We start from the raw sequence: 59,146 nt of genomic DNA, 5'->3' as shown, positions 1-59,146 counted from the left end.
CACTATGCACTATGGCACCACCTAGCGATTCCAAGATACACCCACTGGTCATATCCTGAGGCACACAAAGACAGGTCTCCCCACCCACACAGATGAAGGCTGTGACATATTGTGACACTTGAAGATTACAGACACACAAAGTCAGTCACACACTCCAGCCCACATCCGGACACAGTCACATAGACACTTCCAAACCCAGAGACATCAGTGGCTCCGTGTACTCACAGACAGACATGGTCCTGTGCCCTCCCCATTCACATACACACAGATACACACCAACACAGCCATACACACACTCCCAAAGTCAGACATACAGCGATGGGCAAGTGGTAAGGGCTTTAATCATAGCCAGTGCATGTTTGGCACGACTTCACATGTATAATGAACCTTCTCAATAGGTGGGGGAAGGAGATCATTTGGAACTGAAAATAAAATTTTAAAAAAGAGGGGCAGTTAGGTGGTACAGTGGATAGAGTGCCCAGCCTGGAGTCAGGGAGACACATCTTTGTGAGTTCAAATTGAGACTCTTGTTGTGTGACCCTGGACAAGTCACCTCGCCCTGTTTTCCTCAGTTTCCTCATCTGTCAAATGAGAAGGAAATGGCAAATGACTCCAGTATCTTTGCCAAGAAAACCCCAAATGGGTCATGGAGAGTCAGACGTGACTGAAATGACAAAACAGTAACCTCAACAGCAAAGCCTTAAAATAAACCAATGCTTGTTTATTGATGACAATAATGATATCCTTACCTAGGTTAACTCTTTGGAGTTAACATGTACAAGTAGGATATTATCAAAATGTATTAATATCAGTGATGTATTATTCCCATTTTACAGTTGAGGGACATTGAGGCAAACAGGTTAAATGACTTGCCCAAGGTCACACAGGTAGGAAGCAACTGAGGGAGGATTTGAACTCAGGTCTTCTTGACTCCAAGTCTTATGTGATCCAACCACATGTTCCTATTTGCTGTTCCTCACACGTGACACTATCTCTCATTTCCCACCTCCATGCCTTTGCCCTGGTTGTTGTTCTCTGAGCCTGGAACACTTTCTCTCCCACCCCTGCTCCTAACTCTTTGGAATCCTTGACTTCCTTTAGTTTCAGCTCAGGAGGTTTTTCTTAGACTTCCCAGATGCTGGTCCCTTCCCGTCTGAGGCTACCTCCCATCCACTCGGGTTTTATCACATACAGATTTCTTTCTTTTTGCTGTCTTCTTGGGGGTAGGGACTGTTGAGGCTTTTTCTCCAATCCCCAGCATTCGCCACATTATCTGGTCATAGTGAGCACTTGACAACTAAGTGATTGACGCAGACACATGGCCTGTCTTTTCTCCCCTCTGTAGTTACACACACACAGAGATCCCACATACACAAAGATGGGTAGTCAGGGCTGTGTAGGCACACATTCTTTTTTGCCATAATATTGAACTTTTTTTTTTTATTTTTTTTTATTTTTTTTTATTTTTATTTTATTTTTATTTTTTATTTTTTAATGTTTAACAATCACTGCCATACAATTGCGATTTTATCCCTCCCCACCCACCCCCCACTACCTCCCTCCCTCCCCACGACTGCATACAATTCTGTATAGATTCTACATATACTTTCCTATTGAGTATATTTTCACTATAGTCATGCTATGTAGTCAGACTAAGATAAATGAAAGAATCCGTATAACAAATCAGAACATGATACACAAACAGATACACATACACAAACATGATCTGCTACATTATGTGAGTGACTTCCATATTTCTCTCTCTGAGTGTGGAAGGCATTTTGCCTTGAGGTCCACCATTGGGATTTTTTTTTTTTCAGAAGTTCTTGTGTTATTACAAAAATCTAAGTCTACCAGAAAAAACTCACACACTGTGGTTGTTGCTGTGCATAAAGTTCTCCTGGTTCTGCTCCTTTCACTCAGCATCAGGTCATATAAGTCCTTCCAGGCCTCTCTGAAGTCTTCTTGTTCATCATTTCTTATGGCACAATAGTACTCCATTACATTCATATACCATAATTTATTCAGCCATTCCCCAATTGATGGACATCCCCTTGACTTCCAGTTTTTGGCAACTACATAGAGTGCTGCTATAAATATTTTTGTACATGTGGGACCCTTTCCCATTTTTATGATCTCTTGGGGATATAGTCCTAGTAGCGATATTGCTGGGTCAAAGGGTATGCACATTTTTGTAGCCCTTTGGGCATAGTTCCAAATTGCTCTCCAGCACACATTCTTTTCAAAGAGTCCCAGGTGGATGAGGTCCTTTGAGGAGGACAGAGATAGGCCACAGCACCTCAGCACTGGGCAGTGGGGCAGCGGGACCTCCAGAAGGGGGCAGCCTTATCCCTGTGGAGGCTTCCTCAGGGCTAGAGGTGATCAGGGAGGACTGCCTAGAAGAGGCAAAGAGTGAGGCTGGCCCCTGAAGAAGAGTGGGCTTGGTAAGAGAAGGGACAGGGAGGGCCTTTCTATTAGGTTAGAATAGTCTGGGCCAGGGGTGGGGAACCTGCAGGTTCTTGGGTGACCTTTTGAGTCCAAGGTTTACTGAACAAACCCTTTTATGTAGGGGATTAGTTCTATGAAGTCTGGAGTCAGTCAAAGGGCTGCAGCTGAGAACCTAGAGGGTCATGTGTGGCCTCAAGGGCTCAGCTTCTCCACCCCTGGACTCTTTGCAAAGAGAAGAATGTCCATTTTGTGGAGAAGCTTGACCTAGTGGAACAGAAGGGGTGTGTGGAATCCTTGAATGTCTACCTGAGAAGTCTGAATGGGAACCTGGGGCCATGGAAAGGCCCACCCATATTAGTGCCCTGAGGAAGACAGGGGTAAATCATAGGATATCTTTGATGAGACGACCATGGAGGCCATCTGGACCTCATTGTTCAGCAGGGGAAACTAAGGCCCAGAAGAGAAACTAGCTCCTCTTAGGGATGGAGCCCCCTTATTACTAACCTTGGGCAGGGCACTTCACCCTCTCTGGTCCTCCGATTCCTCAACTGTACCATGACTGGATGACCTCATAAGGTCCCTTTCTACTGCTAAATCTATGGCCTTAGAACAGAGACTGTCAGAGCTGGGAGGGAACTTAGAACAGAGAACTTCAGAGCTGGAAGGAAGAACTTAAGATGTGGGAGGGGTTTTGAAGATCCCCAGTTTCCTCAGTGGAGGAGGAAACTGAGGCCCAGAGAGGGGAATGGACCTTGCCAAGATCTCACACCAGCTTGAGGACAGGACTCTGGGTGCCTGGGTCTGAGAAGTGGAACCCAAAGGCAGGGGGCAACACTCATCCAGGGACACTCTTATCCCCAGCACAATCCCAACCATCCACCAGCTCACCATCTTGGGTTTATGAAGTGCATTCCCCACAGCATCCTGATGAACTTGGCCATAGAAGCATCTTTTTCCAGGCAGGAAACTGAGGCCCAGAGAGGGACAGGGACAGAACGATGGGCAACGATGTTTCTTCTGGGCCTCACATGCACTCTGCCCTCTTGGCCTCAACCCAGGCCTGGGAGGCACTAGTATACAGTGGAGGCCTCCAAGGGTTAGAATGGTCACCCAGCTCGGATTCATTCACACCCAGGTCTCTCCCGACTTCAGGGACAGCGCCCTTTCCAACAGGGAACTAACTGCCTTTTTAAGTGGTCCCAGATTCCACAGCTAAGGACAGGGAACCAAGTCTCCTGCCTCCATGCACTGTGGTCTTTGGGCCATACCTCTCTATCACACACACATACAGAGTTCATATGGTACAAAAATAGTTTATTACAAAAGTAAACTGAAATCCCCAATAATTTACATTGTCCTCGGCCCCAGGGAGGGAGCCCAAGCCTGAGCCCTGGGGCGGTGTCTCAGACAGAGGGGGCTAGGGGCAATGGGGAGGGGGGCAGGCAGGGGGATGTGCCAGCCAGATGCCCGGTTCCCCTTGCAGAGGGTCAGAGTCAGGGAGAGGAAGGGGGAGGAAGTTCGGGGTAGGGGTGTGTGCAAATCTTGGTCCTGTGAGTCTCTCTAGGAGGGAGACATGTGCCTTCACAGTTTCAGGGAGTCATTCCCTTGATGCCAGAGGACTTCCTCCCTTTTCCCTCAGCTCCCACCAGGAGCAGGGGATGGAGGGATGGGCCGGCCTGGGGCTCGGAGAGGCCCCGTGTACGGCAGAAACGCTGTTGGGGACTGGGTTGGCAGGAAGAATATCTGGGGGCCCTGGAGTGAGGTGGGAGGATCCTCGGGGGGAGAGCGGGGTGGCGAGGAGGAAGCTGGAGATGCTGACGGTGGCCCTAGAGGAGAAGAGAGTTATGAGGGGAGGAGGGGCACCCAGTTCTCTGAGTGGAGGAGGGTCTGAACAGGTTTCCTTCTAGATCCTCAAGTGTGGACCTTTGACTGAATTTAAACTTCATAAAACAAATCCTCTTAATCAAAGGATTTGTTCTGGAAAACTTGGATTCCATCAAGAGGCTGCCCCTGAGGACCTAGAAGGCCACATGTGATTTTGAGGCTGCAGGTTCCCCAGCCCTGGTCTGGGGGATCAGGATTCCAGGGCCCTTGTCCAGGGGTGGAATGACAGGCAGCAGGCAACTTAATCAGAAGGACCAGGTGCCTGGGATGTGCTTGGAGTGACTAAGGTCTGGAGCAGGGACTGGGAGGGAAAAGGGCCAGGCCATTCAGGATGGCTGGGACCCTGGGGGTTCTCACCACTAGATCCAAACTGGCTGCTGCCTTCAGGGGAGATGGGGGCGCTGCCACCTTGGCTGGGCTCTGTTGGTCCCAGAGTGGTTTGGGGACCAGGGCGGGAAGCTTTCCCTCTCAGGATGTCAATGACCTTTGGGTAAGGGATGAATAGGGAAGGGGTCATGACTCCCTGGAGGCTGACCACACCTGGGGCCACTGCCAGACACAAGGCTCCCACACCATCTCCCTAGTCTATGCAGCTCAGCCCCAGACTCAGTCCACACCATTCTTCTTCATGTATTTCTCCCCCTGTTTCCACCCCCTTCTGCATCTATGTGTGTGTGCGTGTGTGTGCGTGTGTGTGTGTGTGTCCCTCCCCTCTGCCTGGCCTTTCTTTCTCGGCTGTCCTTTCCCCCCCATCCTCGTTCACCCTGCTGTGTCTGCCTGGCTCCCTCTCTGAGGTCCACAGGCCCCCAATTCAAGTCCCAGGGAGGACTCACTCGTCGATTTCGAGCCACCATGAGGGGGGTGTCATTATGACAGTTCTTGAGGCTGCTGTCAGCCCCACTCCGTACCAGAGTCCGGACCAGGGAAAGAAGGCCTCGACCTGAGGCTGAGTGGAGGGCAGAACTGCCAGAGTACATCTGTGCATTCACATTGGCTCCATGCTGGGGCGAGGGTAGGAGAGAGAGAATGATTATAGCGAGGGGAGAAGGACAGAGAAATGGGGCCAGGACCCTGGGGGACAGATGGGGTACAGAGACCTTGGGAAATGTGGGCCAGAGACAGGAGATGGGTACAATAATGGGATGTCCTTGTTATTAGCTGGGTAGAATGGAAGGTCCTGAGGGCAGGGCCCACTTCTTGTTAGCCCTGTACTCCCAACCACAAGCACAGGGCTTTGTAATTAGCAGGTGCCTAATCAGTGTGTTGCCCGACAGAGACCAGCTGAAGGAGGCCCAGGCTGGCTCACCTGTAGCAGCAGCTGCACCATGGCCGGACTGTTGTTCTCCACAGCATGGATGAGTGGGGAGCGGCCACTCTTGATGTCCTGGGCAGGGAAGAGGAGAGGAGAGGCTGGGTCACCTCCCCTTTGCCCCCCAGCATCAAGTCTGCTCTTCAGGCCTCTTCTTGCCCTTGGCTCTGGGGCCAAGCTTCCCTAGGGACTCCCCTCCCCAAGGGGCTGGGAGCTGGACCCTGCCCTTCCCCCTTCCCTCCCCACCCCAACCTCCTTCCCTCTCATTCACCACAGCATCTACGTCGGCTCCTCGGTCCAACAGCAGCAGAACAGTTTCTGAGTCTTCTGTGTTCACTGCCACATGTAGGGGGGTCAGCCCTGGGGGAGGCGGATAACAGAAGGGGAGATGACAGAAGCCCAGCTCCCTCCCTTCATCTCCCTAGCCCTTGTCACTGCCTCTTAAAGGGATGGTTAGATGATTTCTAAGGTCCCTTCTACCTGACTTTGGCTCTTTGTTCTTAACACCTAGGTTCCAGGTTCTCACCTAGCTCTGACATTCCCTGTTCTAAGAACTCTTCCCAGCCCTGACAGTCCCTGTTCTAAGGGCCCTCTCAGCTCTGAACCTCCCAGATTGGTCAATCCATGTTCTAAGGACTCTCTCAGGTCTGGTGTGTCATGTTCTAAGGGCCCCCCTAGCTCTTACATATAATGTTCTAAGGGCCCGTACTCAGTCTTGGCATTCTAAGTTCTAAGGGCCCCTTTAACATTCTATGGTATGTCTATCCCTGTGACATCATCCATCTTCACTCCTGGGCCACCCAGCTGTGTCACTCACCCTCATAGTTCCGGGCTTCGAGGCTCAGCACCCCAGGGGCTGAGGTGTCTAGCAGGGCTCGAAGGCAGCTGGAGCTGCGATGTTCACAGGCCAAGTGAGCTGCTGTCTGGCCATTTCGGTCCAGGGCCATGGGATTGGCCCCCTTGGACACCAGGAGCCTCACCACTGAGGGCAGGGTAGTGATGACCGCTAGGTGGAGGGGTGTCTGCCCAGGAGAACAGCTGTGAAGGCCCTGAGCATCCAGACTGCCTCCCTCCACCCCAGCGAATCAGGTTTCTAGAATCAATTCCATATTATCCAACATCTGCCACATGCCTCCATGCAAAGACAAAAGGGGATCATCCCTGCCCTCAAAGAGCTCACAATCTCTAGGGGGAATGAAGGGGTACCCCAAAGGGTGTACAGGGAACACTACTTGCAAACACAACAGGAGCCCCTCCTCTCCCCCTCAGCCCAGCAGGGGCCCCAATTTTTGGGCTCACCTGCCTTAAATTATTGTAGACATCAAGGTCCCGACCTCCCTGCTGGAAGAGGTAGACCAGGCGCTGAACCGCGAGGAGGTTGCCCTGGGCTACTGCGATGTGGAGGGGCCTGAGAAGGAGAAAGGCAGGTGGGTTGCCTGCCTCTGCCCCATTCCTGGTCTCTGCACTCCGGTTGGCCCACCCAGCCAGCTTGGGTAGAGGAGGGCGCTAACCAGGTGGTATCGGTTGAGTTGGGGAAGGGGAACATTCGACATGGCTGCAAGCAAGTCACGCCCTCTGAGACTCAGTTTCCCCTTTTTGTAAAGCCACGGAGAAGCCATTGGACCAGATGGTGCAAAGGCTCCTTTCAGCTAACCCAAGTTGTGGGGTCCCTCCCCCCAAGGTGCCCCGCACTGGCATTTTCTGTTTTTCCCATCCTTTCCTTGCCTGCATCCCTCTATCTCCATCCCCGTAGCCTGTACCTGCGGTCACTTGATCCCCAGTTCCTCATTCTCCCCTTGCCCCACCCCTACCCCACCCCCACCCCTGTCCCTTGGTCTCAGGCCCCAGGGTATGTGGGAGGGGCTCGAAAGGGGAGCAGGAGCTGCTGATTTCAGAGAAACCTTGGGGCCGGAGGCCGGAGTTCCCATAAACCAAGGCCTGGAGGGAGGGGGAGGGCAGGAGGGAGGAGGCGGGGTCGAAGGAAGTGGGGATGGGAGGGGCTGGCCCTGCCCTCACAGACTTCCAGTAACCAGGCTGGGGGGGAGGGGGGGCGGAGAATCCACTTCCTGCCCCAGGGAGGGGGGGGAGGGGAAAGGATGGGGCAGAAGTTGGCCAAGCTGGGCTCTCCTTCTCCCAAGACCCTGCAACCCCAAGGCTCAAGAACTGGGGGGCATATTCCCTACATTTGAGGGACCTCTCAGTTCCCACCCCTTTGGAGACCCAGGAGTTGGATTCCCAGCCCCCTCAGGTTCCTTCTAGGGACCGAGGTATCCCTTAGGATGGGGCTCATTCCCTTCCTAGGCCTGGACAGTGAGCTCCTCCTCCTTACCCCCAGCCTCATTTACCTCTGGGACCCAGGATCCTAGCTCTAGGGCTCTCATCTCCTTTCAGACCCTGGCATTAAATCCTCTCTACTCCTGATGCTTTGAGGGTTCAGTGATGTGGGGACCCAGCCCCAGCATCCCACCCCAGGATCTATGGAGCAGGAGAGGTCCCTGGGGTTAGGACTAAGGTCAAGGGTGAGCTGATCCATTCCAGTAAGCCCTGTGATGCCTGCCTCCCTCGCAGTGGGAGCTGAGGGCGGAAGGGGTTAAGGCCAAGTGTGTGTATAGGGGGAGACTGACGCAGGCCTGGGGAGCAGCTGGGGCTGTGGTGTGTCCTGCGGTCTGGGGCTTCCCCGGGAGGCAGCCACTGCAGAAGTGTTTGTGTTGGGGCTGGGGGGGGGGGGTGGTTGTGCGGCGAGGATGAGAGTGAAACAGAGGGGAAAAGGGACACAGAAGGGGGAGGGGAATCAAGGGGCATATGGCTGTTGGAGGGAGATGGAGACTTGGGGCAAAGGGAGCTCTTAAGGGGAGAAGGAGACTGGAGTGGAGCACAGGGGAATGGGAGGGGGTCATGGGGGGGAAGAGGGTCCGTGGAAGGGGGAGAGGCAGAGGGGTGTATGGCAGTCCTTAGAGGAGGTAGAGGTCCAAAGGTCACTCACGTGTCTCCATCCTCATCTGGTCTTGTGGCCTTGGCAATGTCAGCGGTGAGTGGGTTCTCCAGGGGGCAGAGCACTGGGTAGGTGGGTGGTGGCAGGCTCAGTACTGAAAATGGGGCTGGTGCAGGATATAGGAAGGGGCCTGTGGGGGAGAGGGTGTGAGGCTCTGAGATTCCCTCTTCCCCCTCTACTTTTAGAAGCAGTAGTCGTACTACTGCTAGCACTACTCCTACTACTAGTAGGAGCACCACTACAATTAGTACTACTTCTATACTACCACGACAACTAGTACTAGTACCACTGTAGCTAGTAGTAGTATTAATACTAGGACTACTACGTAACTAAAATTTATATAGCCTTACTAGGTGCCAGGCATTGTGCTAAGTGCTTTACAATTATTACTGAGAGGGAAATAAGGAAAGGGAGGGAAGGCAAACATTTGAGTGTGGAGGGAGAATGTCAAAGAAATTCAGACTCTTTGAGTGGGATAGGAGCTTAGACCATAGAAAGTCAGACCTAATAGCCAGTTACAGGTACTGTGGGAAAACGGTAAGAGAACATATGTGTGTCTGAGAACATCATTTCAAACCCTGACTCTTCCACTAGGCTGCCTGGATGACCTTGGGCAGTTCAGGCCACAGTTTCTTGGACTGTAATATGAAAGAGCTGGGACGAAAGTCTCTTTCAGCTCCACATTTCTACAATTTACCCTCATCTATGAGGCTTTGGAGCTTTCAGAACACCAGTCTGAAGATGCCTTAGAGACAGTCCAAGTGCATCGCTTTACACACGACAAAATAGGCCAGAGAAGAGGAGGACTTTCCCAAGGTCTTAGAACAAGTTCATGGTAGCGTTAAAACTACATTGACATCTATCTCAAGGTTCTCTCCATTGAGCTTCTAGGAGCCTGGGGATGGACTAAGGGTTTGTGTATGTGTGTGCAGGTTGAGGGGGGTAGATGCCCAGGCAGGGCTCTCTGTGGTTTTTCTGGGTGACTCAGGGTCACGTCACACTGTGACTAGAATCAACCAGTTTGTGCAATGTCCTTGCTCTTGGGGTGGGGGACAGAGCCTTGGGGGGACAGGTTAAGGGTGGGTTGCCTTGTGGGGGGGCAAGGTGAGAACTGGATAAAGATCCAGGAAGCATGGGATGATTGGGTCGGGAAGTGAGGACAGCAGGGGTTGGGAAAGGAAGAAAGGGATTCCAGGTTTGGGCAGAAGATTAGGTTGAGAATGGGAAGACCTGGGGAGCAGGGTCAGGATGGAGGATGTGCTGACTTTGGAATGGAGAGAGGGGGTCAGGGAGGATGCACTGGCTGAGGACAGGTTAGGATGGATGTGGGATCAGAAGAGGTAAGGGGGTCAGGGAGAGGACAGACAGGTTTTAGACCTAGAGGGAGGAGGCCCAGGTAGGGACCAGGCCAGGGTGCCCAGATCAAGGACAGGGTGAGGAAGGGCAGTTGTCCAGGCTGCAGGTGCCCAGGCTGGGTTGAGCACCTGCACCCCAGGACCAGGCTGGGTTGGGACAAGGGTGCTTAGGTTAGGGTAGGGTGGATCTAGCTGGAATGTGTGGAAGATGTCCAGGTATCAATGTCAGGCAAGGGTACCCAGCCCAGGTCGGAAAAAAATTGCTTTGGGCAATGGACGCCTGTCTCAGGACAGGCGGAGGGTGCCCAGAAAAGCACGAGTAGAGCCAAGGGTCGAGGCCTGGAGGAGAGTCCCCAGTTCGGGTAGGAGCTGAGGTGCCCGGGCTACCAGGGGTGGGAGTTCATCTCTGTCCCCCTCACTCACCAGGATAGTAGATGGCTGTGGCAGGGCCCGGGAGGCCAGGGTACGTGCTGGGGCTCTGCGGCGCGGGCTCCGGGGCTGGAGCGATGCCGGGCCCGGGGGACTCCTGGGGCTCCCGGTAGCGCCGCTTTCTCAGGGGCAGTGTGGCCTCCGAGTCGGGGGCTCCGACTTTGGGCCGCGTCCGCAGGTCCACCGGCCCGTCGTCCATGTCCCGGGGGCATCGGGGCATGGCCGGGGCCCCTGGCTGCCTCGGGTCTCCCTGGGGCCCGCCGGGGCAGAGGCAGGGCGGGGAGTTGTGCAGAGCCGACGGGGCGGACGGAGCCCCGTCTGGGAGGGAGGCCCGGTGGCTGCCGCCGGGCACAGGCTGCAGCCCGGCTGGGCTCCGCTCAGATATCAGCGCAGCGAGCAGCACACCAGGGACTTCCCCTCCAGCCAGCTGAGCTGAAGGGACTTTTGTGAGCCGGGGCGGCGCCCGCCCTCCCCCGCCTCCGCCCTCCCCCGCCGCCCTCCCCCTCCCCGGGCTGGCCGGGCCCCCTCCCTCTCGGGCTTTCCTGGAGGCTCCGGGCTCAAGTCTCTCCGGGCTTCTCCGCCCCTTCTCTCGCTCCCGGCGTGTTGTTTTTCTCCTCCGTATTTTCACACACACACACACACACACACACACACACACACACACACACACACACACACACACACTCTCTCTCTCTCTCTCTCTCTCTCTCTCTCACACACACACACACACACACACACACACACACACACACACACACTCTCTCTCTCTCTCACACACACACACACACACACACACACACACACACTTTCTCTCGCTCTCTCCTTCCTGACGTCTCTAAGTCTGTCTCTGAGTCTCTCCCTATCTGTCTGTCCTTTCTGATCTCAGACACTGTCTCTGCCTAGTCTCCACGTCTCGACCCTGCCCGCTCGGCCGTCTCTGGGTCTAATCTCGGTTTGTCCTTCTGGGTCCCCGGTCCTGGATGGCTGGCTGTACCCCGCCCCCCGCGCCGAACACTGTCCAGTCCTCTTTGTTCCCCTGCCCCGCCCGCGGCCCCCTCCCACTCCCCTTGCTTTCTGCCCATTTCTCTAAGCCTCTGCCCGATCTCTTCCTTTTTCTCTCCTCCACCCATGTTCCAGGAGGGAGGGGTGGGGGCAGGTGGCGGGAGTAGAGGGGGAGCGGAAGGCGGGGCAGACACCTGTGGAATGACTGAAAGGCCGAGATCCAGGCAGTCAGCGAGAGAAAGTCAAAGACAGTCACACACAAATCTGCAAAGACCTAGATAGAGACCAAAGGTGGGGGAGGAGCGGGACAACCGAGGTCAGAGGGAAGCGGCCCAAGGGTGGGGGTGGGGAACAGGCCCAGCTGGTTGGGGGGAGGATGAGTCACCGAGTCCCTGGGAGGGAAGGGGAAGGAACCCTGGAGCCGCCCTCCCCCTGCTTTCCCTCTCCCCCCACTCAATGCCCCTCCTCTCTGCATACCCGAACCGGGTCCCCCTTCTCTTTTTTTTATCCTAGATCTCTTTCTCCTTTCTCTCTCACAGGGACGAGGATGAGGGAGAAAGCGACTGGGGGGGGGGGGGGGGGGGGGCGGAGAGGAAAAAGGCGAGACGTTTCTGTTCTCAGCCTCTAGTATACCTGTGTCTCTATCCGGTCTGTCTGTCTGTCTCCCTGACCTTGTCTCCAAGCTCTGTCTCTGTGGGTTTCCCTACTTTTCGCTAGCTCCCTTTTTTTTTGCTCTCCCTTCTCCCGTCTCCCTCCACTCCCTCCAGCAATGGGGCGGAGAGGGGGGGCTGGGAGAAACCGGGGCTTTCCCGTTTTTCCCCAGGGGCGAGGCTCCTCCCAACCCTTTCTTCTGCTCTTTCCCTCCCCGCTTGAGGTTGAGTCCGGGTCACTGAGTCACAGAAGGGAAGGAGGAAGGGACCCAATTCCTTCACTATCCCCCCCACCCCCTTTTCCCAGAGCTACACACTCCCCACTCCCGTGCCCCAGAAAAATATGCCCAGAGTTTCTTTCTCCCCATCTTTCTCTGAGCCTCCAAGAATGACAGAATCCTTAGGTTGGGAAGGAGTCTAAAAGGTCATTGGCTCCCATCCCTTCATCTCTTAACTGTCTCTGTCTCTCAATCCAGTGCTAGCATGGAGTTGTAGAGGAGCACTGAATTTAGTCAGAAAATCAGCATTCAAACAGTCCTCTTACTAGGAGAGTGCCTTTGTGCAGGTCATTTCCCATGGCTAAATCTGATTTCTTCCATGTAAAATGAAGGGGGTTGGAACAGCTTCAGGTGCCTTTCAGCCCAAAGTCTCATAAATGAGGCCTCTGTCTGTCTTTCTGATTTTATATGGCCCCCTTCCTCAGGTTTGAAGATTTCCCTCTGTGTTTCCATTCTGTTGCAATTAAGTCTTATTTATTACTAAATATGTTGCCTTCAGGGTCTGTTTCTTTGCCTCCCTGTGTAATCCCAGGTCCCATCTCCTTTCTCTGAGACCAAATTAATGGAAGTGAGTGTGCCCCACCCTCCTCCCACCTCGAGCTGTAATCAGACCTTCTCTTGGACTTGGACCCGACCTTTTCCTCTCCTCCCCCCACCTCTTCCACCTCACTGCCAATTATTAACAAGGGATGTGGTGGCTAGTGGTAGGGACAGTTCTGGGCTCAGGTCAGAGTTCAAGGAGCTGAACTGGGTAGGGCAGTGTCTGTCTGTCCCTTCCAGTGTCTCCCTCTCAATTGCTTTGTTTCTGTTGCTCTGGGTTGCTGTGGGGCTGGTGGGGTAGGATGGGGCTGTACTCCCTCTGTTTAGCCCAGGAATGCAGTCTGAGGCCCAAGGAAAATCTGAGGGTTTGAGGTGTGTGTGGGGGTAGCTAGAAGAGGGCTAGAATACAATCTAGGGAAAGGCTGAGTCTGAGGAGAATCTCAAGGTCTGGGAGAGTCTGGGAGCAGCTCTTGTTTGGGGAGGGGGAAGTCAGAGGTGACCCAGCTCTTCTCCCTTCCTCCCCATCTCCCCCCCTCTTGTTGGGCCTGATTTCCCAGAATCTCCAGGAGATCAGGAAAGTCCCGGCTTGGGGAGTCTCCTCCCGCCCCTCTTTCTAGTGTCGGGAATGGGAATGGAAGAGACCACGTATGATAAACTTGTCCCCTCCTCAAAATAGACCCTGGAAAGGGGTTTTAATTAACTCTCACCTGTCCCTTTTGTGCCACTCTCTGGGAAACGTGACATTCACTGGATCTATGCAAGGGGAATCAGGGGTTTCCCCTGTTCCAGGCTCCCATTGCCCAGAGGGCCGGGTTCCTTTCCCTCAGACAGCCTGCTTTTGAACTTCATCCTTTGACTAGTTCGAGTCAAACTACTTTCCCTACTCTGGGCTGCAAGTCCCGTGTGTATAAATCATTGAAGGTTAGGAAGTGTCTGTCTCCCCAAATCATGTTCCTCTCCTTCCAAATCTACCTCAATACATGTCTAAGAAGTCCTCGGGGATTCACTAGATGGCCAGTCTCCCTGCTTTGGAAGCCCTCTGAGGGGAGGCCTGGGCTTCCTGCCTCTGGTGGCTACCCTAGGCAGGCCCCACATTCAGGGCCTCTCCTTCAAATTGCCCAAGCAACAATTTGACTCAGTCCTAGGCCCTGAATTCTGCAGAAACTTGGGCCTAAGTCAGAGGATGAATCGGGGCCAACTTCCTGGAGGAGGAGCTATTCCCTTCCCACCCCGCCTTCCTTCCCCCTAGGCCTTCCCTGCCTTATCCTGGCACTGAACCCACCCTGCCCCACCCCAGGGCCTGCTGCCAACATTTAATCTTCTTGGAGCCATAGGCCCGAGGGGTTATTGCAACATAGACCCTGGAAGGCTACCCCTATCTCTTCCAGGGTGATCAAGATGAAATTCCTCTTTTCTGGAAGCATTTTTAAGGCTTTCTCTGAGGAGACACTGAGGTAGACCTAGCTAGACCCAAGCCTTAGGCAACCCAGGTGGGAAAGGATGTGAAGAAGCCAGAGGAGTATTGAGAGAGCCTGGGAGAGCTCCGAGGGGTGGGAAGCTTTGGGGGGCACAGAGTGACCCCCAGAAGTCAGGGTAGGGCAGAAGGTATGGCTCTGCTCCCCTGATCCCAGGGGCCTCCAGCCCAGAGAAAGGGAAGTCCTAAGGCCCTGGGAAAGGCCCCTCCCTTATCCCCTCAGCAGGTCCAGGAAGCCACGGAGGTCATCCTGTCTAAATTTCCGAGTAGGGTAGGAATGTGGGGTGGAAACTGAGAAGTGAGGGGTACCCTGTGTGCTTTGCGTATGCAGAGATCTCCTGGAGGGCAGTGTTGCCATATCACTAGGACCAGGGAGCCCCTGAAGACCCCTAGGAAGCAAAGGAAATTAGTTTTGGGATTGGATAAAAATCCCCACGCTGCTTGGGGGAGTGACAAGGGACCATACAGACCCTCTCTGTGCCTCAGTGTCCTCCTCTGACCTAGATGATTTCTGAGCTTCCTCCCAGCTGTGAACACAGAACTCCTCTTGGGGGAAGCTAGGAGTCCTTGAATCTTTGGTCGATTCCCAGGAAATGGGTGCCTCCCCACGGGGACCACAAAGAGCCCCGGGCCTGGCCACCGCAGGATTAAAAATAAAAGAGAGAAAAGTCCCTGAGCTCCTGGGAAGAGCACTCTGCCCTGAAATCAACGGCACTGTCGTCCCTTCCTCAATTGGAGGCATCTGGCTCAGGGTCAGATGGCATCTTTCCCACGCCCAGCCTGGACAGTTTTTCATCCTTCCCCTGCCTGGGGCCTGGTTTCCATCCCCAGCTCTGTCACTAACTCACTGAATAATCACGGGCAAATCTCTGCCCCTCTTTGCCTCAGTTTCCTCATTTGTAAAATGAAGGTGTTGGGAATTGATCCTAAGATTCTGGTTCCAGATCCGACAGTCTAAGGGCCTTCTCATTTTGGACATTGTAAGGACTGTTTATCTCTGCCATCCCTTGTTCTAAGAACTTTTCTGGTCCTAACTTTTGGTGAGCTCTTTTCTAGCCTGTGGGTAAAGGTCAGGAACCAAGAATTTAAAAACAATTTGTATTGTTATTTTTTAACCTCATCTTCTTTTCCTAATATATCTCTTCTCTGTCCCCTACAGAGCGTATTCCCTTATACCAAAGAATAAAAAAGAGTTCAGAAAAATTAACTATCAAGGTAGGTGGGTGTGACAATATACTTGTGTTTTACACAAATTGTCCCTTTCTGCAAGGGGGATGTTTATAACCCCTGCAAGGAAGGGAGAGGTGCTCCCTCTTATCCCATCCTGGGGTGGAGTGTAAAAGTGTGTGTGTGTGTGTGTGTGTGTGTGTGTGTGTGTGTGTGTGTGTGCTTGAGAGTGAAACAAGCATTCCTCAAACACATAACACATCCTCTGTGCTAAGCTCTTTTTACAAATCCTCACAACAAACCCAAAAGGAAAGTGCTGTAATGATCCCCATTTTAACACTGATGTAAACTGAGGAAAGGAAACTGAGGAAAACAGAGGTTAAGTGACTTGGTCAGGGTCATACAGCTAGTAAGTATCTGAGGCAAAGGAACGAAGACTTAATTGGGTCCCCCCAGTTCTCCGGTACCTGCTTGGTGTGATGGGTCTAAGTTACTGTTATTATCATCTGGTTCACAGATGGTCCTTTGCTCATTCCAATTTTGCAGATTCTCTACTTTTAAAATTAACCACTTTGGAGCAAATGGTCCATTTTGGTAAGGAGCAAGCAAACTTCCTCATTTCCTCTTCCCTAGTCTGTCCTTCCCCCACCCCCTGCGTTGTGCTCAGCTAATTCTTTCTTGTTTTCCTAAGGGGAGTGGCCCCCCAAACTGAGGCAGCTACATCTGCTGCCCCACCTCACCCACCAAATAAATCATGTTCTCCATTTAAGAAGGTAGAACCTGCCTCTCCTCCAGGAAGTCTTTCTTCCTTGATGAACACCAGGTGATTTACCTGTGGGGCTCTGGTTCCCTAACAGATTCACCAAATCTTGTACTAGAAGATTTTCCACTTACTAGAATTATTGTTGGGATGTAAGCTTTTTGAGGGCAGGGATTAGTTCATTTTTTGGTCTTAGCACAGGGTCTCCGACGCATTTTACAGAAGAGGAAACTGAGACAAACAAGGTGAAGTGACTTGCCCAAGGTCACACAGCTAGTCAATGTCTGAGACCAGGTCTTCCTGACTCCAGGGCTGGCGCTCTATACATTGTGCTATCTAGCTGCCCTCCCCGACACATAGCAGGCTTTTAATTGCTTGTTGATTGATTGCTTATTGAATGTTTTAGTCTCATTTTTGAGTTCTTAAAATCTTAGACTCATTGAATTTTACTTTTACTTTCTTAGAATTGCATTACCTTCATAGATTCTTTAACTCATGGAAAGAACCTTAGGTTCTGAGCTGGAAGAGATGGCCCAGGGAGGTGACATTCTTCTGCAGCAGTAAGGGATGACCAGTCTGAAGCATTTGGCCTGGCACAGGGTAGGCCCTTATTAGTTAAATAGTTGTTGAGTTGAGTAGAATTTGGGTAACTGCTAGGGGGCACCAGAGTGCATTGAGTGCTGGATCTCGCGTAAGGAAGACTCAATTTCATGAGTTCAAATCCAGCCTCGGACACTTACTAGCTGTGTGACCCTGGGCAAGTCACTTACCCCTGTTTGCCTCAGTTTCCTCATCTGTAAAATGATCTGGAGTAGGAAATGGCAAACTACTCCAGTACCTTTTTTTTTATTCTGTAATGTTTAACAATCACTGCCATACAATTGTGATTTTATCCCCCCCACCTACCCCCCACTCCCCCCCTCCCTCCCCATGACTGCATACAATTCTGTATAGATTCTACATATACTTTCCTATTGAGTATATTTTCACTATAGTCATGCTATGTAGTCAGACTAAGATAAATGAAAGAAATCGTATAACAAATCAGAACATGATACACAAACACATACACATACACAAACATGATCTGCTACAATATATGAGTGACTTCCATATTTCTCTCTCTGAGTGTGGCAGGCATTTTGCCTTGAGATCCTCCATTGGGATTTTTTTTTTTTTTTTGGTAAGAAGTTCTTGTGTTATTACATAAATCTAAGTCTACCAGAAAAAACTCTCACACACTGTGGTTGTTGCTGTGCATAAAGTTCTCCTGGTTCTGCTCCTTTCACTCAGCATCAGGTCATATAAGTCCTTCCAGGCCTCTCTGAAGTCTTCTTGTTCATCATTTCTTATGGCACAATAGTACTCCATTACATTCATATACCATAATTTATTCAGCCATTCCCCAATTGATGGACATCCCCTTGACTTCCAGTTTTTGGCAACTACATAGAGTGCTGCTATAAATATTTTTGTACATGTGGGACCCTTTCCCATTTTTATGATCTCTTGGGGATATAGTCCTAGTAGCGATATTGCTGGGTCAAAGGGTATGCACATTTTTGTAGCCCTTTGGGCATAGTTCCAAATTGCTCTCCAGAATGGTTGGATGCGCTCGCAGCTCCACCAACAATGAATTAGTGTTCCAACTCTCCCACATCCTCTCCAGCATTTATCATTTTCTTGTTCTGTCATGTTTGCCAATCTTATAGGTGTGATGTGGTACCTCAGCTACTCCAGTACCTTTGACAAGAAAAACCCAAATGGGGTCACGAAGAGTTGGACATGACTGTGCAACAACAAAATTCCTCCTCATTTTATAGGTGGGAAAGGGCAGTGCAGAGAGTAGAGGGGAATGCTCTAAGTCATCCTGGGTTCAGCTTGAGTCCAGAGACTGAGTCCAGACCTCCTTATTTACTCCAAAGTCCGTCTGGTCCACGGCTGTTTTCACTCCAAAAACTGAGTCAGAGGGTAGATGATCACTAAGGTCCCTGCCAGCTCTATATCTATGAGCTTATGAAGTGTGTATGTGTGGTTGTATGTGTTTGTGAGTGTGTGTGTCTATGTGTTGTCTGGATGGTTCTGACAGAGGCAAAGAGAGAGGGAGACAGACAGGGGCAGAGAGTAGGTAATGGGTGGGGAGGGAGAGAGAGACACACACAGTGAGAGAAAGAGAGAGACAAAGAGAGAAACACAGAGAGAGACAGAGAGAGAGGGAAGGAGGGAGGGAGACAGAGACAGAAAGAGACAGAGAGAGAGAGAAGGAGGGAGGGGGAGAGAGAGAGAGAAAGAGAGACAGAGAGAGAGAGAGAAGGAGGGAGAGAGTCCTAGGCTTAGGCCTTTTTGGGTTGAAACTTGCAAGAAATGAGAAATGAAATGCCGCAGACCAGAGGGTGATGGGATTGGAAAGGGGAGAGGCAAGGAAACGGTGTACTATCTCCCCCTCAACCCATTCTCATTCCTTTGACTCATTAAATCAAGCTGAAGTTGCATTCAGCTGCCACCTGTCCTGGCAGAAAATGAAGAGGGTTGGGCTATGTGGGGAAGTCCCTGGTGTAAATCGGGATCCTGGAATCCTGAACTGTTTGAGGCAGGTGGACTTTGCCTGCTGAGGCTGGAGAGTTAGTGATAAGGGCTGAGAGTGAGGAAGAAAGGAAAGATTAACTGAGTGAGGAAAATGCCCCCTCCCCTTCCCCTCCAGATAAACAGCCTGAAAAACCAGAGTTCTGAGGCTCCCAGTAGGGCCAGGAGGAAAGAATCTCAAAATGTCAGAACCTGGAAAGCCTTTGTTGTTTACTCATGTCCAACTCTTTGTGACCCCGTTTGGGGTTTTCTTGGCAGAGATGCTAGAGGGGTTGGCCACTTCCTTCTCCAGCTCATTTGACAGATGAGGAAAATGAGGCCAACAGGTTGAAGTGACTTGCCCAGGGTCACTCAGCTAGTAAGTGTCTGAGGCTGGATTTGAACTCAGGAAGGTGAGTTTTTCCTGTTCACTATGGTGCCCCCTAGTGGCCCTATTATGAAGGGTCTTAAATATCCTTAAATATCATCAGATTAAGAGCTAGAAGGGACCTAAGAAATCCTAGCATCATAGAGTTAGAGCTGGGAGGGATCTCAGGGATCACTTCATCCATCCTCTTCACTTAACAGAGGAGGAGGCAGAGGTCCAGAGAGGACAAGGAACCAATTCTAGGCCATCCAAATAGTAGGGAGGATTTACACTCAGACCTGCTGACTCTAGCTATGTTGTTTTTTTCCAGTCTTCCCCACTGCCCAAAAACCTCTTGGTGCTAATAAGGAAACTTGAGATCCAAAAAGCTTAGTAGGATCTTCTTTTAGGTCATGGATCAAAATCAGGGTCAAAACTAAGGTGAGAACATACTGTGTTCTAGGGGTAGAGCTGATTATCCTGGGTGGAAAAGTAAATCTGTCCCCCTCTCTGGAGAGCTTTGGAGAAAGGCCGCTTAGGAGATGATACCACAAGGTACCAGGGCATATTCCCCTCCCTCCCCCATACTGTCCCCTTGAATCCCAGCTTGTTAGAGCTGGGAGGAGTCTGAGAACATAGAATATGGAATGTCAGAGTTAGGAGGGACCTTGGAACAGAGAGTGTCAGAGATTGGAGGAGCATTTGAATATAGAATACTGACTGAAAGGACCTTTTAAAATAAAATATGGATCAAAATGTCAATAACCTTAGAACATAGACCAGAGAATGTCAGAGCTGGGAGGGAACTTAGGACATGGAATGTCAAGATTGGGAGAGGTCTTAGAACAGGGGATGTCAGAGCTGGGAGGAAACAGAGATGTCAATTAAAGGAACCTTCTAATTCTATAATGAAGGAGTTGAGCTATTAAGAGGTGTAATGACTTTCCTAAAGTCATACACAGCACTGGCAGCAGAGCCGAGTCTAGAACACTGACTGAGAGTGGGAAAATGGAGGGTGGTCATGAAAAATACAAGTGCAATCCCAGCCAGGAAAGTAGAGGCATGGGGACTCCTAGTGGTGACTGTCTATGCGTTGGGCATAGGGGATCACAGAACATCGGTGCTGAGAGGATGTAGACCCTTAGAACGCAGAGCAGAGAGGGGAACAGAACCTGGGAACAGAAAACATCCATTCCCTCCTTCCTTGGTTTCTGTGACAATACTGCTGTCTCCTGATTCTCCTTCTACCTCTGTGATCACACCTTCTCAGCCTCCTTCCCCCAGCTGTGGTCCGTCCTTTTCCCACGATGCTGCCCAAGTCTCTGAACTTTTCTCTCTCCACTCTCTCTCTTTGTGATCTGATCTGTTTCCAAAATTCACTTCTGATCGCCATTCAGATGGCTCCCAGATCTGTCCCCTGAACATACCCTTCATTTCCAGCTGCTTCCTGGATGTCTCTGCCTAGGGGTCCCATCTGTATCTTAGACCCAACAGATTCCGGGTTATCTCCCCATTTCCCCTAGTCAAGGTTAACACTTTCTTCCCTCCTGACCCTGCCCAAACATTCAGTCAGTTGCCAAGTCCTATCTGTTCTACTTTTGCATCTTGGACCCCTGTCCCCATCTTTCTTGTCATATTGTCACCACCTTACTTTACAAGACCCCAGGTCAGGGCCTCATCACCTCTTACTTGGACAGTTATCCAAGGTCAGCTCCAGGTCAGCTGCCACTGCCCCCAAAATCATCCTGAGGTTTCGTCTTGTCATGCCACTCTTCAGCTCCAAATCCCCTGGGACTCCCTAGTACCTCAAGGAGAACCCCCTCCCCCCAATACTCAGGCCTGAACTTATGGCATATTACAACCTTTCCACTCTTATTCACCATATTTCTGGCCAAACTCCCTCTCCCAATTCTGTACATGTGAATGTGCACCCAGAGCAGGAAGACCTTCCCTCCTCATTTCTGTTTTTCATCATCCTTTCCCTCTGATTGGTAAAACCTTCCCTGAACCCCAGCTGAAAGTGACATCCTCGTTCTCAGGTGTTTCCTTCAGGTTCTTTGCCTGGATCTTTCTCAAATTCCATCTCCCTCCCTCCCTCTCTCTGTCTCTGTCTCTGTATCTCTCTGTCTGCCTCTCTCTGTTTTTCTATCTCTCTGTCTGTCTCTCTCTGTCTGTCTCTCTGTGTCTCTGTCTCTCTCTGCCTCTCTCTGTCTCTATCTCTGCCTCTGTCTCTCTCTCCCTCTGTCTTTGTCTCTGTCTCTGTCTGTCTCTCTCTGTTTCTCTGTCTGTCTCTGCCTCTGTCTCTCTCTGCCTGTCTCTCTGCCTCTGTCTCTGTCTCTGTCTCTCTCTCTTTCTCTGTTTCTATCTCTCTCTGTCTCTCCCCCTAGATGACTCAGTGGCAAGAACGCTGTATCTAGAGTCTGAAAAACCTGAGATCCAATGCAGCCTCAGACCCTGACTAGTTGTGTGACCCTGAACAAGTCACTTAATTACTAGAGTTGCCTCAGTTTTCTCAACTGTACAATGGAAGTAATCATGGCACCTACCTAAAAGGGTTGTGGTGAGGCTCCAATGAGAGAATGTTTGCAAGCACATAAGGAGGGCTCGGCTTTCCCTTCCCTCAGGTTTCCTGAGGGCAGGAGTGTGGTGTCTTTGTATCTTCACGGGCGATGCAGTCTACTGCTTCTGTTGTTTTTTCTGTCTGGGGTTTTCTTGGCAGAGATACTGCAGTGGTTTGCCATTTCCTTCTCTAGTCCATTTGACAGATGAGGAAACTGAGGCAAATTGCATTTGTTAGGAGCCTAATAAATGCTTGTTGGATTGAATTGAACATAGAACATCAACTGGAAGGGACCTTGACCATCTCATCTCCTCCCTGCAGCCCTTGTCCTTTGGTCCAGACTTTGGGATTTTATCTGTGTAGGGAACTCTCCCAGGTAGAAACCCCCTCCACCAATGCAAGTCAGCACAAAACTCTTAGAGACGTGCCTGAGTTTGAGATACAGAGAGGATCTGAGACATGTCTGAGTCACATAGGCAGTGAGTGTCAAAGGTAGGGCTTGAACCCAGATCTTTCAGACTCCCATGCTGGATCTCTAACCACCCAGTCTGGCTCCTGCCCACCATGGAGAGCTCCAAATGCTCTAGGCTAGGCAGATTCAGGCCTCTGTGTCCAGGACTGGAGCTCAGAGACAGCCTGATTGGCTCATTTTCCCAGAGCACCCAAATCTTTTCACTGTTGCAAGGACCTCACTGCCGAGGTCAGCCGGACGTGGTGAAGACTCATCCTCAGTTTCCCCCCAGGGTACAATAAGGGGATTGGCCCATATGGTCTCTAAAATCCCATTTAACTGTTCCAGGGGATTACCAGGGTGTGGTGAAGGTCCCTATTTCTGGGTGGGGCCTTCAAGGCCAGAGGGGGAAAGGGACAAAGGCTAAGGGGGTGGGGGTGTGTGGAAGAATACTAGTTCCTCCTGCTTGAAGGGGAAAACCAACCCGGCAGTCTTAAAAATAAAGATAACAAGAGAGATCCACCCTTTATTTGCCTAGGACAGGGCAGGGTCAGAGTTCCAAGGACCAGAGTTCAGTCTAGACTCTTAGGTCCCTCTCTCTAAACCTGACATTCTCAACCTTGTCTGTATCCTACACCCTTCCTCTGTTGGTCAGCTGAAGCCTTGGACTTGTTCTCAGAACCGTATTTTTAAATGCATAATATAAAAATACATAGGATTACAAAGGATATCGCTTGTATTGAAATGTAGTTATTAAGGTATTTTTAAAAGCAAGTTCTCACAGGTTATGAGCCCTTAATCTAAACCTGGCCGTCTTGGACCCTTCCAAAAACATCAGCTTCTTCCTTCTTCTCAATCCTTCACATATCCCATGTCCCCTAATCCACTGAATGTGACGAATGGATGGATGATGGCAGTGGTGTTGGGAGAAGAGCATTGGATATAGAGTCAAATTTAAGCTTTGTGATCTTGGACAAGATTCTTAACTTTTCATATGGAAAATAGGAGTAATTATTATACTATTATTACCATATATTATATATTATTATAATTGAATAGAAAGAATTGGTTCTTAGACCTGAATCACTCTATGACCTTGCATAAGTCATTGCTCTTCTAGGAACGGGCCTCAGTTTCCTTAACTGCAGTTATTGGTGAAAACCCTCCTAGGTCTGAGGAAATGTGTTCTAATGTTTCCTCCAACTCTGACATTCTACAGTCTGTTCCAGGGGTTGTTAAGGTGTGTGTGTGTGTGTGTGTGTGTGTGTGTGTGTGTGTGTGTGTATGTGTGATGTACTCCTTGGGCAATCTGAGGAAGGTAAAATATGATGCACAGGATTACAATGGAAAACAAATTTATTGAGATATTTTTCTCTTGAGAGAATTTTCAAAATATATTTTAAAAAATTCGCCAACTTCAGGTGAAGAACGCCATGAAAGACTCAGAAATTTGGGGCTGGGTAGGAACTCAGAGGCTATTGAGGAAATCAGGGGCAAGAGAGATGAGTGACTTTGACCAAGGTCATGGAGGTAGGCACAAAAGTGGGACTTGGTCTCTCAGCCAGTGACTCCCAATTATATACTTTCTCCACTTTCTCACTTCTACCATTCTATGCCCATTAGGCTGTGAATCTTTGGGGACAAGGACTATTTTTGCTTTTCTTTCTTTATATCTCCAGGGCTTAGCACTATGCCTAGTAGACTCTTAATCTATGCTTCTTGACTTGACTTGAAGTTCTAAGATTTCATCTAGCTTCAATGTTTTATGAGCCTTCAAATAAATACATTGTGGATGGTGGGGTTTCTGGCCCCAGAAAGGGCTTGGGAGCTTGGAGAGAAACATCCTCCTAAGAAGACAGAGAACAACTTCCTTCCTAGCCCTTCCCCCCAATTCCAGTTGGCCATGGCCTGATTAACTGAGTTTGCAGTGCAAACAAGATTGGCTTCCTTCATTGCCTGGGACCTATTCCATAAAAAAAAGAAGTTAGCCTCTTTCCCCTTTTCTACTCTATTACCTTCTTGGCTGCTCTCAGAAACATTTCTGGCCATGGGTGACCCCTGAACCATGTCCTTGGGGGGAGTTGGATAGAGAGGATATGACCATACTATCTACCCAAAGTTCCTCATGCTGGCATTTGAGGCTTTCCACAGTCTTCCGTCTTCAACCGTATCCTCCACCACCAGCTTAGTCTGCATTCTTCTCCTCTCCACCCACATAGGATAGACTTGGAGGGGCTCTGCCTGTTTTGCATGGTCAAATCAGTCTCATCCTTTAAGATCGAGTTCATGTTTCCATCTCCTCTAGGAAGCCCTCCCAGATGGCTTCAGGCCATACCAAACTGTTCTCATGAACTGTCATTAACTTTTAGGAGTTGCAGAATCTCAGTATAAGAAGGGATCTTACATGTCTTTCAGGCCAACTCTTGCCAAGTCAGGAGACCCAGATCCAAGTTTTGCCCTGTTGAGAGTTGGGTGGCTTGGGGCCAGAGACAATGATGAATGGTGAACTGACTTTGGGATCAACGGATGTGTTTTCAGATCCTCCTGTCTTACTAGCCAAAGCTTCCTATGGAAGCCGAGTCAAAGCAACAAATGTTTATTAAGCATCTACTTTGTGCCAGGCATCGTGCTAAGCCCTTGGGATACAAAGAGAAGCAAAAAATAGAACCTGCTTTCAAGTAGTTTACAGGCTAATGGGGGCAACCTACGTGCAAGCTACTACATACAATCAGGATAAAGAGAAAAGTCAGAGCTAATCACTAGAGGGGAGGCACTGGCATTAGGGAGGATTGGGAAAGGCTTCTGGCAGAAGGCAGTATTTGAGCTGAGCCTGGAAGTAAGCTCCCATCTTCTCTTGAAGCAACATTTTTTGTCTTCTGTAAAGTGGTTGACCCTCAAGGTCATTCCCAACCCTAAATTCTGCACTCCTTGGGGTTTCTGTTTCCTTCTGGGCAAAACAAGAGTCAGCCTTGATCTCTAGGCCCCATGGTTCTCTGACATTTGCCTGGTTTCAAGATGTGGGGGTATCAAGGGGGCAATGTGACTGGGGTGGTCTCTTCTACTGAGGAGCTCTCCAAGATTCCCTGCAGATCATACGTTCTGTGGATTTGGGTGCTTTCCACCCCTGGCATGGTGTGTTCACAGAATCACGGGAGCTCAGAATAGGCAAGGACCTGAGTAGTCCTCATCCAATCCATCTAGGGCTGGCCAAGAGTCCACTCTACAAAATTCCCAACCACTGGGCCTCCGGCCCTTCGTGCAAGACTCCCTCTGGACTGGACAAAACCCCATCATGTTCTGGCTAACTCTAGTTAGGAAGGTTTTCCATATATCCAGGGCAGCTAGGTGGCACAGGAGATAGAATGCCTGGCCTGGAGTCAGGAGTTCAAATCTGGTCTCAGACACTTACCAGCTGTGTGAATCTGGACTAGTCACTCCACCCTGTTTGCCTCAGTTTCCTCATCTGTCAAATGGCTGGAGAACAAAATATTTCTGTCAAGAAAACCCTGCAACGGGTCAGGAAGAGTTGGACATAACCAAACAACCACAGATTATGCTGAAATAGTCCTCTTGGCAACTTTTCTCCCTGTGATTATTTCTGCTCTCAGGAGTCAAGCAGACCAGGGCTGATCTTTCTTCCACTTGACAGCCCTTGAGATACTTTTAGGCAGCAATCAGCATGGAGAGGTGGCTTGGTGTAGTGGACAGAGAGTGGGCCTTAAAGACAAGAAGACATGGCTTCTTACATAATCTGGTTTTGAGACCCTGGGTGGATCATTTAACTCTCCATTGGCAGAGAGAGTTTCCTCACCAGGGATTTCCTCTGGACTAATGGTCTACGTAGTCTCCTGATTCCTTCAGCTAATATTCATTTGCCTGGGTTTGAGTCCCTTCACCATACTGGCTATCTTCTAGTTAATTAACGTCTGCATTTTCAGATATGGTGCCCAGGCCTAAATGCAGCATGTCATAGTGTCAGATTATGGTTTGGCCAGGGTAAAATACAACAGGACTGTCACCTGCAAAGTCTTGGACACCACACTGCCTTTCAAGCTTGCACTGGTTTTTTTGGTTGCCTTTCACCACATTGACTCATATTGATCTTGTGGTCTACTTAAATCCCCAGATCTTTTTCAGTCAAGCAAATTGTTGTCTGAACACTTTTCCCATCTTGCCCTTGGCAAAATTTAAAGACTCAAGTCTAAGACTTATAATGGAGTTTTCTTAGCAAAGATACTGGAGTGGTTCCCATTTCCTTCTCCAGCTCATTTTACAGAGGAAGAAATTGAAGCAAACAGGGTGAAGTGACTTGCCCAGGGTCATCCAGCTAGTAAGAGTCAGAGGCCAGATTTGAACTCAGGTCTTCCTGACTCCAGGACCAGTACTCTATGCACTGTACTACCTAGCTACCCTAATTAAATCTTATCAGATTTGGCTTAGCCTTCTAGGCTGCAAAAATCTTTTGGGATCCTGAGTCTATAATCCAGCTCTATCCCTTCTAGCTTTGTGAAATGTTCACATTTGATAAAGATGCCTTCTAAGCCTTTCTCTAAATCATGGATAAAGCTCTTAAGCTGAGAGGAATCATGGTGTAGGGAGAGAGAGCTGGCTTCAGTGTTAGGTATGTGTGTGTTTGTCCTTTGTTGCCAGAGAAGACCATGCCATCAGAGAAATAATGACATGACTTGCACTTGACTTTGTTTTGAGTGAGTGAGGACTGTGCAGGTCACTCACTTTTCCTCCAGAACCATCTGAATCCAGTGACCAGATATTCATCAGGACGACTGGAGATGATTCAGAATGAGGCAGTTAGGGTTAAGTGACTTGCCCAAGGTCACTTAGTGAGTATCAAGTGTCTGAGGTGAGATTTGAACTCAGGTCCTCCTGACTCCTGCACTGGTGCTCTATCCACTGCACCACCTAGTTGCCCTAAATCTCAGTGTTAGGAAACCCCAAACCAAGGACACATATTGACTTTCTTTGTCTGTCTGTCTGTCTGTCTCCTCTCTGTCTCTCTCTCTCTTTCTGTATCTCTGTCTCTCTCTCAGTCTCTCTGTCTCTCTCCTCTATCTCTCCCTCTCCCTCATGTATTCCTCTTCTCTTTCCTCTCTCTCTCTCTCCTCTCTCTTCTCTCCCTTTTCTCTCTCTCAGTCTCCCCTCCCCTCCCCTCCACTTCCCTCCCCTCTCCTCTCCCTGTCTCTCTTTCTGTATCTTTCTGATGTATCCCTGATATATCACCCAATCTTTCTGTGTTCTATGTAACTGGCTAAAACCAAGTTGTCAACCTGCATTAGTAGAGGGAGTTTCTTACTCATAACTCCCCGCATTGATGAAATCACTGATTCTCTCCTGCCCTCCCAGGACAGTTCCCTGGGGCACTCCATTGGAGACCTTTATTTCCGACCTCTAACCACTAATGTGTACTCTTTGAATCCTACCATCCACTCAGTTCCCAATACACTTTCACTCCACGGTTGTCTGGTCCACAAATCTTGATTTTGTCCACACTAGTAGCATGATCTTTGCTAACATATCGACAGCTAAGTGGCACAGGGACAGAGTGCTGGGCCTGGAACTAGGAAGTCCTGAGTTCAAATTAAGCCTCAGATACTTCCCAACTGTGTGACCCTGGGCAAGCTGTTTAATAATAATTCTACTGAATGATAATTGTAAAGTGCTTAGAGCATAGTAAGTGCTATATAAATGTTTATTATTGTTATTTTTGCTTAATCTTTGTCTGCCTCAGTTTACTCAACTCTAAAATGGGCAAACTAACAGCACCCCCTGAGATTTTAATTTCTCTCCCTAACATATCTGGACCCAAAAGGATAGCTAGTTCACTTGTGATTGAATGGACCATTTAACACTTCGGGGGGCAGTGTCTACATCACTCCTGGTGAAATCTGAAATCTGCTCCTCAACACTTGTCCTAGCCCAGGTGTTTCTTGGAGGTGCCCAAATGCCTTTTGAGGGAACCGTTCTCCTGTACCTTACTTTCAAGGTATCATAGAGGAAGAAAGAAATTGTCCCACCACCATGCCTCTTAGAGTTGTGAGGGTCAAATGAGGTAATTGTAAAGTATTTAGCATAGTGTCTGGGACTTAGTAGGTGCTTTATAAATGCTTAATTTAAAAAGAAAACATAACAAAACCTTTCTTTCTTTCTTTTTTTTAAAATTACAGTTCCTTATATCTACATGTTAGGACCAGTCTAGTAATCCTGACACCAAAGGGAACAAGGTTAGTCTGGCTTGACCTGTTCCTCCTGAAGCCATGAGGGCTCTTTATGACCATGGCTTCCTCTTCAAGTTACTCACGGTCACTATAACAATATTGCAATCCTGGGTTGCAGCAACTCTTTGGAAATCATGAGCAGATGGTGCTTCCCCTTTCATTTCCAATAGTCACTCAGGAAAGACAGAGGCAGGGGACTGCTATCTTAGTCACGCCTTCTCCATACTGTATCTGCAAAGCTGGTTTTTGAACACAAGTCTAAGACTATATCTGTCCCCAATAAATTTCATCTTATCAGATTTGGCCTAGCCTTCTACACTGTCAAGAACTTCTGGTTCCTGTTTCTGCTATCCAGCTCTGGCCCAGAGGCAATGTGGTGTAGGGAGAGAGAAGTTGGGAAGCGTATCACTCTTGTTCAAGTCCCACTTTGGGCATATGGTGTCTATGTGACCTTGGGCAAGTCACTTAACCTCAGAACTCTTGGGCATCTGAGGGTGAGACTTGGCAGCATGGAGCCTTGCCAGGATGTTTGAGTAGTCTTCCGAAGGCTTCCTGGCAAGGATGCTGGGGAACATGCTGGAAATCTGTGAGAGGAACTTCAAGATGACACCCAGTGCCATTCCCTGGGGCTGATGTCAGGCTAGCCAAACTCGTGGCTTGGAGTAGCATGGTGGTGAGACAATTTCTTCCTTCCTCTATGATGCCTTGAAAGTAAGGTACTGCAGAGTGGTTCCCTCGAAAGGCATTTGGGCACCTCCAAGAAACACTGGCTGGAACAAGTGCTGGAGAGCAGGAGATTTCAGACCTCACCAGGAGTGGTGGTGGGGGTGGGGTCGACATGAGTTAGTTAACTGGTCCATATAATCAATAATGAACCAATAATCCTTTTGGGTCCAGAGATGTTGGGGAGAGAAATTACAATCTCAGTGGGACAGAGGTGAACGGAAGTCAAATACATTCTGGGAAAATAGTCATGCCCAAGAATAGCAGCTAGAGATACTGGGAGGGAAAAGGCAAGGGCCCATCCATTCATATACAAAGGGTCTGAAAGTAAACTGAATTGTAAGGTCCAACTCTGGCCAAAGTGGAAGTGCATTGCCCTCTGGTGGCTATCATAGAGATTGCACCCAGAATCCCTCACATGAAAACTGTGTTTGGACATAAGTGTTTTATCTGACTTTTTATGCTACTACCTGCTTAGTTTTTAGTGCCAGTAGAAAGGAGATGCTTCTGTGGCTTGGTGCATCCCATCCTTCCCTGGCTTCCTTCGAGTCTCAGCGAAAATGACCCTTCCACAGGAAGTCTTTCTTCATCTCTCTTAATACCATGGCTTTACCTTGGCTGATTATTTCCACTTCATCCTGTATATAACTTGTTTGTCCATAGCTGTCTGCATGTAGTCTCCCCCATTAGATTATGAGTTTCTTGAGGAAAGGAGACTTTTTAAACTTTTCTTTGTATCTCCGGGATTTAACACAGTTCCTGACATATAGGAGATGTTCAACAAATGCTTACTAATGACCATGTTTTAGAATTTTCCCAGGAATTGAAATCTAGCTCAATGGTGTGCGGTTCATATCTCCCTTTTCTTCTCTTTTAGTAAATCCATCTAACTTTTACCCTCCTCCAATCCTTCGTCAACTCTCCTGTTTTCCCCAATCTTTCAAAGATCATGGACACTGGCTCAGCAATTCATCTGCTGCTTTTCTGGGTACCCCCCAGCATGTAGTTAATCAGAGCCTGGTGACTTGAACTAATCAAGTGCAGTCAGGTGTTTTCTTATTAAAACCCCACTTATCCTTGAACATCAACTTCTTATTAGCAATTTTTCTTCCACCCTTCCCAGTCCAAAGGTCATCTCCTTGGCAGAGAAAACAGAGCAAAATAAAAGTTGAGTAATCCTGCGCTCTCCCCCTCCTTCTTTCTCCTCCTTATGCCCTTTCAGTCACTCCTGGTAAGGTTTCCTTTCTTTCTCTGAACTTTTTCTTTTGCTTAGGAGTAGTCAGTCTCTTTAAATATATAGCTACAACACTGTAGTGAACAGGGGCAATATGGAAGTTCTTGGGTTGGCCTTTGGGACACTGATAATCCTTGGAAGTGGCCATCCAGAGTATGGTACCACCTGGTGGCCAAATTATATGCTGTACTTCCTGGCTGGTTGGTTAGTTGACGCATTATGTGACAACCTGTTCCTCTGTAGATAGGAGAAAGCAAAGGAACAAGTCATCAGTGGATGAATACAACCCCAGCAACACCGCCAAGGATATACCCAGTCCACAGTCCCTGCTACTCGTGTTTCTTCGTTCCTTTCACCCTGTGGCAGTGCTGATGCTGTCTGCTGCTGCAAGGTTAACTTGACCCATGGGAACTGGAGGGGTACCTAGTCTCTCAGAAGCCTCTCCTCTCCAAGCAAGATTGGGAGTGAAAATGGGAATAATGATGGGGCTGGAAGTGTTTCCTAAGAGGAAAAGAAACCAGCTAAAGAGAAGCTTGTCTATATGCAAAGTCTTAGCCCTCCCTCATCTTCTGACCTCTACCCTGGTTTGAACAACAACCCCTTTATCCTGGTCCTATCTCCCCTGTTCCTTCCTTGATTCTCTTTTCCCCCCAATGTAGACACCCTGTTTTTTCTTTTCTGTTCAAGCCTAGCTTGTTCTGAGCCTTAATTCTCCTGGTTCTGTTCTTACAGGGTGTTGCCATCCTCCATCACTTGCCCTCATCTCCTTCTTTTGTATGTGTCCTTTAAAAGTCAAAGCTGGTCGACGCCATGATGGTCGTGCATCCAAATTTGTCTCTTTAGACAACTGCCTCTTTCTTCCCCTTCCTATAGTGTCCCCTGCATCTTCGTCTTCAGAATTTCACTTCTGAGAGTTTCCCGTTACAACTGGCTTGAGTTCTCCCATGGGGTTTGAGTGCATGGGATCCTGCTGAGGCTCTCCATTTTGTGAATAAGCCTTGACGTTCTGTGTGAGTGAGCCTCTGCCAGTCCTGGGAGTTTGCTTGACTGACTTCCCAAGGCCTCAGATACTCGAGCTGCCTGTCTCTGGAGACATGGAATCTGGCTTGACCTAGAAAGCTGATCTGCTCCCCCTCCCCCTCAGCTCTCTGACCTCGATTCCTAGCCACACCTTCTGTCTTTGTACCTGGAACAAGTGAAAACAGAAGGAGATCTGCCAACATCTAACCTAAAAACCTTTGGATATAGCACCAGATCCCTTTGTTGGGGGTTTCAGGATATGGATTAGCCAGTATTTTCCCGGGAGGCTCTTCGGACAGGAAAGGAGGTGAAAGGGGGAAATATCACCCATTTTGTGGGTGGGACTTGAAGGTAGGGGCCTGAGTTCTAGAGCCAGTTTTGCTTCCTCCCCCCCCCCCCCACCTCCTGTGTGACCTTGGGCAAATTCTTTCCCTCTCTGAGGCCAGATGGAGACTTGGGTTTGGACCAGAGGGATTTGGACTAGATGGTGTACCAGGTCTCTGTGAAAGGGCCTTGGATGTGAAGGCAGTTTGTAATACACCTGGTGTAGTGAATTTTAAGGAAGGAAAGTCTTTCCAAAGTCTTCAAGGACTTTGTGAAACTTCAAAATGTTCTGTCACCTCCTACAACTTTGGAAGGGTGGTGGCCTGGGCAAGTCTGATTGTGGATCTTCTCCTCTTGAGGGCCCCCAGGGAACTCCCCAAGGCTGGTAACTGGCAAGTGCTGGTCTACCTTGGTGAAGAAGATTCCACACTGGTGGCTCATTCCACATGGATGAAGTCATAGAACCAATCCAAACCTCTCCCCACCAAAACCAAAACAGAGCCAACTTTGGAAGACTAAAATGTTTATATGAAGGCACAACTTTGTGAGCCTTGTAAAACTATACATACTTCTATCCTTCCAGGATCTGGTAATTTGGCTGAAATGAGAATTCCCTCCTCTGAGGTGGATTGCAGCCCCTCAGCAAGTTGGTAAGAGTTGTAATAGTAAAAAAATCTCACATCTCTGAGGCCAATGAGTTCTTCTGGACCTTAGGTGGGTCCATGAAAACCAGACATACAGGTCATCCCTGAGCCATTCTTGGAAATTTTCCATTCTTGGTAAATCAGACTCACCTACTCTCTTTACAATAAAGCAAAGGAAGATGACTCCAGTGTTGGGAAATGCCAAAGCTTAGTAATTGCTTCAAAGTTTTGTAAACTATAAAGTCCTGTCAGAAGCTTTGTGAATGGTTAGAAAGAGCTTGTCCAAACTATTGACTTCTCTGTAAATGTGAGGGATCACTGATTCCCAATCAAACTGACTCATACTTTCCCTTGGCCTCGGAGTTGAGGCACCAAAGTATTTTGATCTAAAAGGCTTGTTTCTGAGCTCAGGGAGAAAATGTGAGGGAAGATCAAATTTTGGCTGCCTATTGTCTATACCATTGGGTGACCAGTCACCTCTACCATTTTCTGACTGTGACGCAGAAGAAAAAACACGAATAATCCACTGTGCAGATAACTGATATCAACTGTATTTTTAAAATCCTAACCAGCCTGGCCAGAGTTAGCTCTAAGACTAGGTTTGTAAGCACCAGGAGAGCAGGGGGACTCCAAAGGCCCAAAGCCCCACTGGAGGTCTGGCCCACCCTGCCCCTTTCCTGGACTGAGGGCCAGAGGGAGGCTGGGGATGCTGCTGCCGAGGATGGAGGTGCTGACTGAAGCCGTCTGTCTTTTTCTGCCTCCTCCGTCTCCATTGGGCGACTTAGTCTTGGGTGGAATGCGGTGGGAGTGGGTGGGGGTATAGGGGGAGGAAAAAGGGTGATCAGAGTCACAGAGAGAGGCCCACACATCCAGCCTTGAACTTCAGGCCTCCCCCCATGCTCTCCCATCCCCATTGCATAGCATTCTTTCCTACCTAAGTTTCAGGTCTGGGAATTAGGGTTGGAGTATTTTATGGGCAGTGTGGCATGTCTAGAAGAGCTCTGCCCTTGGAATCAGAGAACCTGGGTTCAAATCCTGACAACTTTTTTCTAGCTGTGTGTCCTCAGACTTTTCCTCTGCTGAACCTCTGTCTCTCTACCTGTAAAATGAGGGATCTGAACTAGAGGAGTCATTTTCAGGAAACCCTCAGCCAGATGTGGGGGAGGACACAGTTCTCCCTGCTCTGGTAGCCCCTAGTAGGGTGGAGGAGACATGGAATGCATCTTCAGGAAACTCCAGGGTGGTTGGAGCTGATAGGAGTCTCCTCCATAGAAGCCTTGACTGGGAGGGGCTTCTCTGAATCTGATACCTGGGTTCAGATTCTGTCTTCTGCTTTTCCTCACTTTGCCACTCTGGTCTAATACCTTCTCTCTGAGTCCTAGCTTCATGAGCTCAGGGATTTAGAGACAGGATGCAGGAAACTATCCAGTGTGGTCCCCCATTTTATAGCTCATCTGAGTTACAGGGAGGCTGGGCGATTTCCTCAGAGTCACTCATACAGCTAGTTAAGTGTCTGAGGCAGGATTTGAATCCTCAACTTCCTAATTCCAAGTCCAGAGCTTTTACCCATGGTACCACCTAATGGTGAAAATATATGTCTACCTACCAGGGAGACAGGAAGAAAGTACTTTGATAAACCTTAATAGCCCCAGAAAACTGTGAGCTGTAATCAGCATGTATAATATAATTAAGGATTATTATTAATTATAACTCAACAATAATAATAGTAACTTGATATCTGCATACTTCAATGGATCCATGGTTTTACTGGCTTATGTGATGGATTCCACTGACCTTCCTTCCTTCCTTCCTTCCTTCCTTCCTTCCTTCCTTCCTTCCTTCCTTCCTTCCTCTCTTTCTTTCTTTCTTCCTTCCTTTTTATCCATCTATCCACCCACATTTCTCCCCCCCCCTCTCCTTTTCTTTTGACTAGACTTGTAATTTCACTGATGTAGGAAGCTCCCAGGAGAGGAAAGGCCCTTCACCAATGCAGGTCGGCTCTGCATCTTTCAATCTGAGAGAATTTTCCAGGGGTACTAAGAGATTAAGTGACTTGCCCAGGGTCAGATGCAAATAAATGTCAGAGGGAGGCCTTGGTCCTGAGTCTTCCTGACTCTCTATCTGATATATCACACTGCTTCCGACATTTATCACTAGTATTTTCTGTTCTTCTCATATTTTTAGATTAAGATTATTGTGACAATTATTGTCCACCATTGTGAGGGTGGACAGTGTGAAGTGGTGGCCAGGGCTGGGATTGGACTTGATGTTTGCTATATGACTTTGTCGGAGTCACTTAGCCCCACTTTGTTCATATGTAAGATGGGGCTAATCATATTCTCACGGAGTAGTGTTGACAGGAAAGTGCATTGGGAATGTGAAAGTTCTAGGGAAATGAAGGTAAAAGAGGCAGCAGGCTGAAGTAAATGCACCAATGGGGATGAAGGTGATAGGAATGAGATATGTCACTAGAACAGAGGAAGGGAGATGGGTTCTGAAGGTGTCCCAAAGGTGTCCCAAAGCCTTGGGTGCATAACTGATTTTGTGTTCCTGGTCCTCTTCAGGGACAAGAGCACCCAGATGTTTCTGCTGGGTTTTAGGTTAGGTTTCTGGAGAGAAGAGTTATAAGCATTGACTCTGATTTATCCTTTTCTCCCTCCCTGCTACCCCTACCCAATGAGAGAAGCCATAGCCATAGATGCCAATCTTGGGTATCCCTTGGTCTGAGTGGAGGAGACCCAGTTCCCAACTTCAGGGAGCTCTGATGGAGGAGACACGGTTCCTATTTTTTAGGGAGCTCTCTGGAGGATGGGGGTGACAAGGTCCTTGACCTCAGGGAGTGCCCAGTTGTTCCTTGGTGAGTCTGATGGAGGAGACACAGCTCTGATCTTTGGGGGGGCTCTCAGTTGGAGAGGGGAGGCACGATCCTCATATTTAGTGAGCTTTCCATGGGATGGGGAGGACTCTGCAATGTGGAAGGGGAGACACGGCCCCCTACCTTCAGAGTAGTCCCAGACTGATGGAGGAAACATGGTCCCCATCCCTCAGAGAGCCCCCCAGTATGATAGGGGAGACACAGCCCTCATCTTTAGGGACCCCATGGCCTGATGGGGGGAGACAGTTCTCCTCCCTTGGGCAGCTCTGAATCAGATGGGGGAGACATAGCACAAATCTTCAGGGAACTACTGTTTGGTTGGGGCTGATAGGATTCTCCCCCATGGGAGCCTCCAGCCTGATAGGGGAGACACGGTCCCCATGGTCAGGGAGCTGTGTTGTGATGGGAGAAGACACAGTTCCCAGCCCTCCAGGAGTTCCCTGGAAAGACTGCTCCTACCCACTGGGATTACCCCAGTCTGATGGGGGAGAAACGATACCCATCTCTGGGCATGTATTGCTATGACGGAAACCTAGCACCATGAGTTTAATAATGACTGAATGAAATACTTCCCTTGAGTCAGATTCTAGTTTGAGGGGTGAGACACGGTCCCATCCTTAGGGAACTTTTAACATGGAGAGGCATGATTTTGTTCCTAGGGTGCTCCTATTATGAAGGAGGGGACATAGTCTGCACTCAGGGAGCTCCTGATTTGAGCGGGGGGTGGGACATGGCCTCAGTCCTTAACCCAAGGGACAGCCAAGATCCCCATTGTTGAAGACAGGACAGACAAACACACAGAGCACACCCCCAATGCATTTGGGAAGAATGAAGTGAGTAACTTACTTGAGACCTGCAGCTGGACATCCAGTGTCTCCGTCTTGCCCTGCAGGGTGACAGTCTTCAGGGTGTAGCGACCAGTGTCTGTGAGGTTTAACTTCTGGATCAGCAAAGAGCAATTGGCAAAACCTATCTCCCTCCCGGTATGGGCTGGCCCGGCAATCCAGTTTCCGGAGGGCAGCTGGCTAAGGAGGCGGTTGGGCTCAGAGGCAGTCCCTCGGTACCAAGCATAGACCAGAAGATCCTTGGGGTAGCCTTGGACAGACAGGATGACATCCTTTCCCTCGGTGGGCTTGGCAGGAACAGGCACTATCGTCATGGCTGATGTGGCAACTGAAAAGAGAGGGACATTGTAGGCTACTGGAGGGACAGAGATATGATTTGTTTGTCCTGGCATCACCTGCAATGGAGCCCAGTGTCAGGCTGAGCATATTGGAACGGCTTTGCAAAAGTTTGTGAAAGGAAGGAAAGGAACCAGGGAGAGAGAGAGAGAGGAAAGAAGTGAAAGAAAGAAGGATGGAAAGAGGAAGGAAGGCAGTAAAGAAAGGACAAAAGGAAGAAAGGAAGGAATGAAGAAAAGAAAGGAGAGATGAGAGGGAGAAAGGAAGGAAGGAAGGAAGGAGAACTAAAGGAAGGAAGACCCAAAGAAAATAATCACTCACTGAATGAATGAATGTCAAGCATTCTATTGCTACTTGTCCAGTCCATCCATCTGAGTGCCCACCCCATGGGCTGAGCCCTGTACTGGGCATGGGGAGGAGAAATGGAGGAAAGAGGAGACAGGTTGAGGAGGGATGCTGTATCCCCTCTCAGAGACTGAGTTTCCCAAAGATGAGGACCTGTCTTATGTTAGACCAAGGGCTTCCTGAGGATGGGGGCTATGTTTCCTCCAGGAGTCTAGAGATAGAAGTTAGGCATGCCCCCATCAGTCTGGAAGCTTCTTGAAGATGGTGGGGGCACACTCTCCCTTATATTGGGAGCTCCCTGAGGATGGGGGCCGTGTCTCCCCTTCACTCTGGGAGCCCCCTGTGGGTGGGTGCTACATTTCACTTGTTGGTCTGGGCACTCCCTGAGAACAGGGGCTGTGTCTCCCCCATCAATACAGGGAATCCCTGAGGATGGGAGCCGTGTCTCCCCCATCAATCCAGGGGCTCCCTGAGGATGGGCGCTGTGTCTCCCCATCAATCTAGGGGCTCCCTGAGGATGGGTGCCGTGTCTCCCCCATCAGTCTGGGAGCCCCCTGTGGGTGGAGGCTATGTTTCACTCATTGGTCTGAGGGCTTCCTGAGGGCAGGGGTTGTGTCTTCCCCATCAGTCTGGGGGCTCCCTGAGGATGGGGGCCGTGTCTCCACCACCAGTCTAGGAGCCCTCTGAGAATAGGGTCTGTGTCTCCCCTGTGAGGATGGAATCTTTTTGAAATGGGCAGACTGGGACTCTCCCAGTAGACCAAGGTCCCTCAGAGAAGGGCACTGTTTCCTCTTTCCTCTGTCTTTCCCTCTCAGACCCAGCACGAAGGGCACTGAGGCTTTAGGGTTAGTGGGCAGCATCAAATCTCATAGGCTGGATGGCTTTCCATGTACCTTGAATTCAAGCAGATGGGTTTTTGCCCACCTCTGCCAAGTTCTGCCTTAGCCAGGAGGGGACCTTCTGAGCACACAGGATCACAGGATTTCAAGTTGGAAGGGACCTTAGAGATCATCTTGTCCAACCCCCTCATTCTACAGAGGAGGAAACTGAGACTGAGAGCGATTAAGTGACTTGTTCAGGTCACCCAAGCAGTAACAGGCAGGATTCAAACCCAAGCCCTCTGACTCCAAATCCAGTGCTTTCCCCACTAACCACCTTGCTGTACCATTGTTTCTAGGCAGGGTGACTCTGAGGATGTGTCTCCAGCTCTTTTCAGGACCACTTACCTCTGGGAACCCTGTCCCCATGTCTGGGGGAAACAGGATCCACCCTTTGGACAAGACCCCCCAAGTTAAATGGGACAGTCCTGGCAGGTTTCCATCTAGGGTATCGTCCGACACTTCACCAGAGATGTTTTCTTGGGAAGGAACTGATGGTGAATTAATGAGGTCTTGAGATACCAAACCACAGTCCCTGGGGGTCAGCCACCATCCCCAGGGAGCCTGGGAGTCTCTGAACCACGCCTGCTTGATTTGCTCAGGCGCCCAAACTCTCAGTGTATCAGGCCAGAAGGATTCTGGCCAGCAGCTGGAAATAGCTACACTCATGTTTTCACAAAATCGCAGTCATAGGTCTGGGAGAAACCTTTGATCTCATGAACGAGGAATTTCTGAGCTGAGATTGATCTCAGAACCAGAGTACAGAATGTCAGAGCTGGACAGGAATTTAGAGCCATAGGTCATGAACACTAGAGCTAGGATGGACTTGAGAACACAGGATATTAAAGGTGGAAGAAATCTTAGGACATAGAATACCCTCAGACAATGCCTCAAATGATGAGCTAAAGGGAAGCTTGGAACATGGAATCCCAGAGGAGGAAGGGACCTTAGAACATTAAATGTCAGAACTTGAGAACACAGAATGTTGGAACTCAAAGGCCTAGAATGTAAGAGGTAGAAAGCAATTTTTGAGGCTGTTTAGTTTGGTTCATCCCCTTTGTTTTATGGAGGAGCAGATGAGGTCCAGAGAGCCTCCCTCATGAAGCCAGGACTTTTTTTTCTGAGCTCCATCCAGTCCCATACATGTGTACTACACCAGGCTCCCTGCCATCCCCTTGACAATGAATTACTGACTGGTATACTTTGTCCCCAGCTGCATGGTCTGGACCAGACTGCAGCCAGCCTCCCCATTTATGCACTCTGGAATGGGTCATCAGGCAGCTGGTTCAAAGACAGGGAGCAGCGAGGCCTCTCGGGGGTCACCGCATCCCAATCCCTTGCTCTGCATACAGATGGTGAGTCTGAGTGACCCGGAGAATGGGAAAGGCTCATCCAAGGCTATAAGGCAGCTCATATGAAAGAGAGAGCAGCTGAGGCCCTCTTAGACTGGCCAGCTGATGACCAGTTTTCTCACTTTGTTGTGACTCATGGGTGGAACCTGACCCTGGGGGGAATCTCGAATTTCCACCAACTCCAGCTATGCCACCCTTTGGAAGGACTGGGACACCCCCCCCCCCCCCCAAGTCAGATATCCCAATGGCTCAGTCAACCCCCTGGATGCTCTTACTTACCCAACAGGGCAAACCTGTGCCTGAGAGATGAAGGGACGACTCACCCGACATCTTGACCAAGACTGATGCCGAGCCCGAGAGCTCGGTCATAGGGTTTTTGGCAATGCAGGTATAGGTCCCTTCCTTGTTCTTAGTCATCCCACTGATGTTGAGGTAGCTGGTGGTGCTCTCGATGGTCCGCCCCTTGAAAGACCATGTGTACTCTGGGTCTGGGCAGGACCTGGTCACGCACCAAAGTGTTAAAGATGCATTGAATTCGGCTTCCACGGTGCAGCCCGTCCGGAAGGCAGATTCCTGGACAATTGCTACCCGATCTGGCCCATCTTGGGAGAAAGCACAGAGAGAAGCCGGAAGGAGAGCAATGGGGCTGGGGAGAGAGGATTGAGGGCTACATGGCCCCCCGGGGCTGGCAGCTGGGCAGCCTCGGCTCCCGTTGGGGATCAACTACTGACTCTGTTGTGCACTTGGGCAAATGTCTTTCTTCTTCTAGGCATGTTTTCCTATCTATAAAATAGGTCTGGCATTCCCTGTTCTAAGGCTCTCCCCCCGACCCCGACATTTTCTGTTCTAAGGGCCCTCTCAACCCTGACATTCCCCGTTCTAAGGCTCCTCCCAGCCTTGACATTCCTTGTTCTAAGGCCCTCCCAGCTCTGGTGTCTTACATGTCCTCCAGCTTAGACCTGTCCTGACCTATAATGATGATTTTCTGCCTCGTTCTCTGACCAGGGAGGCCCAAGCCCAGGTGTGACAGAGGCAAGGGGCAGGTGGAGGGTCTCAGAGAGGACTCACAGTACACTGTTAAGTTGACTGGGTTGCTGCGGCTGACACTGACAGGGTTCCACACCTCACACTGGTAGGCCCCAGCCTCTTCTCTGCGGACATTGTGCCGGACCAGGACCCGGTTGTCTGGGGTGAGCCCCAGACGGCTGCCAATGGGGAGAGGTTCCCCATTGAAGAACCAGCGCACTTCCCCCGTGCTGGGGGTACTGCAAAGCAGGTGGATGGTATCTCGGCGCTCCACCAGCTCAGTGCCATTGGCCAGGAGGAGAGGTGGGGACAGGATCTCTGGGGGGAGAGGCAGAGGGGGAGGGGACTGGACACCACCTAGGTGGTGACCAGACCCCCCATCCCCCAGCCGAGTGACACAGTTAGTGATGGCAGGATGGGAGACTGTGAGAAATTCACATATTGCAAATTCAAACAAAACCTGGTGTCATGGAGAGAGCACTGGACCCGGAGTCAGAGAACCTGGGCTCAAATCCCAGTCTAGCCACTTACGACCTGCACGGCCTTGGGTAAGTCACAACCTCTCTGGACCTCAGTTTCCTCACCTGTAACATGAAGGGGTTGGACCAGGCAACCTCTAAGGTCCCTTCTGGCTCTTAAACACAGGATGCTACAATCCTGAGGTGGGAGGGTACTACAGGTTAGGAGAGAGGAGTTGGTAGAGACGGGGAGGGGGCTGGCTGAGGACCAGCTAGGGGGACACTCTCACCATAGACCAACAGGTGCCCATAGGCAATGTCGGTTTGGAACTGCTGGTTCACAGTCTGCAGGATGTAGCTGCCTGAGTCCTCAGGCACCACGTCCCTGAGGTCCAGGCTCCCATCAGGGCGGACAGCTTCCCGGCTCGTGTAGGCAGGGCCAGGTGTCTCATCTGCAAGGCTGATAATGTAGCTCAGGATGAGGTGAGCCTGGTTAAGGCTTGTCCCTCTGTACCAGTTGTAAGCCACGAGCTCCCCAGGGAGGCCTCGAACCAGTAGGGTGACGTTCTGCCCCTGGGTTGGTTTCTCTGGGATGGCCAAGATGTTCATCAGGGCTGAGGCTGGTGGGTTCCAGGAGGTTAGGAGGAGAACTGGGACGAATGAAAAAGGGAAAGTGAGAAGACTGGTTATGTGAGACCTTGGGTAGGTCACATCCTGTTTAAGCCTCAGTTGTCTAATCTGTCAGATGTGCTCAGTCTATTCTAGCTCTGACATTCCCTGCTCTAAGGCCCCTCCCAGCCCTGACCTTCCCTGTTCTAAGGCCCTCCTGGCTCTGTCTTTCCTTGTTCCAGGCCTCTCCCAGACCTGACATTATCCGTTATTCATTCCTAATAACTTCTAGTTCTAACATTAAGTGTTCTAAGGGTCTCCCATGTATGACATTTCATAAGGTTCCTTCTGGAAGTGACACCCTCTGTTCTAATGTCCTTTCTGGATTTGACATTCTGTGTGCTAAGGTCTGTTTTCAGGTCTTCTCTAAGGTTCCTTCTAGCTCTGGCATTCTAGGTCCTAGCCCTTGCCTTCCCATCCTCCCAGGTATCACATTCTATATTACAAGATCTCCTCGAGCTCTGGTGTTCCGTGTCCTCATCTGATATTTCATGATCTAAGGTCCCCTCAGTCTTTGACACAGAAACATAGAGACATTTGGGGAAATGTAGTTAATCCTTACCTTCTGAGGAAAGAAACTGAGACCTCTACAGGATATGAAATTTTCCCAAAGTCACAAAGGTAGTAAGGATTATTCTATACCCTATTTTCTAAGATCCTTCCTAGTATATTCTAATTTCCCTCCTAGGTCTCAGTTCTATGTTCTAAGAGATCTCCAAGTTCTGAATTTCTTTGTTCTACGATCTCTCTTTGCTCTCACATTCCGTGTTCTAGTTCTGATATTTTATGTTCTAAAGTCCCTCCTAGCTTTCACATTCTATGTCCTATTTATATTCTATGATCCTTCTCAGCTCCAACATTCAATATTCTAAGGCTCCTCTCAGCTCTGACATTCTCTGTTCCAAAGCCCTTTCTGGCTCAAACATTCTATGTTCTAAGACCCCTCCCAGCTCTGACATTCCTTGTTCTAAAGGTCCCTCCCAGCCTGGACGTTCCCTGTTCTAGGTGCCCTTCCCACTTTGACACTCTATATCAGACATTCCCAGGGTCCTCCCAGCTGTGACATTAGGTGCTCTACCATCTCTTCCAACTCTGCCACTCTGAATCTATGCCATCAGGTCTCAACTTTGAGGTCTCAGTAGTAAGGTAGGGGAGTAGAGGAAAAGAATCAAGACAGTAGGATGTTTGAGTGGTATATTCCCTTAAGTAGAATCCAAGAACCTTGGAGGACCTTGAGTTCCAACTCCTGGGTTCTCCCTGATTTCCAAACAAGGGGTTGTGCCCTGTCTGAGGTCACACAGCAGGGGATAGCAAAGAGAGACTGAGTCTCTGCCCCTATTCCCATAGCCCTTCCCTAACTCTTGCTTTCATTAACTTCCCTTGCAATGGAAAGGGAAGCAGCAGTGGAGAGGGTCTGGACCTGGCTTGGGACGCCCACCCTCTGCACAGGGTACCAGTGACCACTCTGAATCAGCACAGCCTGCCCTTACTCTAACCTTTGGCTCTCACCTTTGCTGGAGATGTGGGAGCCCCCTTCCACAGCCTCTGTATCTGCCTTGTAGCATCAAAGGATTGAGAGCCGGGAGGGAGCTCAGTTTCTAGGAGGGTCACTCCTCTAGCCCTTTGTGGGGGGTGTGTCTGTATGTTTGGGTAGTCATAGCAGGGGCTGCTGTTTTTTCTCACCTGTCAGGAGAAGCCCAGTCCAGGGACAGGAGCCCCGTTGGTGGGGGTCCCTGCTGCCCCAAGGTAGTGTCATTTGTCACCCCCAAATGGAGACCACGAAGCCTGCTGCTTGTGCTTGGGGATCTTCTGGAGTCCCTGAGGTGAGCGCTCCTGGTCCTGACTCCTCTTGGGTCTGGGGCGGAATCTGGGAGGGAGTGGCCACTTGGAACGTGGGGGAGATCACCTGAATCTGGAGGGATTGAGTCACCAGAAATCTGGGTCTCGGTTGGGGCACCTGGCTGATGTGTGCCAAGGACAGCCATGAGGCCGTGACCTGCCCTGGTCCCTTGGGGGAGGGAGGCTGTACCTTTCTCATTGTTTCTCAGGCACCAGGAGGACAAGCAGGCCAGAGGCCAGAGTGGATGGGGCAGTTGCAGGGGGCAGAAAGGGGAGGATTTCAGGACAGCTCTTACCGAATTACCAGAACCTGGCTTCCTCATCCAGTCCCTTTATGTGCTTGGAGATCACTGGGGGACAAGAAACCAAAAACTGTTATACTAACTTGGAAGAGGGTAGGAGGTATGGAGTGATGGAATGAACTTTGGACTGGGAGCTAGAAACTTTACAGTCAGGAGACCCAGCTGCCTCTGCCTCACCACATGACCTCAAGCCCTCTCTGTGCCTTAGTTTCCTCCCCCCCTCCCATGTAAAATGATGGAGTTGGGCTGCATGATCTCTCAGGTCCTTGCAACTCTAATGTTTGTCATTCTGGGACTCTAAGCTGTGTGTCGGGGGTCTGATGGCTGCCTACCTACCAGAGAGTCTCTGGAAACAGCGCCTGCAATAAGATGGGAAGGGGCATATTTGGATCCAAGATGGCTGATGCCTCTGTCAGCAGAAAGCCCTTGTCTCACCTCAGTTTCTCCATTTGTAAAACAGACTCAGCTCAGCTCCTCCCCCATTTCCAGTCTTCTTGTACCTTAAACATCCCTTACTCCAGTGACCTCCTGGCAGTTTCATAAATAAAATCCTCCATCTCCGGATTTTGAGCATTTTCCTTAGCTTCCCTATGCCTGGGACACCCTCCCTTATCATCTCTGCTTCCTGGTTTCCTTTCAGTCCCAGATAAAATCCTACCTTCTCCAGGAAGCCTTTCCCAATGTCTCTTAACGTGAGTGCCTGCCCTCTGTTGTCTCTCTCTAATTCAGCCCCTCTTCTCCTCCTTGGTATGGAGCTGTTTCCTTGTGGTCTTCTCCATCAGGCTGAGAGCTCCTTGGGGTTGGGGATATCTTTTGTCTTTCTCTGTATTTTCACCTTTTAGCACAAAACCTGGAGCTAACTGGGTGACTAAAAAACTCTTATTGACTGACAGATGTTTCCTGAGATACACCCCAGTTCCTGAAGTATGGAATGTCAGAGCTGGGAGGGCTCTTAGAACAGGGAATTTCAGGGCTGGGAGGGCCTTAGAACAGGGAAAGTCAGGTCTGGGAGAGCCTTAGAATAGGGAAACTCAGGGCTCCGAGGATCCTTAGAACAGGAGATGTCAGACCTGGAAGGGGCCTGAGAACAGGGAATGTCTGGTCTGGAAAGGACCTTAGAACAGGGAATTAAAAATCAGAAACTCTGAGAGTTGGGAGGGGCCACCAAATACAAACCATAATCAGAAGGAATCTTGGTTAGGACATGTTCTGTCACTGATTTTCCAGCTTCTTCTTGAAGACCCCAAGGAGAGGTGCTCCCCCACCCTGCCCTGGCCCCATCTATTCTGGACAACTTGGATCAGAAGACTTAGCTGCCCTCCAGCCTCAGTCTCCCCATCTTTGGCTTTGCCCCGCCCACTGCTCCTGGTCTTGGCCTCAGGGCCAAGCAAACAGATGTAATTGGTCCTGCACGTGACAAGCCTTCAAGTACTTGACGCTGGCTATCATGTTCTCTCCTCCAGGCTCCTTCTACCAGACCTCATATGACACAGATCCAGGATCCTTCCCCAGTCTGCTTCTCTTCCCCTGGATGCTCTCCAGTCTGCAGCTTATCAACATCCTTCTGAAAGTGGTGCCCAGAAGTGAACCCAATCCTCCAGGTGAGGTCTGGTGAGGGCAGAGGATGGGGGGCTGCCACCTCCCTATTCTTGGGCTTGCTTAGTGCAGCCCAACATCATGTCAGCTACTACATCCTATGACTGACTCATGTGAATCCACTGGGGAGGGGTCCACTGAGACCCCGGATCTTTTTCAGAACAACCACTGTCTAGCTGTGACAACCCTCTTATTAGACTTAGCAGGTTGGTTTATTTATTTATTTTTTGTTTGTGCCCAAGTATGAGACTTTATACTTGTGTCTATGGAATAATTTCAGCTTGTAGGAACTGGGAGAGGTGCTAAGTTGACATAGTGAAAGCCCCAAAGAGGAAACTCCAAATAGAGTCACGAAGAGTTGAAAAGTGCACCTTTAGTCCAGGTAAGTTGTGGACAGCAGCTAGGTGGCCCAGTGGATAGGGCACCAGAGTCACTAGGACCTGAGTTCAAATCCAGCCTCAGATACTTACTGGCTGTGTGACCCTAGGCAAGTCACCTCACCCTGCCTGCCTCAATTTCCTCATCTGTAAAATGAACTAGAGAAGGGGTTGGTGAACCACCCCACTTTCTCTGCCATATGGGGTCACAGAAAGTCGGATACGACTGAAATGACTGAACAACATCAACATATGTTGTTTTTTCTTGGTTTTGTTGACTTCCCTCTGCATCTCTTCATGAAGATCTTCCCATTCCATGCAGGGACCACAATGTGTTCAGCCTTTCCCCGTCGATGGGCTATGGGCATCGGCTTGGTTCCCATCTCTTGGCTACCACAAAGAGTGTTGTTATGAATAATCTGGTATCTCTGAGGACTCTCTTCCCCTTGTGACCTCCTTCCATATGCTTAACGTGGGATCTTTGCCAAAGGGTAGTCATTTTGGTCATGGCTGTAGATGGAAGGCAGAGGTCACGATTCTCCCCACAGAGCACACAAGCCTGCCTCTCTTTCTACAATCTCTCCCAAGGTTGGGATTTTCCAAGGGGACTTTTAATTGGAAACCAGAGGAGACAAACCCACGCCAAGCCAAGCCACTTAGAGGCTCCAGTCTGTGTGGTTGTGCCGCCCCCTGGCGAACGCTCAGGCTCTGAGGCCAGAGTTGATTCACACAATTGTCAATTGTTGCGCCTGAAAGGGACCTCAGGTGCCCGTCTGCCTCACTCCCGCCTCATTGTGCTCATGAAGACAGTCCCTAGGTGGGACAAATCCTTATCCTTTCAGCCCGAGAGAGAAGTAAAGCAATGACCGGTAACTGCCTCTCCCATGGGATGCCTGATATCTTGTGACCAGAGGAGGCAACTGGAATATTCCTTTCCTGAGGCAGGGGTCTGGATGATGTGACCCCAGTGGAGGGACATGGGGGGTGTGTGTGTGGCTTGTGGCTTGTGAGTTACTATTATTGGGTAGGTGGAGGCAGTGCTGCTGTGAGGGGACAGGGTCATTGAATCCTGGATTTCTGACCTCAGACCTATCAAGCCTGAGTGCCTCATTTTACAGATGTGAAAACTGAGGCCTGGGGAGGCTAACCGCTTAGAGCCACACAGGTAGTAAGAATCAGAGGTGGAATTTGAACCCAGGCTGTCTGCTTTGACGTCAGCTTTCTTTTCACTACAGCAGGAAGGAAGGAAGGAAGTGAAGCATGCCTGGGACAACTAATAGACCTTTCCGTGGCAGCAGCGGCACAGTGGATGGGGCTGGGATGCCGTCAGGAAGACTTGAGTTCCAATCCAGCCTCAGGCACTTACTACCTGGACAAATTACTTAAACCCACCCCCATAAACCTCAGTTTGCTTCAGTTTCCTCAACTGTAAAATGGGACTCATAATAGCACCTACCTTTCAGGGTTGTGAGCCTCAAAGGACATCATATTTATATATGTGCTTAACACAGTAGTTCGCACACAGTAGGCACTTAGTAAGTGCTCATGCCCTCTCCCTCCCCATAGAGGAGGAATCATAGACAGGATCAGGAGGTGGTTTGCCAGGCAGGAAGCAATGAGGGGAGACATAATGCCATCCCAGTCCCAGGTTGGCTGGCAGAAGCCCATGAGGCTTGGGGGCAGTGGTCGGGGCAGGGAGGGCCTGTTTGCCTTCAGCATCCTTGGCAGAAATCCCATGCTACCCACTCCCAGCTTTTCTCCTCTCAGGGTCCAGAGCCTCAGCTCCAACATACCCGCCCTCTCAGGATCATCCCCAGGGACAAGCCAGGGGACAGGAGAAGTCCTGTTTAATGAAGACTGAGACACAGACAGTGGACAAGTGAGTTGGTCCTCCTGGCCTTCTCCCTCCATGAACTCTGCCCAAGCTTACTCCTCTCCAGCAGCACCAATGGCCTGGGCCATCCTGGATCCCAGATCTTGAGCTATTTCTGGAAAGGCTTTGTTTCCCAGCAATAACCCGGAAATAGAGGTTCTCAGGTCAGGCTGTGGGTGTGAGCTGACAGTAGGGAGCAGGGTCTGGGTTCTGCAACTCCTGGTTGAAAGCAAGAAAGTGAGCCTGGCTGAAGTCTGGATAGCCTGGACACCCAGAGAAAGATGGGGAGGGGGCCAGGGAGCGATCCACAGAGGGAGAGCAGTGTGGGGCAATGGGGAGTCAGAAGTATAGGATGAAGGACAGATGACTCCACAGCAGTTTGTCTGAAAAAGACATGGAGCTCTTAGTGGACTTTGAGCTCATTAGGAGTCAAGAGTAGAGTCACAAAAGCTAATGATGTCATTCCTGGCACAAGCAGAAGATGAGATAGGAGGAACGAGGAAGTGCTAGACCCTGTGTCCTCTCCCCGGTCAACTCTCATCTAGAGTTCTGGGTTCACTCTTGTTCATGAGTTTAAGAAAGACATGGATGACCTGGCGAGGAGTCAGAGGAGGGGTTAGAGAAGGGAGGGTCTTAGGTCCATCTGCCCTGGGAGGGCTAAAGGGGAGGGGAGTTAGTGGGGACCCAAGAGCTTCCTTCAAGGGTTTGGAGGCTGTCCGCTTGAACAAGGATAGAACATGTTCCATTTAACCCGCAATGCAGAACCAAGATGGGAGGAAGTCACCAGGTGCCCAGTCTAGCAAAACCTTCCTAACAATGAGGGTGGGACTGCCTGGGGAGGGAGGGAACTCCCTGTCCTTGGAAACCTCCAAGCAAAAGCTGGAGGAAAAATTGTCAGCCATGTTGGAGAGGGGATCCTGGTTCATGGAGGGGATGGATCAGATGGCTATATAGACTCTTGCTGGCTCTGAGATTTTAGGATTATGTGATATCTCCCTCTCTGGGTCCCAGTTTCCTCCTCTGTAAAATTAGGGAATTGGACAAAATCATCGGAAAGATCCCTCCCAACCCTGACTATCTTTGTTGTAAGGCCCCTCCCAGTCCTGCTATCCCCTGTTCTAAGGGCCCTCCCAGCCCTTACATCTCCTGTTCTGTATTTTAAAGACCCTTCAAACTCTGATGTATGGATTTTTCCAATCTTAACACTCTGTCATTCTGTAAGAGAAGGAAAATGAGTCAGAGAATCAGAAAGTGAAGGAGACAGGGAGATCCAGAGACACAGAACGTAAGGAAACAGACCCAGGAGCCTAGGCACTCCCAGAGTACCATCTGTAGGCCCTCTCCCATCCCCCATCCTCCTTTGACCAGCAGATCTTCCTCCCTCTCTTCCCCTCTCCATCTTGTGCTCCTATACCTGGTAACGGTGATCTTCAGCTTCCTGGTTCCTGGTCTGGGGCTGGGCATGAACAGAGCACAAGTAACTACAGGACATTCTCTGCTCCTCCCTCCCCTACATTGATCTTTGGCCCTATCTACCATCCTAAAATCTGTGGGCAAATCCTTTAAGATGCTTTTGACTCTCCCCAACTAAAACCTTTGACCCATAGTCTTATACTTTCTCTTCAATCTTTGACCTGTGGCATCCTCCCCTGATCTATCCCCTCCCCAATTTCCCCAAGAAGCCTGAGGCACCTTTCTGGGAAGAGAATGAGCTTCAGGCTAAGGCATCCTGACCTGGCCCTTTCCCTGGGCTCAGCCAATGAGCAAATGACTCCCTGTCTCCATCTGTAAAATGAGTACGATCGGTTCTGCCCTGCCTCCCTCTCTGGGCTGAAGTCTCATCCAGGAATGTGCTTGGGAGGTTACAGAGATCCCTGCAGAGCAGGGTGAGCATAGGGAGAAGGGGTGTAGGGGCTGAAGGGGGAGAGACACTTACCATACTTGTCAGGTTTGCACTGTTGCTTCCTTTATCACTTGGGGTTTGCAGGATGATGGGAGAATGGATCACCTCGTAGATATTGCTGCTGTCTGGGGTGGGGGGAAAGTAGGGGCACTGGCTGACTGTCTGGAGACCCTCAGGGACACAGAAGACAAAGCCCCCAGCTCCCCACCCTCATTGATCTCTGCTCTTACCAGCCTTGTGTTTAAGGCACATGTGTCCGGCATCTGGTTTTGCTGTTGTGACCCTGTAAGAAGACCCAAGTATTCTGGTTGTCTTGGACTGGGTCACATTCCCTCCTAGGGTGACCAGGGAGGAATCTGAGAGAGGATGACACCCACCCGGGATTGCTCAGTGGCCCATGGAGGAGTGAGGCGTGGATTTGCCAACTACCTTCCCTACCACCACCCTGTCTGCTCTGAACAGGGGTCTAGCTGAGGGAGGTGAGATCTCTGCTGTCCTTGACTAACTTTTCCCATCTGGAGTGTGGTGTCCCACTCTGGACACCTTATCCTAGGAAGGGTGCTGAGAAGGTAGAGAAGAAGGTGTCCCAGTATGATGAAGGCACTGCAGACCACATCTGCCAAGGAGCAGCTGGAGGAAATGGGAAGGCAGAGACTGGGAGGGAGGACACTTGGGGGGAGCATAATTACAGACTCTCAATAAGAGGAAAAACTTTCATGGCCCTGGAAGGAAGAGTAAATGCCAAGTTCTCAGAGGAAGATTTCTTCTTGATATAAAGTGATCAGAAATGGGATGGGATGCCCCAGGAAGTAGAGAGCTCCCTCTTCCTGAAAGTATCCAAGCATGGTCACCCTCATGGATGTTGTAGAGGAGAGTTGTTTTTGTTGGAAGGTCAGCTTTAAGGGCAGTCTAGCCCTATGTTTCTTAGCCTACTCCAGACCCATGCTGACAATGAGTTGGGCAGAGGGAAAGGACTGGGAAAGTAGGATGGGACCACTCTACCCAGAACTTTTGATTTTCCTGCTTCTAGTGACCAGTAGATAGACCAAACCACTGCCCACAATGAGGGCTCCAAAACCCAGGCAGCCAATGACAATGGCGACTGTGGTCCCCGAGCTCATGGGTGAGGAGTTGTCCTTCTCTGGATCTGGGGGTTTGTGAACAGTACTGGTGGCATTCAAGGCTTTCTCTGAAAAAGAGCAAGGAGGAGCTAGATAAGCTGAGAGAAGTTCTGGCTCAGGCTGAAAAATGGGGGAGACCCAGCATCCCAAATATGCCTCACTAGAACAGCAGGTGTGTCCATGCTCAACCACAACCACATCCATCTAATCTCAGACAATAGCCAGTCAATCAGAAAACAGTCCCCATAGGATGTCTGAGCAGGATGAGGACCCCAAAACAATAGAGGGGACTTTCTCTAAGTAGGCACCTATGCAGTAATACAAAAGCTGTCCTTTAGGTGAACTTAGGACATAGGGAGGCTTAATTTTGAAAGCATATAATATGTTTGGCATTTCACTTTCCAAAGTAGAGACAGCTAGGTGGATAGAGTGCCGGGACTGGGGTCAGGCAGACTGGACACTTATAAGCTGTGTGACTCAGGGCAAGTCACTTCACTGCTGTCTGCCTTAGTTTCCTCATCTGAAAATTGGGACAACTTTTTCTCCCAGAGCTGTTGTGAGGATCAACTGAGATGATATCTGTAAAGGGCTTAGCTCTACACCTGGCACACAGTAGGCACTTTATAAATGCTAGCTATTATCATTAGGACCAAACTGTCTTCCTCGTGTTTGCTTCCTTCTGATCTTTCTTTCCATGATTTCCTGGGCAACGCTAACCTTCTCTCTTCTCTCCAGCTCTCTCCCACTCTCTATCAAAAGAGAACAACACAATCTTTGCAATGAATAAATGAGTAAGACAAAGTCTAATAAATCCAGACATTGTCTGGGTCCAAGAATGCATATCCTACTCTCAATCCTGAGTCCCTTGGCCTTCTGTTAAGAGGTGAGTGGTAGCATCTTCAGCACCTCTGGTATTCAAAGTTCTAAGGCCCCTCCCAGCCCTCACATCCCCTGTTCTAAGGCTCTTCCCAGTCCTGACATCCCCTGTTCTAAGGCCCCTCCGAGCTCTGACAGTCCCTGTTCTAAGAGCCTTTCCAGCTCTGAGATGAGAGTCCACATTCTGTGTTCTTAGATTCAGAAGGTTATGCAGGGGGCAGAATCCTGGCCTGCAAGTCAGGGGCCCTGGTTGTAAGAAATGGTGCCAATCATATCCCCTCTCTGTGCCTCAGTTTCCCCTGATTTCAGATGAGGGAGATAAGCTGATTTAAACTCAGACTTTCAGAGGACCCAATTGAAAGCATTTCCTTGTAGCTCTTGGGGGAATCTTTCCTGGGATAATTCAAGTTCAAAGGCAGGGCCGTGTTTCTCTGCTCAGACCAGGGGCTGCCTGAAGTCAGAGCTGTGTCCCCGACTCAGGCTGGGCACTTTCCACAGGAAGGCCCATGCCCTTTGCCCTCTGCAGGTGCACTCACCTGTAATGTGAAGCTCAGTCTTGGCCCTCATCAACCAGTATGGGTTGATGGTGATGCCTACTTGGTAGGTGCCACTGTCGTTGGGCTGGGCTTGGCGGAGGAGGAGGGAACCATTGGGAAATCCAATGATGTTCCTCCCCATCATGGCATTCCCGTTCCGCTGTGGTCTTGGCAGGCCTGGGATGTAGGAGAAGATCATTGTGCCCCCATCAGTCTCCTCTCCCTGGTACCAGTTGAAATCCTGGATGGTCCCTGAGACTCCATGGACGGACAGAAGGACATCTTGGCCTGCCTGGGGCACCTCAGGAATCTTCTCGATGAGGAGAGTGGCCCAGGCTTGATGGATGGTCCACCTGGCCCAGAGGGAGGCTGGGAGGAGGCAGAGGCAAGGTCCTGAAGGTGATGGCCTCCCTCCCAGACTGGGGCAGAACAGGCCAGAAGATACCCAGGAGGTCTGCTCTCTGTGCAGTGGGTGGGTGCATGGAAAATGGGGTAATTCTGATCCTAGACCTTGTGCTCCCTGGACCCCAGGCCTAGCTAGCTAGGAGAAGCTTGTTCTTGACCCTTTAAATCAAAGAATAATTGGCAGTCAGATTAGGAAGCGTTCTTAGAACAGGGGATGTCAGGGCTGGGAGGGGCCTTCGAACAGGGGATGTCAGGACTGGGAGGAGCCTTAGAACAGGGGATGTCAGGGCTGGGAGGGGCCCTAGAATATGGAATGTCAGTAATAGAAGGGAGTTTGCAATTTTATTCAGCCCAGTGTAATTCAGTAAGAATCCATCACAGTCTTACTCTATGTAAGGGATTGTAGACTCAGCGATGGACAACAAACATTCCCTGTCCTCATGGAGCTTAGTGTCCCAGAGGATGACCCAGAATGTTCAGGTAGGAGCTCACTTCCCTAGCGCACTTATTTTTGTTCTCAAGATGAGGAAACAGACCCAGGGGATTACATTTCAGGGTCCTCAGTGAGTGGAAGAGAAGATGGCAAGATGGCTCTCTGACTGCCTGTCTGGGGCTCCCAAGGCCCTCTCCCTATTCCCTCTCCACTGTGAGGGGGTCTTGGCTCCATGGCAGGGGGCTGTTCTGGCTTCTCTAGGAGAGGCAACAGTCCTATTAACATACAATGGGGATATGTGCCCCAGTCTATTGTCACTTCTAGTGTCTACCCCTCCAACACAGGTATGCAAACTCTTACACACACACACACACACACACACACACACACACACACACACACACACACACACACACACACACACACACACACACCTTGTTTTCTTGACTTATCTTACTCCGTGGGGATCACACAGTATTTCTCTGTGTGACCTTGGAAAACCCTTCCTTGTCTTTGGATCTCAGTTTATCCCTCTGTAAAATGGGAGACCTGAGCTGGACTCCCTCTAAAGTTCCTTCTTGCTTAAAGTCTTATGATCTGACCCTCTCCCATCAGCCCTGGGGAAGCCCCGTCTCACCTATGAACATAAGCTCCTTCCAGACACAGCCTGCCCCATGGAGCCGGATCATGGTTCTTGCTGCCCCTCCAAGAGACCCTACTTCCTGCGTGACCAGTCTCTTCTGGACCCTGGTGAGGATGGCTTCTCCTGAGATTCTGTTTCTCAGTTACCTCTCAGCCAATCCAGGGACAAAGTGAGACGATACCCTTAGGGTGGGCACTGGCCAGCGGTCAAGATCAGCACATCTGTCTGGCTTTGACCAGCTACTGGTCTGTCTCTCCCCTCTCTTGCAGACTTCCCATAAACAAGCAGGGAGGGGACCTGTGAGCCTGAGCCTCTGCTCCTCTGGGCTGGGCTCACTCCTCAGATACCAGACCGACCTGTTTTCCTAGCTTGGTGCTGACTGAGTGACTAGGGAACTTTCTGGGGCTTCCCCAGTCTCTCCTAACCCAGATCTTACCATAAGTGAGAGCCCAAGGGGTTACCTCCTCCAGGTGGCCAGGGAAGGCCTGGGGTTTCAAGCCCCACCCCCATAAGGAACAGGTTGGGGGGGCAATCTGGAGATATTCTTAGGATCCCAAGCTCCTAGATCCAGAGCTGAGAGGGACCTTCTAATCCATTCTCCTCATTTTACAGAGGAGGAAACTGAGGGCCTTGGAGAGAAGTAACTTGTAACAGAAGTAACAGAGAGCACACACCAGAGCTGGGCTTCGAACTCAAAATCGAGCCTTCTTTATCATTTCACTCTGTTACCTGATATCTCTCTAGTGGGTAGATTGGGAATCAGAGGCCCTGGGTTCAAGTCCCAGGCCTAAGGGTGGTGTGATAATTCAAGGAGGGGAGAGATGGGATGTGGAGTCTGGGAACTTCTGAGGAGCCTAACCCCAGGTTCTTCTTCAGGAAACCTCCCCCCCCCCACCTCCACCAGGCTCTGATGACCTCCCCTCTTCCCTCACCTTGGCTTTGTGGCTCTATGGGACACCAAGAACCATGTGGGCCACCAGATCTTTTGTTCCTCCTGTCAGAGGCAAGATCTGAACCCTGGTCTGATTCTCATGTGCTAGCCATGTAGTGCCATGGATCACATTTATTTGTGTTGATAGAATTTTTTTTTGATGAGGAGGGGTCCTTCTTTGTATCCTTAGTGCTTAGCGCACTACCTGGCACACAGTAGGTGCTTAATAAGTGTTTGCTGATTAATTCCCTGGTGTTGTTCCTTTTGTAGTGATGAATGAAGAAATGAATGGTCCAATGAGTGAATAGATGAATGGAGTTCTTCATTATGAGCACATAGCTAGTAAGGGAGGGAGGTGAAAATGTTTAAATCAGAGAACCTGACCTTGGGCAAGCAGTGAGGGAAAACCTCACCGAGTGACTGAGGCTGGGGGATGTTGGTGGTTTCCCTATGCTTCTGAGCCAGGATATTGTATTAAGGAGTATGTGGGGGTCTGTGGTGCTTGGTGGGGAGACTTCCTTGGAGTCTGATGGGATGTTGGGAGACAGAAGATAGGGTGGGCAAGGTGGTATCCACCCTGAGTCTGGTGACATGGGAGCGAGTCATATTCATGGGGTGGAGGCATGTACAGAAACATGTCATATTCTATGTGTCATATTCTATGTGTGGTAGGTCTGTACTGCTGTGGAATGCATTCATGTGTGTGCATGTGTGTGTGTGTGTTGCTGGAAGTTGACTCCTTGATGGTGAATGGCATCTCTCTAGGTCAGGAAGTTCAGGGGTAGTCAACTTCTCCTTGATCTAGGTGTCACGGGGTGTGAGAGCAGGTGCAGCCAGCCTTGGAGAGGTCATGTCTTCAGGAGAAAACTAGGTCATGGTCCTTTTGAGCATGAAGGACAAACCAGCAGCAGGTTTCAGAGTCCCAGGAAACGGATCGTATTTGAGAAGGGGCCTTCAAGAGAAATCATTAAAATAATTTAAACTGTCATTTTACTGAAGGGGTAACTGAGGTCCCAGTGAGCTTAAGGGACTTGTCCAAAGGTCACACAGATAGTAACCAAGGTAAAGTTAAGACTCAAACTCAGATCCTTGTGGTCTTTGCATATAGGAAGAGAGAGGTTTGAGGGATGGAGGAGTATGGGGAGTGGGGAATTCACTCTGGGGAGCAGTGAGAGAGGGATGGTAGTGGCTGGGATAGTCACTTCCTCTTTTAATTTTTAATTTTAATTATATATTTCTATTTATTTTATTAAATTTTAATTTAATAATTCAACTCAACCCAAGCATGGTTGGAGGCCGGTGAGGAGAGCGGCTTGCCGACATAGAGCGTGTGAAGGGGAAATCACCTTGGAAAGCTAGACAGGAGCCACAGGGCTCTTGGGAAAAGGGCGCTTTATAAATGCGAAAGCCCTAGAGAAACAGGGAATCCCATCGCTGCTCAGTCCCCGACATGCAACTTTCTCTATTCTTTCTCTAAGGAGAATGAAAGAATGTTGGTGCTGGAAGGAATCTGAAAAGAGTGGAACCACTCAAAAACAGGATGGGCTGCCTCTAGGAATTAGGAAGGAGATAAGCATTTTGTTAGTGCCTGCTGTGCCCAGGAACCATGCTAAGCGTTTTACAAATAGTATCTCATCGAATTCTCACAATGCGTCAATGAGGTAAGTAGTGTCATTCCCATTTGACAGTTGAGGAAACTGAGGCAGAGAGAGGTGAAGTGACCTGCCCAGGGTCACATAGCCATTAAGGGTCTGAGGCTGTACTGGTATATGATGCCTTACCCAGTGCTCTATGGTGCCACCTAGTGGCCTCTAGGTTGTTGGTCTGGTCCTTCTGAGTGCCGAGATCTCTGGTTCTTCCTCATTTGGCTCAAATTCTTAGCATATTGATGAGCAAAGTGAGGCCTCATCAGTGAAATCCTTTCTCTAGGGTCACAGAGAGGGAGTAGTGGCCTGAGATCTCCTGTGACACCCAGGTCACAGCTTTCTCTGTCCCTTAAAACAGCCACAAAGAAACTCAAGCATATTTAAATTTGTTCTAATAAAAATGAAAATACTTGGTAAAGTTGGCTAGAGGGATGGCCTTAGAGGGAGGAAGACCTACTTCACATCCTGCCTCTGGCACACACTGGCTATCACTTAACCTCTTAGTTCCTTGAGACAATTCTCTAAGACTTTAAATCGAAGAACAGTTGCCAATAGATATTGGTGGAGGGAGTTTCCATAGTGGAAGCTCCATTTTTTTCAACAAAATCTTAGATCTAGGCCCCAAAAGGCCCAGCCCCTTCCCTGAGCAACCTAAAACATAACTTGAAGTTAGTAAAGATTTGTTAATCTTTGAGATTAATCTTTGTTAAACAATGAGATTAAATTTGCTAAATAATTAATAAAAATCAGCTCTTACTACGCAGAATGAAGCAGACCATTTTCTCTTGTGTTGTGTTGCATTTTGTTTTCATGGTTTCTCCCATTCATTTTAATTCTTCTATGCAACATGATTAAGGTGAAAATGTATTTAGTAAGAATTTAGAACCTATGTAAGATTGCATGCCATCTCGGGAAGGGGGAGGAGGTGGGGGAGGGAGGGGGAAAATTTAAGATATACGAAAGTGATTGTAGAAAACTGAAAACAAATTAATTAAGTAATTAAAAAATAAAAATAGACTCTTTCAGAAATATTTTATGTGAGCCTCCTTCTACACCAGTACTGCCACTTTCATCCTACAGTCAGATTTCTTTTGAAAAAAACTAACATTCGTTGTGAGTTTGCAAAGACAAATAAAAAAGGTCCAGGAAGGGCCATTTCCTATCCAGTGAAACTTGTATTATCATAGGAAATTGACCTCATTCCTCTAATGAAGTCTCTCCACACTCATGCTGTGTCATGAGCTCAGAGATCTTTCAGCCAGTCAGGAGTCAGATCTGCCACTGGTGACAGGGTGGTCCTTCAGATCACCAACCCAAACTGCCTGCATTATTGAAAGCTGCAATCATTCCTCTACGTACCCCTTTCCCCACCATACCAGGTAACCCTCCTTTATAACAAACTTGGTCAGAATTGATTGAAGTAGTAAATACGTCTAATGATTTATGTGATGTTCTGTACTTACAGTCTCCCACTTTTCTGTATTTTTAAGCTGTCCTCCGGGATTCAGCCAGGTTGATAGCACTTAGACTGTCTTGGACTGTCAGTTGTGTCTATTTGCATTATTTTTGCTTATGTTAATTTTAGCAGGAGTGGGTTGTTTTCCTGACTCTGCTAGCTTTGCTCTGCATCCCTTCCCTAGTTCTTCTGAGTCTTCCACATAAATCAATAGAAAAAAACCTAGCATACAATAAGCAACACAACTAATAAGATACTATAAACAACACAGAACAAAAATAAATGAATATATAAGTGAGTAAATTAGTGAACTTTTAGCTTGATGCTTCAGCTTTGGTGCTCAGAGGAATGCTGGAGTCAGTTTGAACCTGCCAGAGAGAGCTGGTTGCTAAAATTTCAGGTTGATCATTTACATCTTGGAAATTGGCAAATGCTACAAACCAAGGCTTGATTTATGGTCTTTGCTGATTGAACTTACAAAAGGGATGGAGAAAATGTTAATAATGCAAATTAAATTTGAAACTGTGACATGAGTACATGTTCCACCCTTCCCCCTGCCCCGGTTTCCAGAAGCAGGTGCTAAACATTTTGGAGCACAGCACCACCTGTTCCCCTGTCCCAGAAGGCATCCTTGACCCCAGCCAGCTCTTTCATAAATGGGTACCTCAGGGGAGATTAATTGGGAATAGCTCTGTAAGGCCAGTCTCCCACATCACAGAACAATTATCAAGGAATGGCACCTTTGTGGATGAATGGTTGGAAGCATTGGCTCAGTCCCAGTCCCACCTTGTGAAATATTTTCTGAATGATTTCATTGACTTTTTATAAATGCCTCCTATATTCAAGGCATTGGGCTTGGGGCTAGAGATGCAGGTATGAAAAATAAATAGTACCTACCCATAAGCTGCTACTGGAGTGGGGGAAGGGTATTCTACTACTTCTACTGGAATGGGGGAAGGTTATCTTGCAGGATACAAAGTCTAATATGAGAGCATAGTCAGAGCAAAGGACAAATTCAATTAAAGTGTTTCAGGAAATTTTGAGAACATTTCTGATTGGAGGAGGGTGCATCTAGCTCCTGCACCAGGCTTTGAAGGAGAGGATTATGAAAGTTGTAGTCTTGGAGGATGGCATGGAGGTGGGATAGGACAGAATGGGTTTGGCAGATGGGTGACTCTCCTATGTGACTAGAATTTAGAAGGTGTGAAGGGAAGCAATGTGAAATGAGGTTGGGAGGGTAGGATGAAACCAGATTGGAGAGGATATGGAATACCAGGCATTTGCATTACAGGGTTTGCATTTCATCCTAGCAGCAATAGGGATACCTTTTGGAGATGGTAGTAGGAACAGTAGAAAGAGTGAGGGGTTTGGAAGTGGAGATTTTGTTGTTGTTAACTTCAGTTGTGTCTGCCTCTTTGTGAACCCATGGACCATAGAATGCTAAGCTTTTTTGTTCCACTATCTCTCAAAGTCTGTACAAGCTCATGTTCTTTGTTTTGAAGACACCATTCATCCATCTCATTCTCTGCTATCCCCTTTTCCTTTTGTTTTCAACCTTTCCCAACATCAGGGTCTTTTCCAATGAGTCCTGTCTTCTCATTATGTGGAAAGTGCTTAAGCGTCAGCTTCAGTATTTGGCCTTCCAATGAATAACATGAGTTAATTTCTATAAGTATTAACTGACTTCACCTCCTTGTAGTCCAAGAGCCTCTCCAAAGTCATCTCTAGCACCACAGTTCAAAAGCATCGACTCTGCGGTGCTCAGTTTTCTTCATAGGCCAACTCTCACAGCCATATCTTGCTATTGGAAACCATAGCTTTGACTCTGTGGACTTTTGTCAGCAAGGTGATGTCTCTGCTGTTTAGTAGGCTGTCCAGATCTGCCATATCTCTCCTTCCAGGGAGAAAGTGTGTTAATTTCATGACTGCAGTCTCCATCTGCTGTGATCTTTGAGCTCAGAAATATAAAATTGGACACTGCTTCCATTTTTTCTCCCTGCTTGCCAGGAGGTGATGGCA

General features: G+C 49.3%; 3 protein-coding genes and 1 long non-coding RNA gene across 7 annotated transcripts; all 4 read right to left on the bottom strand.

Moving 5' to 3' along the window:
- Positions 1-3,745: 3,745 nt before the first annotated feature.
- BCL3 (BCL3 transcription coactivator) lies at positions 3,746-10,883 on the bottom strand. 3 transcript variants are annotated; one of them, XM_072607958.1, is made up of 9 exons: positions 10,412-10,880; positions 8,625-8,763; positions 6,941-7,049; positions 6,459-6,663; positions 5,913-6,001; positions 5,639-5,716; positions 5,166-5,333; positions 4,690-4,816; positions 3,746-4,274 (listed from the first exon to the last, which is right to left on the bottom strand). In XM_072607958.1, the coding sequence occupies exons 1-9, from the start codon at positions 10,635-10,637 to the stop codon at positions 4,084-4,086; spliced, it is 1,332 nt and encodes a 443-aa protein (XP_072464059.1). In that variant the 5' UTR covers positions 10,638-10,880; the 3' UTR covers positions 3,746-4,083. The 3 variants fall into 3 exon arrangements, with proteins under 3 accessions (XP_072464059.1, XP_072464060.1, XP_072464061.1); XM_072607959.1 differs by lacking the exon at positions 4,690-4,816 and having other exon boundaries at positions 10,412-10,883; XM_072607960.1 differs by lacking the exon at positions 8,625-8,763 and having other exon boundaries at positions 10,412-10,881.
- Positions 10,884-11,257: 374 nt separating this feature from the next.
- LOC140503745 (uncharacterized) lies at positions 11,258-12,345 on the bottom strand. Its single transcript, XR_011966857.1, has 2 exons — positions 12,053-12,345; positions 11,258-11,693 (listed from the first exon to the last, which is right to left on the bottom strand). It is a non-coding gene; the product is annotated as an uncharacterized lncRNA (long non-coding RNA).
- Positions 12,346-32,933: 20,588 nt separating this feature from the next.
- On the bottom strand, positions 32,934-42,999 carry CEACAM16 (CEA cell adhesion molecule 16, tectorial membrane component). Its single transcript, XM_072607961.1, has 6 exons — positions 42,874-42,999; positions 40,812-41,171; positions 40,106-40,381; positions 39,361-39,639; positions 36,128-36,454; positions 32,934-33,192 (listed from the first exon to the last, which is right to left on the bottom strand). Exons 1-6 carry the CDS (start codon positions 42,944-42,946, stop codon positions 33,188-33,190), a joined length of 1,320 nt encoding a protein of 439 aa, XP_072464062.1. The 5' UTR covers positions 42,947-42,999; the 3' UTR covers positions 32,934-33,187.
- A 4,135-nt stretch (positions 43,000-47,134) lies between these two features.
- Positions 47,135-53,870, bottom strand: CEACAM19 (CEA cell adhesion molecule 19). 2 transcript variants are annotated; one of them, XM_072607970.1, is made up of 8 exons: positions 53,089-53,870; positions 51,614-51,982; positions 50,083-50,269; positions 49,311-49,363; positions 49,114-49,205; positions 48,592-48,633; positions 48,319-48,392; positions 47,337-47,396 (listed from the first exon to the last, which is right to left on the bottom strand). In XM_072607970.1, the coding sequence occupies exons 1-7, from the start codon at positions 53,138-53,140 to the stop codon at positions 48,336-48,338; spliced, it is 852 nt and encodes a 283-aa protein (XP_072464071.1). In that variant the 5' UTR covers positions 53,141-53,870; the 3' UTR covers positions 47,337-47,396; positions 48,319-48,335. The 2 variants fall into 2 exon arrangements, with proteins under 2 accessions (XP_072464072.1, XP_072464071.1); XM_072607971.1 differs by lacking the exon at positions 48,319-48,392 and having other exon boundaries at positions 47,135-47,396; positions 53,089-53,866.
- Positions 53,871-59,146: the final 5,276 nt, after the last annotated feature.

The sequence above is a fragment of the Notamacropus eugenii genome, chromosome 5 (genome assembly GCF_028372415.1).
Source record: "Notamacropus eugenii isolate mMacEug1 chromosome 5, mMacEug1.pri_v2, whole genome shotgun sequence".
In the NCBI taxonomy this organism is placed as follows: Eukaryota; Metazoa; Chordata; class Mammalia; order Diprotodontia; family Macropodidae; genus Notamacropus; species Notamacropus eugenii.
Note: the sequence above shows the minus strand (reverse complement) of the source record. Positions and strands in the feature narration are given on the sequence as shown.

Bases quoted from the DNA above. Each gene is read 5' to 3' on its own strand.
- BCL3 (XM_072607958.1), bottom strand. From the start codon at position 10,637: ATGCCCCGATGCCCCCGGGACATGGACGACGGGCCGGTGGACCTGCGG. The intron at 5,717-5,912 runs GTGAATGAGAGG...TTCCCTGCCCAG, and splicing joins GAGCCGACGTAGATGCTGTG to GACATCAAGAGTGGCCGCTC. The intron at 4,817-5,165 runs GTGAGTCCTCCC...CCTTACCCAAAG, and splicing joins TGGTGGCTCGAAATCGACGA to GTCATTGACATCCTGAGAGG.
- CEACAM19 (XM_072607970.1), bottom strand. From the start codon at position 53,140: ATGATCCGGCTCCATGGGGCAGGCTGTGTCTGGAAGGAGCTTATGTTC. The intron at 50,270-51,613 runs GTGAGTGCACCT...GCTCTTTTTCAG, and splicing joins GACTGAGCTTCACATTACAG to AGAAAGCCTTGAATGCCACC. The intron at 49,206-49,310 runs GTAAGAGCAGAG...CCCCCACCCCAG, and splicing joins GTGCCTTAAACACAAGGCTG to ACAGCAGCAATATCTACGAG.
- CEACAM16 (XM_072607961.1), bottom strand. From the start codon at position 42,946: ATGACACTACCTTGGGGCAGCAGGGACCCCCACCAACGGGGCTCCTGT. The intron at 41,172-42,873 runs GTGAGAAAAAAC...CATTCGTCCCAG, and splicing joins GACTGGGCTTCTCCTGACAG to TTCTCCTCCTAACCTCCTGG. The intron at 36,455-39,360 runs GTGAGTCGTCCC...CTCTCTTTTCAG, and splicing joins AGTCTTGGTCAAGATGTCGG to TTGCCACATCAGCCATGACG.